At 34.0% G+C, this 72,089-nt stretch overlaps 2 protein-coding genes, 1 long non-coding RNA gene, 1 other non-coding gene and 1 pseudogene across 5 annotated transcripts; 3 read left to right on the top strand and 2 right to left on the bottom strand.

Annotated features, from left to right (window-relative positions):
• Positions 1-19,150: 19,150 nt before the first annotated feature.
• On the top strand, positions 19,151-21,366 carry LOC125846740 (uncharacterized). The gene is made up of 3 exons (XR_007444388.1): positions 19,151-19,278; positions 20,802-21,049; positions 21,125-21,366. It is a non-coding gene; the product is annotated as an uncharacterized LOC125846740 (long non-coding RNA).
• Positions 21,367-23,770: 2,404 nt separating this feature from the next.
• Positions 23,771-25,629, bottom strand: LOC125846732 (protein COFACTOR ASSEMBLY OF COMPLEX C SUBUNIT B CCB3, chloroplastic). Of its 2 annotated transcripts, XM_049526322.1 has the most exons (3): positions 25,500-25,629; positions 25,388-25,422; positions 23,771-24,459 (listed from the first exon to the last, which is right to left on the bottom strand). In XM_049526322.1, the coding sequence occupies exons 1-3, from the start codon at positions 25,540-25,542 to the stop codon at positions 23,959-23,961; spliced, it is 579 nt and encodes a 192-aa protein (XP_049382279.1). In that variant the 5' UTR covers positions 25,543-25,629; the 3' UTR covers positions 23,771-23,958. The 2 variants fall into 2 exon arrangements, with proteins under 2 accessions (XP_049382279.1, XP_049382281.1); XM_049526324.1 differs by lacking the exon at positions 25,388-25,422 and having other exon boundaries at positions 25,500-25,615.
• Positions 25,630-28,815: 3,186 nt separating this feature from the next.
• On the bottom strand, positions 28,816-33,414 carry LOC125846706 (pentatricopeptide repeat-containing protein At2g17140). The gene is made up of 3 exons (XM_049526279.1): positions 30,933-33,414; positions 29,547-29,877; positions 28,816-29,072 (listed from the first exon to the last, which is right to left on the bottom strand). The coding sequence occupies exons 1-2, from the start codon at positions 33,368-33,370 to the stop codon at positions 29,805-29,807; spliced, it is 2,511 nt and encodes an 836-aa protein (XP_049382236.1). The 5' UTR covers positions 33,371-33,414; the 3' UTR covers positions 28,816-29,072; positions 29,547-29,804.
• A 4,668-nt stretch (positions 33,415-38,082) lies between these two features.
• LOC125849523 (putative F-box/LRR-repeat protein At3g28410) lies at positions 38,083-63,688 on the top strand (annotated as a pseudogene).
• Positions 63,689-63,973: 285 nt separating this feature from the next.
• On the top strand, positions 63,974-64,106 carry LOC125849631 (U6atac minor spliceosomal RNA). The gene has a single exon (XR_007444704.1). It is a non-coding gene; the product is annotated as a U6atac minor spliceosomal RNA (small nuclear RNA).
• The last annotated feature ends 7,983 nt before the right edge of the window (positions 64,107-72,089 follow it).

The following is a 72,089-nucleotide window of genomic DNA, read 5'->3' as shown; positions in this document are numbered from 1 at the left end:
TTCAAAATTCAAATTATTTTAACTTATAAATTGAAATTTCACTAAAAAGTAAATACTACTACTACTACTAATAATAATAATAATAAAGCAGTTTTTAAGTGATATACAAAATTGTATAAAAAGAAAAATTAATAGAGAAAATAAAATATAATATAATATTTCTATTATATAGAAAGGTGAAGACCAAGACGACCAATGGCAATTCCGAAATTCTAATATGATTGAAGGGTAAAGTAATTGCCAGGCTATTATCAATTTTTAAAAAAAAAAAGAAAAGAAAGTAGAATAGTAGAAAGAGAAGACCCAAAGCAATAGTTTCATCTTCTTAAAATCGATCGAAAAGAAACCCAAATTGCACACTTCATTTTCTTGGGATCAAAAGCCGCTGCTTCACCTTCTTGAAATCGAAGAGAAGATCTAAATTGTACAATTTCATCTTCTTGAAATTGAAGAGAAGACCCAAATTGCACAGCTTCATCTTTTTGAAAAAATCGAAGAGTCGCAGTTTCATCTTCTTGAAATCGAAGAATCTTCATCTTCTTAAAATCAAAGAGTCGCGCCTTCATCTTAAGGTATGATTTTCTTTTAACACATAAACAAAAAGAACGAAAGAGAAGGCCAAATCGCACAGTTCAGAATTACAATTTTATCTGTAGCTTTCCATTTTTTCAATTTCAGATTCAATAAACAAGATTTTCAATTTCTTCTTCTTTCCGAACATTCTCGCTTTTACCTCCCAATTACAGAATAAAATATTCAGAACTTAAAGTTGTTATTCATTTCAGATCTTACATCAGGACAATTTTATGAGCAACAAACTTCTTGCTTCATCATTAATGGAGACTCGGCTCATCTTCTTGATATGGTATTTAGTCATTTTTTAATGATTTTCATTCACTTTGGGATGAACGGAATTTTAATCTCTAGTATGTTTCATTTTGTCTCAATCTCAACGAAAAAAAATGGAAAAAACCCTAACAACGGGGTGCTTTTGTAATATTCAAGGGTATAATTGTCATTTTATTATATACCTACGATGATATAATTGTCATTCTACATATTATTTAATTTATCTTTTTATGTATAAAAAATTATTTTACTTGTCCATTAAGTTCCCTCCACGTGGCTAAATATCACACACAATTACTAAATATCTTTTGTCTAGAAATTTCCACCCATACCTTTAAATAACACTTCATCTTCTCTTTTCCAGACAGTTCATCTTCCTGTTGTTTCAATTTAGTCTTTTTTATTCTTTCAGTTTCAGGTAAGTTCTTCCTCAATTTCTTTGTCGTTCTCTCATATCTAGATTGTTAAACATTGCTTGATTATTCTTCGAGAATTTGCTGCAATGGTTTCTAGCATATCAGTCTCTCCTTCACATTACCTCAATTCTATATGGAAGTTCATGAGGCATTACTATTATTGTTATATAACTTTAGGGCTTTATGTTAATTTAATTTACATTTATGGCTTGCACATGGTGAAGGTCCAAAGTTGAGCAAATCATCTTGTAGTTGTTAGCTGTTGCCGACTGTTTTTTTATTTTTGTGTTACTATGCAATTTTGTTCGTGGACATCATTATTGTTTATTCACTACAAGTGTGTACTGAATAAATATTGTGGTAATTTTATTTATATATCGCTAAAATGTCTTAATAAAGACGCTTAGATCCTACGTTGACCTTGAACAACACTGTGTCGTCTAAGTGTCGCAGGACCTCATCTTTAGCAATTGCACTAGCAAGGAGCCTAGGATGTCTGTAAAGTATTAAAGACTACAGTGATTTGAAAACTAATATTTTTTTTGGCATGTTCAGTCCTGGTTAACAATCATTGTGTAGGATCAATAATGTGTTCAATATGATCACTAAGTATGCCATCAGCAACCTCATAAGAAAACATACTCATCATACAATTTGTTGCCTGCTTCTGCCTAGCCTTAGCTTCCTCATGATTTCTCATTAGTTTAGATGCCTCATTAGCATTTCCAACTTATTAACAAAAGATTCAGCCCATAAATGCCTCTTATGTGACTTTAGTAATGGACAACCCCACTTTCAGTTAAAGTTATCACATGAAAATCAGTAGGAAGTCAAACAAAATTTAAAAAATTGCACCTTTTCACATGTTCATCATTAACTCTTATCAGTCTCAAAATAAATGCACCAATGTTGCAACTGAGAGTAATAAGCAACGAACAGTCACGTTATAGTTATAATACCTCACAAAATTTTAATTTGAAATAGAATCACTAGGAACAATCTCTTTGTTTTTTTAAGAATAAACCTTCAATCAGTGCATCAGTAGTCTTGTTATCTTCATTTCTATCATTCTCTTCTAATTCATTGTTCTTTAACTCTATGCTCACTCTTTAATGATATCCTACACTTATCTCATTTAGTCAAGCATCCATTCTTGCATTTCAGTTTTATATTAGTCCACTTCATTCTCCTGTTTCATTTGTTAATTCAAATTTAGAAAAAGTAGTTTACTTATGTTATGTCTTGTTCATCATAATGTTTCACCCTTTAATTTTAACAGCTTACTTCTGTAATGGTGACATATAACTTAACTTATGGAGCATAGAGTAGGTAATATAAAATTTCATGTTTCACATAAATTTGTCTCTGTCATAGTTTATATTTAATATTTTCCTTTTTAGTATGTCATAGTTACTAACATGATAGTAAAATAAAATAGAAGTGATCAGCTATGTACTTGGTACTAAGAAGTTGTAAATGCAATAAAATAAAGTAGAAGTGACCAGCTATGTGCAAGAAAATTGGCCAAAGAGAAAAATAGAAAATAACAATATTATAGTGTGTTGAAAGCTATGTTGCGCAGACTTCTCACTTTTGATGTCGCGCCCGTGTCAGATTCTTCAAAAAATACACTACATTTGGAGAATCTGACACGCACCCACTAATATTTTTGAAGAGTTCGCGCAACATAGGTTGAAAGATACGTTGTTGCAAAACTTACATCTTTTTTGCTTAATGTTACTTGAATCATGAAGTGATTTTTCGGGCAATGAAACTTCCAGTTGATACAGTGTTGTCATAGGAAGCTTGCAACTTGGTTCTTTTGTTCTAGTACATAAATTGCACATTGATTTTTATTTGCTATTCTTTACTTATCAATTATTGAGACTTAAATGGAAAAAAACTTTATGTTATTTGTTACAATTTTCCCTCCATATTCTCTTCTACAATACTTTCTAAATCAACCTCTTATTTTTAGCATTTTTTACTTCTTACTCTGTTATACATGTCTATTATATAAGATTTAATATATGTTTTGAACTGCTAACTTTACAGAATTTCCACTACGATGAGGTAGTTGTTCGCTCCTGTGTTTCACTTTCCTCTCAGTGTGTTGTAAGTATTACTTAACTAATCCCTTTTTTAAAGTTGTTATTACTATTATTTACCACATAATTATTTCCTGTAAAATTATTTTGATCTCAAAGATGTCAAGTAATAGAAATCATAAAAATGTGCATGCTTTTCAAAAATCTGATAGAAATGCTAGGAGACGCGAACTATATAGATTGATGTCACCCGAGAAAAAAGAGATTCTTCTGGCACGCGATCGAACAAAGAGAGCTGAAATGAGAAAGCATAACTTATCTGAAAGTTCAATGAATAATGACTTGGCTACTGGATCGTCTTTTAATTCTACCATTGTTTCTCTTGCACAAAGTTCTCATTTTATGAGAGATCCCATGTCGCTGCCATCCAAAATAAGTAGTACAATGCCATCAAAACTCAATTATATCAAATTAAAAGAAGTCTCAAAATGTCAATTTGTGAAGCCATAAAATTTGAATATGAACCGCCTACATTTTGTTGTAGCAATGGTTCTGTTCAATTAGCTTCACATGAGATTCCAATAAAATTAAAGAGTCTTTATCTTGAAAATACTGAGCTATCAAAATATTTTAGAACTTACATTAGAATATACAATAATATATTTGCCTTCACATCTCTTTCCGTAACTTATGACAAAGAATTAATACCCTCCACAAGTTATTCTATTTCATATTTTGCTTGTGATGAACCATATAAGAGATTTCAGTCCATATGCTTGACATGGGATGAACCTACTTTTCAAAGGAATAGGCTCTTGCTGTAACTACTTCTATTAAATTTAAACATCATTGTTACATTTAGCATTTCACTAAATTTAAAATACATTAACAAGTCCATGTACCCTGAGATGAATTAATCGGCACTTAGGGGCTCAGGTCCTACTTTTGGCACCTTGACCACTGTACATAGCTTTCCAAAGATATATTGGACCAGGCTACATCTAATATCAACTTTGCCTAAGCAAGCAAAATTGGTCAAACAAATCTCTTGCTTAGATAGAAGGGGAACCCTCTATGTGGTTACACTCACTCTCTCCTTACCCTCCCAATCAGTGAATTTGCAATTTGCGGATGAAGTAATTAGCCTCGTTAAAATAAAATTTATCCAAATTTTAGGATAGGATTTGGTCAAACACTTCTACTGCCATGTTATTTCTCAAGTTGATCTTGTTATAGGATTACACAAATGCAATTTTACTTGATATTACATTTCTCTGTCCCTGTAATTGTTTCTATTTTGTTTACTTCTTCAAAACTTTTCATTACTCAAAATTTAACATGGCATGCAAGTAATAATGATTAACACATGTAGTTGAGGTGAAGGATCATCTGTTCAACTTATGAGAGAGTTAAAAAAATTGAAAATGAGAACAAAATAATGAAAAAAATGCTTCTATTATTATTATTATTATTATTATTATTATTATTATTATTATTATTATTATTATTATTATTATTATTATTATTATTATTATTATTATATAAAATGACATATGTCAATGGTCAAATAGGGCTTCAGGATGAGGTTTAGTTGAAACTTAATGTTGACACATTTCCTGTGATTTTGTGTTGTATAACTTATGTGATTAATTTAAAACTGATTCTCTGGGGAAATTCATCAAACTGGAGTGCTTGTAAATTGTTTGTTTCACTTCCTTTTTTAATTATTTTTTTTTATCAATGTTGTAATTTATAGAATCCTCTTTTAGTAGTTAATTTCTTTAAATGTATTTAGCTGGAAATCATAACTCAAAATTTTATGATAAGTAAATTTTTGTAGGGAGAGTTCTCGACAAAAACGTATGATGTTGGTGTTTTTTCTTGGTTGTTTGTTGCATTATAGGTTGACATTTGTTGGACATAAAATAATTGTGATTTTTGTCATATGATTTTTAATCCTTCATTACTTTTTCACCTTAAACACTGACATTTCATCCTCAATTTTAATGTAACAAGTGATTTTGATCAAATATGGTCTAGAAGATCCAAGCATGAAAAATGCATCTATTTTTGACTAATTTAAAATAGTATGTAAATGTAATTAACAATCTCACATATGGAAATGCTCAACTATGTAAATATCTCATTTCCACATTCAGTAGTTTGACATTCACATGAATATATAATGAACAAATTTGGCAGCTATAATATATTCAAATTAGTAAATTCTTTTATTGAAACATATTTTATTTTATTTGTTTAATACACAACTCATTAATTTTAGTTACATAATAAATTATACGTTTGGCATGTGCTAGCAGCACGAGCAATACCTATCGAGTGAGTAATGTGATTCTACATATGTTTGAAAACATTAATAACGTACATGTGTGTCGTCTTTTGAAAATGAGTATTGAAAATGTGATCCGTTACTAAATAATGGACATTGTGTTTTTTGAAATTACGGTTATTTAAATTATTTTTTTGCTATGTTGGATCTCGAATATATTTCATAGGTAGATCAAACCTACAAGTAAAATTATACTCCCTCCGTCCCATTTTATGTGAGGTACTTTGCCTCGGCACGGAGTTTTAGAAAAGAAGGAAGACTCATAAAACTTGTGGTCTAAAATTAATGATAGAAATTTGTGTGGTTATAAATCATTTCAGGTAAAATAGACATTTTAAAGTTAAATTGTTGTACTTAATATAGAAATGTGTCATTATTTTTGGACTGACTAAAAAAGAAAGTAAGTAATATAAATTGAGACAGAGAGAGTAACGTTGGGCCCGTGCTTAGCACGGGAAAGAACCATCTAGTAATATAGATAAACTAATTTAGCGCACGTCCTTACTCCCATGTTCCCACTACCCTACAAATACGCATGAACTTAAAATTATTTCAAATTTCAAACGTCAGTCAAACAATTTTTCTAGAAATTTTTTATATTATATCAAAAATTAGAAATAAACTATAATTATTTGTACTTTTATTTAATAACTGTATCACCGAGAGAAAAATAACCAAAAAAAAAAGAGATTTTATTGCTTGGAGAATTCTTGAAATAGAAAAGCAATACCGAAATTACTTCAAAGTAATGCCTAGAGGTATGCATTTATAATTTATATATAAGAAGTTAGATAGTTTGCTCATAGTATTAATTCATATTTCTTATTTTATTTTTTTATAGATTTTCAATTGTAGCACAAGATAAATGAGAAATTAAAAAGAGATTAACGGTAATACTAAATACTAAAAAAATGTGACATTTTATAAACTTTATGAAGATGAAGACTAAACAACTCCAAGCCTACAAATTTAGTTCTTTTTTCTTTTTTTTCATGTATATAAAATAAGAAATTGAACCATACGTTCCTAATTTTCATCATATATTATAGTGATGCTAATTAGTGAGTAATTTTAATTTATTTTTGACCTATAAAAATATTAAATATTGATCTTAGAAATTTATAATAATAACTCCCACCACAAAATAATATATATATTGATATATCTAATTTATATAGTTTTTTATATATATATTTGTTTGCTTATAACAGAATGCAACGTTTAATTGAGAATATGTTATCCTTACATCCTATCTTACTGGAATATATATATATATATATATATATATAATATTTTTTTCTTTACGTTTGTATTTAATTTTACATATCGTAGAAACAATATTAAATGCATGTGATGTTAAAATGGTATGATACTAATTAAAATTTTGATGTGTGTTAATTAATCATATTTTTGTATGCATAGACTTTGGCGTGATTAGTCTACAGACAAATAACTTTTTTATTCAAGTAGAGTTTCAGTTACTTTTTTCGTTTTCTTTAGAATAATTCAATTTTTGTATTATATAAAACTTCAAATATTACTTTTACTTTCTTTTGTTAAGGTAGTACTTATATTTGAAGCAATGACCTTAGCAATATAGTTAAACAATATCATAATCAGAATAATCTCATGACTTTATTAAGAAAAAACTAGCTTCTTTAGCATTAACTTTTGCAATTTTGCCATAATAGTTGAAAGTGCTACTATGTATTCTTTTGCTTTATCATTTATTTTTTAAGACTCAAATGTAAATATCTAATTGGATAGGTAAGATAGAAACTTAAATTTTTGAATCTCATATAAAATAAAGGTTATCTACTTAGCTCTCACATTAAGCAAACATATTTTTATACAATATTGATGGTGAATTTAGATTAAAATAAATTGACTTTAAAATTGGTTACCTCCCAATGATAACAATAATTTTAAAAATATATTTCCTAAAATTTTGATAATTGATATTGATAAAAGTTACTTGTTTCAAAAAAAAAATTAAAAAAAATAGATAATTGATACATATGCAAGTGATTAAAACTTTTTAATTTTGTGCTTAGCATTATACCAATAAGTGGTATTTTTGAATTTTTTTTTAATAGATCCTTTGTAGATAAATGGAAAATAAAAGATTTGAAAGACTAGGTAGGATAACTTTTAGAGAATATATGTAAGTAGGCTAAAATGGTGAATGTTAAATCACAATATAAAAAGATAAAACTTTAATATTGTAAGTTAGGGTCGTTTGGTAGAGTGTATTAGGAAAAATAATGCATGCATTAGGTGTCTATTAGTAATACCTTGTTTGGTACACTTTTTTATGTCATGTATAACTAATGCAAGCATTAGTTATACACTATATTGTGTATTAAGTTGTGTATTATTAATACCAAGAAATTCTAGGTATTAGTAATACTTAACATTTTAACACTTGCATTAGATTATATAATTACAAAACTATCCTCAAAGTCTTTTAAAAAAATATTTTCCATAGTACTTGTTTTAGAAACCTTTTATCTTCTCTGTACTTTATCTATGGATATAAGATAAACTGAATATAATTTTTTTGAACAATCAGAACAATAGATTGTGCAGCAAACTAAGTTTCCTATAACATACGTGAGCTAAGAATAAAGCTAGTTTCATTGAATTGTTAATTTTATTAATCAACATTTACATAGTTTGTAAAGACCATTCTTTACGGACAATAGTTTATTTCATCTCAACTTTTGAGAGATTTTTTGTCTTGCTGTCTATCATATTTTATTCATTGTCATTTTTTTGTATGCATAGTTGAAATGCAATTTGTCATATCATTATGCAAAAACAACATGAACTTTTAACTAGCTACTCTTCTGCGAAGAAATGGAGTTGAAACGGAAGAGGAAGGGTATTTTTTTGATGTTTTAGCAAAGAACCTTGTTGCAAAGGAAGTGTACAAAGAAATAAAGTATGAAGGGTATTTTTGTAAACATACATTTTTTAATAGAAATTTTGCAAGATTTGTTATTTCTAATACATCAAACCAAACAGTGTATAAGAAATAATGCAGGCATAACTAATGCAAGCATTACTAATGCAAACACTACTAATGTAAGCATTACTAATACACCATATTTTGCATTATTCTTATACACTCTACCAAACGACCCATATAATTAAACATTATGTATACAAGTTACATAATTATTTGGTGAGATCATGACACCAACGATTTGAATAGGAGGTGGATTGAATTGGGGTGAAAGACGACATGGTATTTCGTTATATAGAAAGATTCTTGATTTTTGATTCTTGAATTTTGAATTGAACGATTAATGATCCTTATATAAGCATAGCTGACTGCTGTTTCAGGAAGCAGTTGCAGCTGCTTTAACATCCTGCTTTACTGACGGCCATTTTCGGCAATATCCATAAGAAGCAGCCGTTGAAGCTGCTTTAGCTTCGTAGCATTCTCTTTCCCTTGCAATTCAATTCATGGCCCTTCTTTTCATGTTTTTAGTAGTGAAGTATGTGGCCACCACTTTCTCACTTTGTTTTTCATGCTTCCTTCGTCTATTTGTTAGTAAGTGGGGTAAGTTTTTTTTTTAACTTTGCTTTTGTGAAGAATACTCCATAACCATGGCTTAACCATCCATAGACGCAACTGGAGAGAAATCAGAGAAGATAGAGAATTGGGGAAAAACAACTGATTGATTTCCATTATGAAGATAGCACATATTTATACAATGAGAGAAATGTGAAACTCTAACTAACTAGTGAATTGACATGCTAACAGAAAAGTAACAGAATCGAGAATTGACTAACTAACTATTCTAACTAATTAATTGATTATACTAACTAACTGATTAGACTAACATTATAATTATTAATACCCCCCTCAAGTTGGAGGTGTGGAGAACACGGATAACTTGCTCAATGTTGTAGAATGTTTGATTTCGGTCAATGTCTTAGTCAATATATCTGCTAGCTGATTATTAGAACTTATGTGATGTAGTAAGATGAGGCATGTCTGAAGTAAATTCCTCACAAAATGGCAGTCGACTTTAATATGCTTAGTACGTTCATGAAACACTGAGTTTCGAGCTATATGTAGAGCAGACTGACTGTCACAATACACTTCAATAGGTGCAGGCAATGCCAATGTGAGTTCTGCTAATAATTTGTTCAGCCATACCAACTCTTTTGCAACTTTCCTTAGAGCCCTATACTCTGTTTCTGCTGAAGATAAAGATATAGTCTCTTGCTTCTTGGATTTCCATCTAAGTGGGTTGTTCCCTAGCAACACAATATAACCACTTACTGATTTCCTGGTGTTAGGGCATGCAGCCCAGTTAGAGTCACAATAAGCTTTGACATTGTATGATTGTTCCTTAGATATGAAAATTCCTAGAGTAGGGTCTGCCTTAAGATACCTTAGTATATGAAAAGTTGCTTGTAAATGTGGCTCTCTAGGATCCTGCATGAATTGGCTGAGATGTTGCACACTTATGTTATATCTATCCTAGTATTAGTCAAGAAATTCAGCTTCCCAATAAGTTGTCTATAAAAGAGTGGTTCTGTTAAAGGGGTTCCTTCCTTGGCATGAAGTTTTACTGCAGGATCAAGGGGAAAGGTGCAACTGCTCATGCTTGCAACCTTGTAACTCTTTAACATGTCAAGTACAAACTTCTTTTGAGAGATAATAAGTCCATCATCTTTGTAGAGCACTTCTATTCCCAGGAAATATGTAACCTTCCCAAGTCTTTGATCTTGAACTTGTCATGGAGAAAGGTTTTGAGTTCCTCAATTTTAGAAACACTTGTGCTTGTTAGAATCACATCATCTACATATACAACAACAAATATGCTAGAGGTTTTAGACTTCTTATGGAACAAGGAATAATCATTCAATGGGTGAGTGTACTCCTTTGAATATAAGGCTTCAGCCAACTTGACATACCACTGCCTGCTGGCCTGTTTCAGACCATATAAAGACTTGTTCAGCCTGCATACCATCCCTGATTTGTGTACTACTAAGCCTAGGGGAACCTACATATCTACCTCTTCATGCAAATCTCCATGAAGAAATGCATTATTTACATCAAGTTGAAATATAGTCCAGCCCTTTTTTACAGTTGTGGCTAGTAGAGCTCTCACAGTTGTCATCTTAATCACTGGTGAAAAGGTTTATGTATAATCAACCCTAGCCTCTTGTGTGTAACCTTTCACTACAAGTCTTGCTTTGAATCTCTCAATAGTCCCATCAGCTTTATGTTTTACCTTATAAACCCACATATATCCTATGGTTTACTGCCACTAGGTAGATGAACAAGATCCCAAGTGTGATTTGTGTGCAATGCTTCAAACTCGTGTGTCATTGCTTGTTGTCAGACAAGGTTCATAGCAACCTCCCCATATGAAGAAGGCTCATCATCACTACTAACATTTCTCACAAGAGTCTGACTCTCAAGTGCTAAGACCTCAGGTGGTACATGTTGGTGTTTGGAGAAGGCTGTATTTAGGGAAATATTTGACTTCTATAAATGTTTAGTCATATTCTTGGGTAAAACATAATCATGAAGGTGTGTGGGTAATTTATGTGGTCTAGATGGCCTGATGGGGCTGTAGGTTCAGGTGTACTTGTAGGATTGGAGGGTTGAATGGTGACAGGTAAATCAGTTACATGATTAGGTGAAGTGTGAGGTGAAATGTCACTTGCATCAACTACATCATTTTCAACATGTTGTACAGTTTGTGATTCAATGTTAGTATGCACAGGATCAGTGAAAGGAACAGAATGCAAGACAGAAGGAAAAGAACAAATGTCAGGAAGAACAGCAAAAGGAACAATGTTTTCTTTTAAAACTATATCCCTAGAGATGTGTATCTTTTTGGTGGCCAGACCGAGAACTTTGTAGCCTTTTGATCCAAAGGGGTAGCCTATGAAAATATGAGGTATGGTCTTGGCTTGGAATTTATCCTTATAAGGTCTTGGAAGAGTATGATAACACAGGCAACCAAAGGTTTTCATATGGGAATAAATTGATTTAGTTTTGTATAGCAATTCATATGGACATTTCCCTTTCACATGAGAGGTAGGGAGTCTATTAATGATGTATGTGGCACACTACACACACTCACCCCAGTATCTGAGAGGTAGTTTAGACTGAAAAAAAAGATCTCTGGCAGTTTCTAACAAGTACTTGTGTTTCCTTTCTACCATCCCATTTTGTTGTGGTGTGTAGGAACATGTCTTCTCATAGATAATTCCCTTTGTTTTCAGGAAAGTTGAGGTTTCTGTATTGACAAACTCAAGTCCATTGTTAGTTCTTATGGTTTGAACACAAGTGTTGAATTGAGTCTCAATCATGGACAGAAAGGTTTTGATAACTCCTAAGGTGTTACTCTTACATGTTAATAACTGAGTCCATGTACACCTACTATAATCATTAACAAGAGTGATAAAGTACCTACAATTATCACGTGTCACCTTGTGGTAAGGACCCCATAGGTCTATGTGCACCAGTTGAAATATTTTGGTAGAGGTATGGGTTTACATGTTAATAACTGAGTCCATGTACACCTACTATAATCATCAACAAGAGTGATAAAGTACCTACAATTATCACGTGTCACCTTGTGGTAGGGACCACATAGGTCTATGTGCACCAGTTGAAATATTTTGGTAGAGGTATGACTGATGTGAGGAAAGGGCAACCTTTCTTGCCTTGCCATGGGGCAAATGTTACAAAGGAAGGGTTGTTTGGTAGAAAACTTTTCAGGTATAGACTTAATTTCCCTCATCTTCACAAAAGGTACATGTCCAAGTCTATTATGCCACAAAACATTCACATCATCACAAGTATGAGATTTAAAAGAAGCAGAAATATCAGGACTCTTATTGAGTGTAACACAATGTTGAGTACATTTACTATGTTTACATGAAGAAGCAGGAAAAGAAACAGATTTGAAACTGAAAACATCTTGATTTGATAGGCAACCAGAAGTGGAAGTGGTTGAAGTGGCACATACATCACCAAAATAAGTGGACTTCATCAGACATTTAGAATACAGAAAATACAGCCCATTTTTTGCCTTACCAATCATCAGAGGCCTCTTCATCGAAGGGGCCTGTAAAATGCATGAGGATTCAGAAAAATACACAATGCTTTTAGGCATAGATTTTGAAAGACAATTAATGGAAACAAGATTGTACTTAAAGGAAGGCGCATACAATACTTCATGCAGAACAATGTTTGATGCAAAGTATCACACTACCAATTTTCACAACTTTCACCTTGTAACCATTTGGTAAGGTAATCAATAAGGGGCTGGGAAGGTAAGTAATGTTTGTTAAAAGTGTTATGTTAAATGTCATGTGATTAGAGGCTCCTGAGTCAAGTATCCAAGAGTCAATTTTATTGTGAGAACATCTGCATGATAACTTGCCAAATCAATTAAGGAAGTACATCTTATCATACCTGCAAAATTCACATTACCACCAGAAAAATCCATGTGTTTACCATTGTCTTTCTCAGCTTGAAAGTGTTGTAGCAACTCCACAAACTGAGTATATTGTTCTCTTGTCAAATGAGGTCTTGTCTCATCATGAGTTCCCTTGTGCTCATCTTCCCCTGAACAACCATTACCCTAGACATCAGCCATAAGACATTTGCCTTTGTTAAACCTAGGATTCTTATTGTTGCCTCTGTATCCATTCTGAATAGATGTGTTTGCATTCTGATTGTTTGTTTGTGGGTAGCCATGCAACTTGTAACATTTGTTCCTAGTGTGCCCTGGTTTCTTGCAGTAATCACATATAATTTGAGGCTTGTTACCAATGTAGGAAGCGGTCTGAGAGTAATTAGTTCTGAAATTGGGGTTATCTGTAGAAGAGTAATTTGATCTCATGGACCTAGGAGTACTTGCTCTTGCTGAACCATTTGCATTAAAGGTAGCAGATTCCATGACCTTCTTCCCTGAGCTGCTGTCATTTAGAGACGCAGACTCCATGAACATTTGAGTATTAGGCTTAATTTCTCTCTATTTTTCATCTTGTATCAATAAGGAAAAAGTTTGTGCTAGAGAAGGCAATGGATTTATCATGAGGATATTCCCTCGAACTACAGTATAAACCTCATTCAATCCCATAAGGAATTGTATCAATCTCCCATCCTGCTCTACCTTGAACATGTTATCCTTAACTCCACAAATGCAGTTACAGTTGCACTGAGTTTTGACATGCAATATGTTCAATTCTTCCCACAGCCTTTTCATCCTAGTGTAGTAGGTAGTAATGTCTAAAGTTCCATGTGACAACTCATTGATTTCACGTTGAACCTGATATAGCTTTGCACCATTTGTTTGATCGTATCGATCTTCTAACTTTTTCCACAATTAGAACGAATCAGAGACATATTCCACACTTTCTGCAATTTCCTTTGACAGAGAATTGAGAATCTATGAAGTAGCCATGTCATCATATCTTCCCCATTGACGGAATCGTGATGTACCTGGATCGGACCTTTTACAATCACCATTGATAATGCCCAGCTTATTCTTAACTGATAAAACTCTAAGAACACTTCGTTTCCATGATTTATACCCTACTCCATCAAAAGGAGCTTGAACCAACGAGGCACTTGGGTTATCTGAAGGGTGCATATACAAAGGAGAACTAAGATCTTCACTACCAACACCATTGTTGTTCACAGTATTATCATTCGAAGAAGAACCACTTTCAATCACCATGGTAATTCAATTAAAAAAAACTCACAAAAGAGATGAATCGATCTGAGTGAAGAAATGCAGCGGAAAGTAAAATGGATCCAAAACTCGATTTAGAAAACGATCAGAATACAACACAGGAGCAGAACAAAAGACGAAGACAATGTATGGAAACACAGGACCAGAACAAAAGCCGAAGACAATGTATGGAAACACAGGAGCAGAACAAAAGACTAAGACAATGTATGGAAACACATACGAATCAAAATACCTCGCGCTCTGATACCATGTGAAGAATACTCCATAACCATGGCTTAACCATATCCATAGACGCAACTGGAGAGAAATCAGAGAAGATAGAGAATTGGGGAAAAACAACTGATTGATTTCCATTATGAAGATAGCACATATTTATACAATGAGAGAAATGTGAAACTCTAACTAACTAGTGAATTGACATGCTAACAGAAAAGTAACAGAATCGAGAATTGACTAACTAACTATTCTAACTAATTAATTGATTATACTAACTAACTGATTAGATTAGCATTATAATTATTAATAGCTTTTGCCTTTTTTTTATTTTTAAATGTAAAAAGATTCAAGATTAAGTATGAAACTTTTTACGCTATAAGTTGTTTGTTAATTCATAGTATAGTAGTTTCATGGCCACCGGCAACTTTCTCACTTTTAATTTACTAGACACAAGTGCCTATGTCATATAGTATTTGTTATTTTTTTGGTCTCAATATAAATAAAATTTAGATAGTCAATTAAAATTTAATATAATTTTTAAATATTTAAAGTTGTTAATTATTATACTTTTTAAATAATATTTGTTATTTCCCTTGTCCCCAATATATGTAACACAAATAGAATTACAAGAATTAATTAAATATTGTTAATTATTGAAATTTACAATACTTTTTAAATAGTTTTCAAATTAAATAGTACATGCTATCCCATATATAGTCTCTTTATTCCCTTAGACCATCTCAAACTCACCTCTATTTATTCTTTATTCTTTATATTTGAAGAGTAAAATAGAGAATAACACCCCCTTCCAGCCCCCTCCATATTTACAGAGTTGGCTTCTTCTCGATTTCACTTTCGCAGAGATTTGTAAGTCTATTTGGAGTAACCATTTATGGAGAATCGTCAAGAAATCTCGACTAAGATATCTCCCAAACTCCGTTGCTAGATTTTCTCTTTTCCTGATGGTCGGTATTCGATCTTATCTCTCTCTCTTTTCAACCTGATTTAAGAACTCATGGGCTTGAGTTTTGAAATTTCAATTTACCTTAGCTTTTTCCCTATAAATAACAGGCTCTTGCATTCGTTTTGGAGCAAATCGATTTTCAGCTATCACTACACACAAAAAGGAAAAAAAAAAAAGCATTCTCTTAGAAATATCCAACTTTTCCATGGATTTTTGTGTGTTGGTCAAGTTCGAAATAGATCCAAACTCGAGTTCGAAACAGGTGAAAAATCTGACTCAAATCTACTTATTTCGCTGTTTCAAACATGGCACATATTTTTCTTAGTATAAATTGATGTTCGTTCTGTCTCTTTCTATTGTGTATTTTCTTTGTTTTGGCTTTAAATAATAGCAATTAATACGTGCAAATTTAAAGTAATATGGCGCAAAGTTTTCACTTAGCTTATTTAACGCTTAAATATGAATGGATTTGAATTGATCTTATGCTTGGAAAATATGTACGTGTGGTTTAGCTCCTTTGAGTCGGTGGGAAGTTCATTAGTTGCAAAAGGTGTGTATTTTCTTCATAGCTTGCATATTTTTTTGGAAGTCAAGATTGTTATCTTTGCCTATATGTATTCTTGTTCAATATTATCTAAAGTTAAATCACAGTTACAAATCTCTTTTTCATTTCTCTATTATACATGTACACTCAGGAGCGTGTTTGAAGTTGCAATATGACTCCACCTCTATCCAAATTAGAGAAGCGACTAATCTTGCATTTAGCTCGTGTCTAGAATGATTTACTCATTCCAAAAGAAAATCTCGCACTTCCTCCTTATCTCAAAACTTTACATTTTTTATGCATACATATGTGTTGGTTGTTATCTGTGACTAACGTTTTATACTTTCTTTTGGCACCTATATTTATGTTTTGTTTCAATTTATGTTTGAAATTATGCAAACTAACTAAGAACTTTAGCAAATCTAGTTGCTCACCTTCCCCTCCTTTAGATACTGAGTTTAATATATTAATTTCGCTTAGAATAATGACCTTTAAATTAAGCTTTTTTTGTTGCTTAACTCGTTTGTTAGTTTGAGAAAGCTTTATTTTGCAAAGAAGTTGGACCCTTTTTATGATGGATATGTATCAACCCTTAAACCCTACTTTTTGATAAACTAAGGTCTTTAAAATATAACTTTTCTAATACTTTCCATAAACTTTTTTTAAGGTTAAGAATAAAAAGTGTAAATTTTTGAACTCTACGGTGAAGCATTTTTTAAGAATTTTAAAGGGGCAGTTTGTATGTCTTTTGTTTACTTTTTGGGAATTTTGAGTAGGCAAATTTGAAGATAAAAGGCTTTCAATTGGTTAATAACTTATATTTTTTATCAAGGCAAAATATATTTTTCGATATCTTTAGCTTTAAGATTTCCTCGTTAATTCAATTTCATAAAAAAAAATTCTTTCTTAAACAAAAGCATTTGACTTGGCCACTTAATTTGAAAGTAACAAATTATGCATATTTCATTTAAACTCCTTTTTCTTGTTAAAAATCAAGTTTAAACTAATTTAAAACCTCTAAAGTTAGATAGGTGTTTTATTTCTTTTTTCGAATCTTTATCAGTTAACTACCTCTTAGGTTGTAAAGAGACAACAATATGGGTAATCAAATACGCATCATGCAATTTATTTTTGAAATTTTTGGTTAGTTAATTTCACTTTAATTTTATTGAATAATTTTCTAATTAATTAATTTTTGATTGAGCTTTTCTTCTCAGTTTTTTCTCTGTGGCTAATTAACAGGAAATATTGCTCCTCTTTTTCTATACATGGTACCAATGTAAGCATAATTTCAACAACACTTCTTAGCAGTGGTGTACGCAAAAAATTTTCTAATCGGTGTCACCATTGAAGGGATAAGAATGGCTCAAGGAGAAAATCAATGAAGGTTTTTCTTCAGGCCTCCGTAATGAAGATATTCTTTTCGAAATAAAATAGAATAAATGGGCAAAGCCCAAAATAAAAATATATATATAAAAAAGAAATAAAAAATATACAAACGTGACAAATAAAATTAAGTGAATCTAACGTAAATTGATTAACTAAAAGATAAGAAATTATAATATTTAGTATATACTTTCAAATTGACTAAAATTAATTCTTAAATCTTTCCTTACTTCAATCTATAATTATATAAAACCAAAACATTGACAACTGCTATGATAATTTTTATTTCCGTAAATTTGATCATCATTTTAAAAGAAATTTTTACGTAATATGATAAAAAATAAAATAAAAAATCTTGGTTCACTTTCTAGGTTGTTAAGTTTCTCCTTTTATCTTCCCTTATTTGGCAACAACATTGTTAACTTTCCCCTTTTAGAGCTTGTTTGACATTGGTGTTGGGAGCTTAGAAGTAGTTTATTTTGAGAAAAGAAGTTTCTTTTTTTAAAAAAAAATTTAGGTATTTGGCAAATCTGTAAAATTGTTTTTAAATAGAAGCAAAAATATTTTTTGTGCAATTCGAAAGAAGCTTAAAATTTCTGTTTCTTAAAGAAAGCAGAATGTAACAACCCTCTTAGTCGTTTTATGAATTTTACCCATTTTTCTAAATTTAGCCCTTTAGTAGCTTTTATAAATAATTTATGACTTGTGAGAATGAGTGATGTAATTTTCAGATTTAATAAAGGAGTATTTTTATTGCAAATAATAATGGAATTTTTTTTAAAAAAAATAGAATAAATGGGCAAAGCCCAAAATAAAAAAATATATATAAAAAAAGAAATAAAAAATATACAAACGTGACAAATAAAATTAAGTGACTTTTTCGAATCTAAACGTAAAGGACAATTTTTTATCTTTCTTAACTAAATATCATAATCCACTGCTATTTTAATTCAATAATTAATTTATGAAACAAGTTGTGAGATAAAATAATCCAGCGATGAAATTCATAACTAATTTCATTATTTTTTTGTGTGAAATACTACCTTCGTCCACTATTAGTTGTCATAGTTTTCTTTTTAGAGTCAAATTATAAAAATATTGACTAACAATTTACAATGTATTTTTCATCATATTAATATGCAAAACATTGCATTTTATAGTACTTTTCGTATAGATTTTGAATATCTAAATTTTTTGTTTAAAATATTGAATTAATGTAATCTAATTTAACTTTGAAAATCAGTCAAATTAACATTTGAAAAAGGCAATATGACAAATAAAAGTGGACGGAGGGAGTAAGATTTATCAAGCATTAATATGCGGGGCACCAATTGTGAATAATTTTTATTAATTAATGATTTTATACTTTTGCAGATCTCAACAGGTATTGGCTTGGGTCTAGGAATAGTTTAATTTAATTTTATACAAATATGTCAATAATGGTCAGATATCAACAAGATATATATATATATGTGTATAATTGAAGATGAACATTTATAACTTTCTACTATATTAGAAGCATGGGTAGCAGCATGTCTGCTTATGGTTATATTTTAATTTACGAAGGGTATTTTTGTCATTTTAGTCATATCCTTGCTTCCATCTTTACTCCACGTGGTAATATAGTCACAGCTTCACTGCACGTGGCATTCATGCCAGCTCCATCTTAATGCTCTCATATATCCATTGATGAAGAGGAAGATAGAAGTTTCTGCCCTGCACAACCTTAGGCTTCCCATCTCTCAGTGTAACTTCAATTTTCAGGTAATTTGTTGCTTCCCTATTCAATTTTTGGCTACGATTTCTTAGTTCTTCGGATGCTTTCACCTCCATTGTGTTTTGGTTTTAATTTTTTTCGATTTAGTTTTATATATATTGTGATGATTTTAGTTTTATATATATTGTGATAATTTTCTATGGTTTCATCTAATCTCTCAATTAATAATAGTTTCCATGTTCAAGTTTTATGTGCTAATGATTCTATGGCTATAGAGATTTTTGTGGGCTACTATGCACGGGGTACAATACTTTACGTTGTTGTGATCAGATCTTCTCAATTTTGTTTTTCTGTTTTTCGATATGTATCTCCTTCATTTTTTGATTATGTGTTCTATTTAGTGCTTGTTGTGCTTTTGTGTCTGATTGTTTGGGTTGGAGTTCTCTTTATGTGTTCACTAATATTTCTGCGTTTAAAGAGAAAAGTATATTTATCGTCCTTAAATTTTGTTGATTTTCTATGTGCGAAAAACGAAATCATGGGATTTCATTTTTACTTATATTAGCTAATTGATTGTTTGGAGTTCTTTGTGATTTAGGGGAAAATAAATTATGAGGTTATTTTTTTAATTCGTAATTTCCGTTATATTCTTTGTTGGTTTAGGGAAAACAAGCATGTTACTTTTGCATATTTCTTATTAAAAGTCAACTATTGCTCTCTAGCTCTTTGTAAAAATTCTCCAAAGAAGCAGCCTCTTTCGATTTCAATTCTCTAATGTAGGTTCTTAATTTTTTTTTATTATCTGAAAAGCAAATAAATTGATGTCTTATCCGGTGTTTCCGATTCCATCAGAAAGATTCAGGAAGAAAGTTTGAAATTCTAAACACGAGCCTTAAACATAGCATAAAAATGAAGTTGTAATCTTGCCTAAAAACGTCATGAATAACAAATTTGCCTCTTGTTTCTGCTGAGAATTGGCATTTATCAGAAGTTAGGACCCTTATGTGGGTAGAATTTGACATAAATCTATTGCGCCAATATCCTTGCAAATGTTCTCTATCGTAATTTTAGTTTTTCGCTTCAATTTCCTCTTAATTTGCGAGTTGTTGTAGTGCATGCTTGTTTGTTTCCATTGAATTATTTGGACTTATGGAGTGACTGTTTAATCTCCTGCAATTTGTTGTTTCGTTAGCAACTTTAGTTTTTATTATCGCCTAGCTTGAATCTCAACTTCAACATTTATTTACTATTTATTCACACTTATGCATTGTAATTCTTCCTCGGTTATGATTAAAATTAAGGACGTATATGCTATCCTTCCCTTTTCTTTCTATTATTCGGGAAGCCTCAGGTTTGTTGTACTAACTTTTTGCAGGTTACAAGATCCAAAACTATTACAATATGTGTTCTTGACTTCTATATTACAGCTTGTGTATACATAGTTTTTTCTTCTTTTGGACTTTTTCCTCTTTTGGATGCTCTGCACGATATGATTTGGGCTTATGGAAAATGATATATGGTTTTTGTGGACTTTGTTGTTGGATTTTTGAATACATTTTCATTTCACCAGCCAACTATCAACTACAATTGGAAGTGTTCTCTGTCAATTCTCAAACTTGGCTTTGAACAACTTTCACACAGCAGACCTAATAGCTCCAAGCTTCCGACCAATTTTAAATAGGATCAACTCCTAATTGTGCTTGATCATATATTCCTTCAAAATCCGTCGAGGGCGTGGCTGAAATGATGTAACATTCACTGTCTTTTGAACAAAGTTGAACAAGAATATGCACAATATCGATGCTTTAACAAGATAAGGTATGCCACAGCTAATCATACTTCATTCTTACTACACACTACATCCATAAATTACAACACTTCTCTCAACTACAGGTATTTTGTCAACTACAGCGTGACAACAAGATGACTGCCACCATCATCTGTTTTGCAATCTGTGGAAATCATCCTCCGTTAAAAAAATGTAATTATGAAAATAATATGCATACAACACATAGGCAGCACAATCGTCTTAAATATAATATATAAGCAACATATGTGTATATATGAGCAGCCTTTAACTAATTTGCCGCCTAATAGTACTTGTGACATTTATCGTCTAATATATATTGGGCCCGTGCGCGCACGGGCAACGCGTCTAGTCAACTATTTATAAATATTAGTATTACATATCTATTTTATTTTGTGGAGAAATTTTTCTTTTGAGCTTTACATGTCAATTCATACTTGTGTGTGTAATATAAAAAGTCCTTTTGTGTCAACATATTTCTTTAAACTTTCAATTCTTTCCACACTATAAATAATGAAATTCACATAGAAAAGAATAATAATTCAGACTAGAAAAATATTATTACAATCGTACTATTTTATTTCAAATATTGTTATATGTCGTAGTTGTACTTTCAATAAAAGAAAAATAACTTTTTAAGTCAAAAATATTTCTACTGATTAAGTAATAAAACTCCAAAAGAGACGACAATTATTTATTTTAAAAAAAATTTAAACTTAATTTAAAATAGATTTTAACAAATAAATCTTTTTTTAAAATAGCCAAAACAATTAATTAAGTGGTAGAAAATAGACAAGCCATAAATGAATTTATTAATGGAATAAATTGACATAAATGAATTGGTTTTTCTTTGGGAAATTCAACTAAGCTAAACAAATATAATGTTAAGAGTTAAAAATAAAANGCAAATAGCCACTATAATAAATTTAATTATGCTCCATAACTATAGTTTGCATATTTACGGGTCGTAGTTACAGTTTAAGCGGCCTCGTTTGTATAATTTGTGAATTTGTATAATTCACGAGTACATTTGTATAATTCAGTTATTATTGTATAAATTCGAAAACACGAATTTATACCATTACAAACATCAGAAGTATAAACAATTATACAAATTATATTATACAAAAGTTATACAAATTACTCCCTCTGTCCACTTTTAATTGTCATGATGCGCTTTTCGAAAGTCAATTTGACTAATTTTTAAAGTTAAATTAGATTACATTAATTCAATATTTTAACAAAAAAAATTAGATATTCAAAAATTATACGAAAAGTACTATAAATTCTATTTTTTTTGCATATCAATATGATGAAAAAATACATTCTAGAATATTAGTCAAAGTTATTATCGTTTGAATTTGAAAAAGGAAACTATGACAATTAAAAGTAGACGGAGGTAGTATATTATACAAATTCCGAATTATACAAACGTGCGAATTATACAAAACTAAAAAGCTAAGCTGCATAATTATAGTTAAAAGTAGGTCGCGAATTGTAATTAAGACAAACTATAGATATATTAACTAATTAACTAGTATATGTTTGCTTATACACATAATTTTCCTAAAAAAAGATAATATCATATAGATAAGGGAAATTTTAAAAAAAGCAAACATTATGTAATACATGGTCTTGGAAAGAGCTAATTTTAGAAAGAACTAAATTTGGAAAGAGTTAAATTGAGGTTTGTTCAAGTTACTCTTACATTTTGAGTTTTGGGTCAACTTCAAACGACCATAACTTTCACTACGAGATGAGTTAGATGACCCATAAGGTATCAAAGATCTTTGAGTCCTCTTTCCAAAGCCGCCGAGTTTGCTAAATTTCGAGTTCAGATGAGGGAGATATGCCCGTTTGAGTGCAACATGTCTAGTTAAGGGAATTCATCCGTTTTAAGGAGAGGTGTTTTGGTCTTCTCCTTACCCCACTAGCCTAGCTCGTTTTTTGTTAATCCTTTAGGCACCTAAACTGTTTGGAATTAATTTTAGTCATTCCAAAAAGCGCTTAGGGTTTTGAGAGGAGTTCAAGAGGAGAAAAGAAGAACGTTCAAGACTCTTGTGAGCTTTGAGGATTTTTGCCAAAAAATTGATTCTTTCGAGATATGTAATTTTTCATAGTGATGGATTAGTTCACCCTCACGCCAATCATGAGTTTCCTTATTGAATTCGTCCATGAGATTTCGTGTATTGAGTTCTTGATGAGTTTTCTTGAGATTTTGTTCTTCATTCGTTATTAATGGAGTTTGATGAGTTTTTGAGGTGAGGGTTGTTCTTGAGGAATTTTGAGTAGATTTTTGTTTACTTGTGTTGGGTTAATGAATCTAAGAGAGTTTGGAAGAAATCAATCGTTAGAGTGAAGGACATATATGTTCTAATTTTTGGACGACAGGAGAATCAATGTTCCAAAAGTATGACGGAGGATATCTGCATACCATTTACCATAGTTTGGGGGTATATTTGTCTTTTTTCCCTTTATTTTTTAAAGGGATGGAGGGGAAGAGGAGGTTTCTCTCTTTTGTAACAATTGAAAACTTCTCCCCTTCAAAACAAATTCTACCAAGACCTCACACTTTTCTATCCTCCATACCACAGATAACATATACATAGAAGATAACTCACACTTTTTCATCCTCCATACCACAGATATCATATTCACATTCACATACATAGACGATAATTCAAAGGGACAAGGGATCTTTTATAAAAATATGTTGTATGTGCTCAGGAAAATGTAAAAATTGTAAGGATGAACCACAAGCTGCACTGACTCCAATTATACAAAATAGGGATCCTAGTAGTTAACTTTCATCTGGACAGATTTTATGTGCAATTGAACAACTACAAGACAAAAGGATTTCTTTCTCTATATTCCAGAAAATTCTAAAGGAGAGAAGAACTTTTGTAAAATGCAGCAGGAGCTAAACCTGTTTTTGAGAAAGGAGGACAAGCAGCCCTTGAGGGCCTAGTAAAATCTCATTAAGGAAACTGACTAATCCAAACCAAACGACAGGAGTCACGTCAACTCCAGCGAGCGGAGGAATCAATTTTCGTGTTGTGACAAGAAAGGGCTCTGTTGGTGCATAAGCTATGACATAAGGGAACTTGCCAACTGGAAGCTTAGGATACCAGGACATGACTATTCTCAAAATGAACAGAAAGGCAAATGCTGATAGGAAGGGGCCAAGAAAGCTGATTGCCAGTTTTGCTGTGCCAGGGTCTAAATCTAACAGCACCAATCTTTGCATCAGTGGTGATGAAGCATGTGAGGTATCAATCGCACTGCTTTTCAAGACTTTAATAACCTCTTCTGAACTGAGAGGACTTGTTGGAATGTTTCCATTTGACTGAACGCCGTCCAGATAAGAACATGCTCTTAACCTTTGTATATCTCTTCTTCTCACGGGTATTAGGGAGTTTCCCTGCAAAGTTGATGAACTTTGGAAAAGTTAGCAAATCACAGAAATAATAATGAGACCTAAGATAATTGGCAATGTTTCTGAATAGGGATGTATCACTATCTTTTCTTCTTATTCTATTGGAGAGCAATAGAAATTACATGTGATCAAGTCTTGCCTCAATTTAGACTAAACCCTGTTGGAAGCGGTGGCAGAGCTAGGATTTTTAATAAGGGGTTCAAATATGAAAAATAAACACACCAACTAACCGAAGAAGGTTCAACATCTACTATATATCATAAAAACTAATTTTAACCATGTATATATAGTAATATTTTCCGCCGAAGGGGGATTCGGATGAACCCCTAACAGAAGGCTGGCTCCGCCTCTGGTTGGAAGTTACTGATGGTGTTGTAGAAATAATACTGTTTCATAATTCCATGATAGAGCTATCGACTTGGAACAAATTCAAGTTCACAAATAGCAGTCAAGGGAAAAGGACACGAATTTCTGAACATTAAAATGAAAAATTACCTTGAGAAATTAAGTTGAAGATATGATACTTTTTGATTATTCCATTTCAATGTGGAACAAAATTGAAGAAGAATTTGGAACAGCAGAATTGCCTAAGTGGATAGACAGTAAATTCAAGGTAGATATATGATACTATCCCTATCTCTACTTGCAAGCATACTGTCCATCAGTGGCGGAGCCAGAATAATTATGAAGGGGTGCCAAAATATAAAGTAAAAATGTATAAGCCCTGCTATCAGGATAGAGAACATACAGCCTCAAGCAATTTTTGCAACTCCTTAACCATTAAACTAAACCTTCAACTTGTATCAAGAAAGCGGAACAAACTACATAGCGAAAGACCTCAAAGGGGTTTTTGGATTGAGCCATTTTACCCTATTTTGCTGAAATTATAGAGAGAGAGAGGGGATGAACTTACATTGGTATGTGAGTGTAACAAAGCAATTGGGTATCCTAAATCAAAGATTCAAGAGTAAGTAGAAAGAGGTAATAAACGAAAAATCTCAAAAAAGAGAAGAAGGGGGGATTACCATTCGATAGAGGTGGCCTGCAAATAAGGGAAGATATTGCCATTTCTCTCTCTCTCTCTCTGAGAAGCTCTTCAGGATATGAGAATGATATTAGACACACAAATTTCTATATCCTCAACTTGGTCCCTGCCCTTTTCAAAACTTACATTGCATCCTTCACATTTAATTGACACTTTTTATTTAATTTTTAATAGTTCAAAGGACATTTTTTTTGTTTAAATATCACAACTTACCTCAAAAAAGGTAGATTAATTTAATTGAGAAGAAATATTTTGAATGTTCTATGATTTACTTTCGAATTAGTAAAATTTTAAAATTTACTTTTATAGTAGCTAGTAAAATCTTGTTTAAAATTTTCTCCCAAAAAAAGTAAATTCTTGAAATTTATTTTGAAATAGTAAAAAACATGATATCTACTCCCGAAGTAGTAAAACTTCAAAATTTACTCCGAGGAAGTAAAACTTCTACATTACTGGTGAAGTAATAGAACTTCGAAATTTACTCTCAAAATAGTAAAATGTTAAAATTGACTCATAAAATGGTATAATTTTGAAATTTTCTCCCAACATGAAAATGACTTGAAAAAAGTCTAAGAAATACTCTAAAGCAATGTCTTCTTGTATTTGAGCAAAATAACGAATTATGATGAACATTTAATATCAAGCATATTTAAATGATCAAGTTTAATTCCTGAAGTGAATGAGGAAATAACCATAATTTACCTCCTTAAGAATCAAAATAATAAAAGATAAATATGTTATTTTAATGTATGAATGTCACTGCAACACGTATCTATCGTAAGTATAACATCTTAGTCAATTTTATTAGGTATCATTCTAAGGCCAAAAGAAACATATCTTGTAAAATGATTTCTACTTTAAAGTTTAACCATATTTTTTTTAAAATTAATATATCGTGTAAATAGGGTCCACATTGATATATTGTGATTAGTTATTATTGATTTTTTTCAATGAAAATAACAAAATCACATTTTTCTTTGAAGGATGTAATAATAGTATGATGTCACTTTGATACAAAATATTCGGATGTTAATAGACATTTGAAGTGTGAAGTTTAGAACTCAATATTTATTATTTATTTTATTATAACAGCAGTATCTATGCAATATATGGTAGTAGTATACAATTAATAATTAAAGGCTACAAAAAAGCTAATTACTTATTTACAAGAATCATGACACTAGTAGTGTCCAACCAATATTATTGACTATGAGGAATAATTTGAAAGCTCTCAAAGAGGTTACATATAATCAAAAGTTCCCGAATAGGTTAATTATACATTATACAGTTCATATATTGGAAGTTGAAATTTTTTTTAAGGGTATTTTTTATTAATAAAAGTTTACGGTTAGTCGGAAAAAAAAAAGAGTTAATTGACCGGTTACACTATTTTACAAGCTATTTTTTATAAATTTGTTTTTAGGACTACCAAAAGTTATAAACACTATGTGCTTGGTTGCACATGTTTTTCCTTGAGAAGTGGGAAGTAAGAAAACACACCTAAGACTAAGTGTCACAAATACAAAATAATCCCAGACCGAGTACATTTGTTTCAAAGCTAGAATGTTGTCTAAAATAGTAAATGACAGGGAATGGAGGAAGTCAGACATCACTCTGAACACCAAGTAGCCCATCAAGACTACTTTCGGAAGGCACAACCTCGGACAAAGAATCAATCAGCACACATGTAACAAGTGGTAGTATGAGTATGAGAACACGTATACTTATAAGGCATCATAGACCAACCAAGCATTTCATAAAAAGTAGAAAAATATACATATCTTAGCTAAAACATATTCCTCAAATCCACTATCTCACGAACAACGAGGAGAAGATAGCTAACCAAAATCATCCGATAAAATAGTACAATAACATCAATTAAGATAAGATAAGTGCAAGATAATGATATGCAATGCAATGCAATAGCCATATGATATGCACCCGCTCCACCAATTCCTTGCGGGGAGCTGAGACTTGTAGGGGATGATTCGCAATTCGCGGAGAAATATTGTTGACTTTCTAAGGAATCTTTTTCCTGTCCGCACATCAGATGTGTCTTAGACATGAGGTTCCTTGCTCTTCGTCATCATCCCACGCGCCTCTCTCGCTCGTCTCTCTCCTCACTGTTCCAATCTCATTCACCAGATTTACAAATATATATGAATATCAGTTACATATATACAATTATTATCTACATATATACATATACAATTCGATAGCTATACAAATACAATTCACCTATCTCCTTCCTCTAACATGTAGTTACGAATCGTAATTAACAAATTATAACTATGGAGCCTTATTAAGTAATATTTAGTGGCTATTTGCGAAATTTCCTCATTTAATATCCCCGCCCATTTGACACCCTTATATGTGTATAATTTCATTATGACTTATAATATAATAATCACATATAAACAGAACTACACAAAGAATCTTATTTCCCAAATATAAATAATTATTAACGATTTGACTTGTAGGAGATTCCAACCATTATACTTTCTTACAAAAGAGACGTGGATTACCACCCTTAGGCAAATTTTGTGGAGAGGATGCTTCAACCCAAACACAGTAGGAAGATTGGAGTTCATTGTGATCCTAGAAAAGCAAACAATTCTTTTTGCTAATTTATTTTCAGTTAATGAACAAATTGTCAATATTCTCCAAGTCGTGAGTCACTACAATGAAACTGAAAGAGGAAGTATTGACTGGACACAATACTTGGACAGGAAACACAATATAGAGATCTTGCCTCTCGTCGCTGCACAATAGTGCATAGTAAGATAGTTCATAATTGTATATAAAATGTCGTGCACCCAATGGGACAATGTTAAATTAGCAATCTGCCTATCTCCAACACTGCTGATTTTTCCTCCCAGAGTACACCCATGTCTGGGTTCTCACTTTTCTGGTTCTTCCATAGGTTCTCCAATGGTAGATTTTGACAAGTTCCCCTAGTCACTCATAATGTTTCCAACATTCCATCATAAGTGAATAATAATTTTCTGTAAGAGCGAAGATCAATCAAGTTTGAGAGTGAAATGAAAATGTAGCTTGAGAGTGAAAAAAACATACAGAGAAGATACTTTCCCAATGTCGATGTTCAAATACCTTCTGAGGTTCAGTGATTCACTCAACTATTGGACAACAGTTCACAGTTCAGCAGAAATCTAAAAAGGATTAAAACTTGTTAGGGATTGTTAAAGAATTTATGCTTCCTTGAATTTATTTAAGTCAGCTTTTCCATAGCTACTATTTGACACACACCTATCAGGACTGCTATCAGGACTGACAAGGGGGAAGGAATTATAGAGGAGACAGCCGAGACATAAAACCATCACCTGATCATTCTTTTTTCTTCAAAAATAGTCTTCAAACAGTGAAAATTGAGAGACGTGTTTCATATTGGTAACTATGGAAGCAGTAATATAAAACTTACAATGGATTAGCACAAGCACGTGATCCAGTCATCAAGAGAGCAATATTCCACAATTAATGTGGGCTCAGACTTCTAGACCCAATTTGGGGGTTTCAGCTACTGCAGTTCCTTCAGCTGTTTTGAAAAAGGATCACGTGAATGAAGTGCACAGCAAGAGGGAGGGGAGTATGAAAATGAATGTTGATGGTGATGTGTGGGACAAAGGGATCAAATAGAATATTGAAAATATGAAATATGTAGAGGAGAAAATCACTGCGTAAGAAGTTAATTCGGAGAGATGTTTCTAGTGCTTCTCAAAATAAATTGGCCGGTCAAAATTGAAGAACCCATATATCAAAATTAGCTACCTGATGAAGATTAGCTAACATTTGAGTTCTTTCACCAGGTAGCTAAAAATATTAGCTAGCTAGTAAAAAAACTCAAATAGTTCAATTTTCATGTATGCATCTTCTCTATCAAATCAATCTCTGGGTTTTTAGTTGAAAAAGGAAGAAAGGAAAAGGAAGAATCAAACTGAAGTAGGTCCAAAATATTAAATTAAGGCCAGACCAGGAATGAAGCAGTAGCAAAAAAAGTGACAATGACAACCTTTATAAACTGCAAACAGTGATTCATTGTCCTGTATTGGCACAGATCTCCATTTGCTTGTATCAATGTCAGCCCCAATAATCATTTATGTCTAGAAACTAGATAAGCTTCCTTTAACTGGAAGCATTGTTTAGCTTTCAAGAGGATCATATTTTGCTACCAATTCCCTGAACTCACAATCCACGATCGCAAAGAAAGAAACATCCAATTAATAGTTTCTTAGTCATCCAGAATACCATATTTGGGAGTTTGAAGAGACTATATACTTCCTTGACCCCACCCTTTCTGCACCCGCTTCAAATTTTTCAAGGCTGCTGCACTTCCATCATCTCTGTCAAAACAGGATAGACAGTTCAGGGGATATCATGAAACACTATGAAGAAATTTCACGAAACAATTAAAAGAATATTCTATCAAGAGGCAGTTTAGTCAAGGTATCACATAATGGAAATCATAAGATTCATAGAGCACCACATCTTTTGTATGCTTTTCACCGTATGTATACCACTTGTATACCAGGGTTCTCCATAATCAGTAAATTATCACTTCAACGGGAAAGTAATGGAAAAGGACAGAAGAAAGAAGGCAAGAAATGAGCAATGAGAATGACAGAATCCATATTCCAAACTACGTTGGCTTTACCCTACCAAGTTTAGGCTAAAAAGGTAAGGATGACTCATACTCATGACGATCCTATTAACCAGAAGTGCGACACTTTTTCCTTTTCATATTCTTCTTCCACAAGATTTATATTTTTTCCTTTAAATAAATTGACATATGACATGATTTCTCATAGATCCAAAAGTTCTACAACCTAATCACTTTAAACAATGTTGCTAAAGGTCATTTATAGCTCTCTTAAGCTCTGAGATCCAGTTAAAGCTACGGTACGAAAATTGTTGCTTAAGTAGTGTTTTACCGTAGATACTAAGGCAAGTGACTCATCTCCTGTTGGTTATATCTTTACGAGGGCAAATAATAGACAATAAATCTAGTTAGTAAGTTGCTACATCATCTGTTAAAGAGTGTTACAAATGTAATTTAGTGATTATGAATAAGATTATTTGTTTTTAATAACCAAGGTTTCCAGGCCGACTTACACGCACCTAAACTAATTACATATATATTTTTTTTAACTTTTTTCCATTAGCAGTTTTTCATCAATGCCCAGTTTAGTTCTGCTTTGCGCTTAAAGCTCCAATAGACTTTGGTGCTTTCTTCCCTATTCGCTTTTGATTACTCTGAGATTACCACAGGTAAAAGCAGCAACCTAGTAAACTCAATGTATTCACTTTTTGAGGTACAAACAACTAAGTTTCTAAATAATAGAGGACCACCAAATCAAACGGAAAAGTATGATAAAGAAGATGAACTTAAACTCCTTACCTGTGAACAATTGCCTGCCAACCATCTCTGCCATATTTACTTCGCTTCATGTGATTTAACTCCCTATAGTTTTGATAAGCTTTGTTATCCACCTTACTTTCTGAAACCATCTCTAGCATCCTCTCCGTTAGTTCATCTGCCACATGCTTTTGTCCCAATTTATTTAAGCCATCAATAACTGGCATGAAGGATGCAGGATCAAACCCATATCCTATGTGCATCATCTTGATGAGAATATCATGAGCACCTTCTAAATTCTCCACCTTACACAGCTTGTCTATAAGATCTTTGTAAAGGAAACTTCCTAGATCAAAGTGTTTATCTATTGCAGTTTCCAGAAATTGCTTAGCTTCCACGATTTCACCTCCAGCAAGAAATTCATTGAACATCAGTGCGTAGAGTGCTTCGCTGTGACCACATATACTGGAAGCTATATCAAATACCTCTTGAGCTGGTCTGAACTCACCAGTCCTGCAATATGATTTAATAAGCAACTCAAAGGTATGCATATTAGGAATTATTCCTTTCTGTAACATTTCATTCAAAAGAGGAATCGCTTCTTCAGTTCTCCCAGATTTGCATAAACAGCCTATCATGATATTGTAAGTGTAAACATTTGGAGAAATTCCTTTTTCTCTCATTTCATCCATCAGGCCACACATTTCGAATATTTGATTTTTATTCCCCAATCCGAGTATCAAAGAATTATAAGTCCGTAAGCTCTTTTTACAATCTTTCGTCTCCATGTCCTTTAAAACTTGAAATGCAGATGATACCTTTCCTCTTTTACACAAATGATGTAAAATAGTATTGTAAATAATTGAATCAGGGTACAACTTCTTTCTCATCATCTCAACAAACTTCTTCTTAGCTTCATCAAGGTTCCCTTCTCTGAATAAACTGTTAATAATGGTTGAATAGGTGATCAAGTCAGGCAGACATTTCCTCCCATTATCATCTTCGTTCACCAAACTCATAAACGAATTTCCAAGATCACCAAGGGCAACACTTCCATGACTCCACATTTCACTCACAATTTCAACAGCTTTGTCCACCTCTCCAGTTTGGCAAAGACCATGAATCACGATGTTGCAGCTGACAGTATCCAGGCCATAACCTCTCTCATTCATCTTCTGCAGTAACTGTTGTGCCTCTGATACTTTCCCTTCTTTCCACATGCTATGAAGTAGAGTATTACAAGTGTATTTATTTGGAATGCATCCTCTCTTCATCATCTCGCACAGAATATTCTTTGCCTCAGTCACTTTACTTTTTGTGCAGTAGCCATGGAGTAGAGTGCTATAGGTAACTGTATCTGGGAATATACCATCATTTATCATTAAGCTCATCAACATTTTCGCATCACCAAGCATCCCATTCTTGCAGAGGCCATCAATCAAGATGTTATATGAATATATCGTGGGATCTACTCCATTTTGGGGTAATTCTTTCAGAACTGTTTGAGCCTCCAAGAGCTTTCCATTCCTAACCAGTCCACATAACCAGATATTGTAGCTCTGCACATTGAAGAAAATATCATCTTTCTTCATAGATTCTGTCAGTGTCCTTGCTTCTTCCAGCATCCCTTTCTGACAAAATCCCTGCAACATCAAATTGAAAGTTACGACATTAGGCCTTGGCAATCCGAATACCTCATCTATTTGCATATCTCTGAAAATTCTCGAAGCTTCAAGAATTTTCCCGGAGTTGCAAAGAGCTGAGATCCTAGAATTGAAGGTAACAACATCAGGAAGTAGCCCGTCCTCCCTCATCCTCTCAACCAACCTCTCAGCCTCATCAACATCGCCTTTCCTGCAGAAACTTGCTATGAGAGTATTGTAGATTATGACATTAGGACAAACATTCATCATCTTCATTGTATCCAGAAGTTTTAAACCTTGTAAACAAAGTCCAAATTTGCAATAACCACGAATCAAAATCCCAAAAGTGAACTCATTGGGATGACAGCCTTTGTGAGGCATAACATCAAACAGTTGGCGGGCATCTCCCAAACGATCGGAATGACACAGCCCATGAATGAGAAGATTAAAGGTATAAGTAACAGGGGAAACGGAAGCAGAAATCATATCTTGATACAACCAGAAGATAAAATTGGGGAAATTAAATTTGAAAGATTTATGTATAAGAAAATTGTAGAGTGAGAGTTTGGGTGGTGGGTGATGTGAGCGAGTAGAACGAAAAAGAGTAATGGCGTCATGAATGTAGCCATGAGAAGCTAGGAGCTTGACAATGGTGTATTGAGAAGGAAGAGATATATGATGAGGGGAGAGAGAAAGGAGGAAAGAGTGAAGTGTGTGTATTTGTGGAAGCATTTGGTAACGGAGGAGGATGCGGGTAAGGGGAAGAATTGAATGGAGTGGGGGATTTGGTGTAGAGAGAGTGCGTCTCAACAGTTGCCATGCCACCTTGCTCTTCATCCTTCACTTGCTTCTTCCTCACATTGCTATCTCTATTCCATTTCTGTATCACAAAACAGTGTAAAACACCATAACTTGACCTAGTATTTATTTACTAGAAGCCTCCTATTTGTGAGGGCAAAAGGGTCCAATTTACTCATCTACACAAGCTTGTTATATTTTTGGACCACGGGTAGAGGTAGGGGTGTTTGTCGTTCGGTTTTGATTGGTTATTGGTTAAAATTAAAAACAAATCAATTTAGTTGGTTTTTAAAATTTTTAAAATCAAACCAAATGAAAAAAAATAATTGTTGGTTTGGTTCGGTTTGCTGAAGTTTTTCTGATTTTTTCGGTTCAAAAGTAATAAATTTTTTTGAGAACATATGTATCTCGATAGACACAAACACCTAATACATGAACAATGCACTAGAAATTTATTGTCGGTTCAATTAAGGAATTAAGCAATACTAGAGTTATTATTACACGAACAAAGTGATTCAATTAACAGAAAGTGTGACTATCTTATGTGAGGTAGGGGAGGTAAAGACTAAAGTAAGGGTGTATAAAACCGAATCGAAAACTGAGTCAAATCGAAAAAAAAAACCCGACTTGTGGTTTGGTATTAGAAAAAAAACCCGACTATACTTGGGTTGGTTTTAACTAAAAAAAGTCAACCCGAGACCAAACCAACCCGACATTATATATATATAATTTTTAAAATGTATTTTATATATAAAAGTATTTACTTTGATGTAATTTCTAAATACTTATACGTTTTCAGAATTTTTGTCTTTTAACATATTTTTTCAAGTTTTTTGAGACTTAGATTTTGAATGGTCCAATAAAGATTATAGTCCATAGATATTAGTAACTCTGGTAAAACTCAATTTGAAATTAAATCAATACTAATGCTAACAAAATAAATTAATTCAACACTAAAAATGACACGATGTTGAATATTTATTCTTTAGTTTTACATTGGTTTAGACATTTGAAATACATAATCTAATTTTAATTTTTCTTTAATGTTTCATCATATAATTAATACTTATTAGACTTATTATAGCATGATTTAGTACTTTTAAATTATGATCATTTTCATTATGACTTATCAATTTGCAATATTTATTTTATATGATTTCATTATTATTTTTATTGAATATTTTAGTGTCATCACTCAACTCATATTTTGTGTTATTTTTTTAAGAAGCAACTTAGATAGTTGTATTTTGATTGGATCTATAAAGAAATATTTGGAGTACAAATTAATTATATATTTGTATGAATACTTTACCGGAAAAAATCAAAAACCTAAAATAACTTGAGGTTTATTAGTTTGGTTTGATTTAAAAATTAAAAATTTCGACACAAATGGTTTGGTTTGGTATTTGAAAAACCCGAATCAATCCGAGGTTGTAAAACTCGAAAAAAACCCGATTTTTATTAGTTTGGTTTGGTTTATAAGTTTAATTTTTTTACACAAATGGTTTGGTTTAATATTTGAAAAACCCGAACCAACCCGGTCATGTACACCCCTACTCCTGGGTGTCCAATTGGATACCCTTCGTCGGAAAATTCAGTTATATATATAGGCCAAATCTTACTTTATATTGATATATTAAGTATTTTGGACACCCTCAACAATATTAATGAGCCGTAGCTCAGTGGTAAAAGTGCGCCCACTGCCTAAGAGTCTGTTTAACATTGTCATTGCGAGGTTAGACACTTATTTTTTTTTAAAGAAATGCTTTTATTGCAAAATTAAGTGTTTGGCAAATTAGTAAAAGTGCTTTTAAATGGACGCAGAAACAAGTTATTATGTTGTTGGGGCTAAAAAATTCTGCTTCTTAAAACAAAAAAAAATAATTTTCTCAAGACCTTGTGGAACAAATTAATGGCAATGGGGCGGGACGGATGCGGGGTGAAGTGGGTTTAAGGGCTAAGGCTATGCGGAACTGGTTAAAGTGAGTTTTTTTAAAACTAATGCGGGGCGGAGCGGGACTGCGTGTATATGTGATTTTATGTGGGTTTAAACATAATTATAAATTTTTACATGTTATAAAAGTGATAGAGCATTATTTGTTAAGATAAATTCTTTAAAGCTACAAAAATATTCAAGATAGTAAATGAAAATGGTTCAATAAAAAATAATTCAATTTCTTACATGTTTTCCAATTGACCTCTAAAAAATAAAATTTTAAGTCACTACCCTATTAAATTAATACAACTTAATGAAAAAATAAATTTATTTTTAGTATCAAACTTAACTAGAAAAAGAAAATATTAAAAATATTATGCGGGACGGGTTTCATGCGGAGCGTGTCTATGCGGGACGGTTGAAAATGAAAAATCTTATGCAGGGCGGGGCAAATTAAATTTTGCGTTTTAAACTCAACTTGCCCCGCCCCCGCCCCATTGCCATCTCTAAGTAATAATCAGACCCACAGAGATCTTGAAGATGATCAAAGAGGAGAGCAAAAGCAGAAGTTTTGGTTGAAATTGAGGATGGAGAGGTAGTTTGTAATAGCGAGGCCCTGTAATTTTCAATAAAATATGTTAGTTCGACCAAAATAGATGATGAAATAACATATCAAGAATGTTTACTAAAGTTCTTTGACCCCCCCCCCCCCCCTAATTTGATATATTCTACTTCACGCAATTCGCGGTTCAATAGCTAGCAATTAATATTTCACGATCAAGGGTATAATAATATTCTTTCTAGTAGTGCTTCTTATTTATCATATTAACTATTGAAATATGATTAAAAAATAATTTCTATTTAATAGGCTTCTTTCCGTATACCTATGAATTTAATTAGATTTAGAATGATACATTGAAATAATTCGTTAGATTTTCCAATATCAATAGATTGATAGTTTCTTTCTTGTATCTTCACAAAGGAAAAAAGATCTCGAAAAGAGTCCAAAAATAGTATGCCGTTAATTACTCTCCTAATTCTATTGTATGTGCAAATTATCTTTAACGAAAGCCTTTTTTCCCCACTTAATAGAGTCTTAAAGAAAATATCTTTGAGAAGGGGTGTATTAGTTGTCCCAGGGTAAAGAACTAATATTGGTCGTTGGCATGCCCTTGGTAAGATTGATTGATGCGATAAGGGGAATTTTGGCGTTTTTCATTGAATTTGACCTACTTAAGAGGGTTGCAACATTTACATGTGTTATCCTTACATTCTCGACGTTGTCACATTCTTATAAAACCTACCTACTCTTCCCACTTTATTCATCTCTTCGGCTTCTCTCTCGCTCTTGCCGCTTCGTTTATGTTCAGTAATAAGGTTAGTTCTATCTATCCCATTTTCTCTTTATTTTTCCAATGTATGATCATTGTTATTCTTCTTTTGTTGAATTTTTATGGTTCTTCTTCTATTTTTGCCCCCTCCCCNNNNTCCCCCCCCCCCCCCCCCCCCCCCCTTTTTCAGGAAATTCCTTTTCAAGAATAAATCAACTTTTATTGGTGGGCTTATCCTCTGTATACTTGTGGTTAGGGATGTTCACAGTTTGGATAAAAATCAATCTAGATTAAAAAATCAAATCAAATCGATTAAATAAATAGATTTTATTTGGGTTTGGTTTCGTTTGATTTTAGATTTGTAAAAACTAATAGTATTTGGTTTTGTTAGAAAAAATCGAACAGAACCGACAAATTATATATATATATACATGTATTTTATCATTATACATACATAATATATTACTTTTATAAACAATTTTAAAGATCTTATATATGTTTTCATCAAAATTTATTTTTATTTTCTTATGAAAGCCAAAATGTTCAAGACGAGAACATTTATCTCATTGGTTTCATGTATATGAGTGTCTATGACAATTCTTGGTGAGACTAAAAAGGTCATTGCCTCTTCCTTCTAGGACAAAATGGTGAATTTTGAAGCTTTATTCACATTAATTTTAGTAATCAAAAGTTTGGTAACGTTAGACGTTCTGACTGTTTTTTGTTTCGGATGGATTGTTGTCACCTCTTTTTCATTTTGAATGAATCATTTCTTATATTTTTGTGTATCAAATAGAAACAGATAACAACCAAACCGATAAGTGTATATTATATTTGATTTGGTTTGATTTTGAAAATTTAAAAACCAATTATGTTGGTTTTGTTTTGATTTTGACCAATAATTGACCCGTGAACACCCCTACTTGTGGTAACTGATTTTTGTTAAGATTTTAACTTTGTTATTAGGGATGGCAATCGGGGCGGAGAGGAGCACTTGCGAGGAAAATTTGCATGAATCCGCGAACACTTTGACTTGTCCCACCTCACTCCGCATAGCACAAAAAAATCATTTTTTAATCCGTCCTGTCCACCCCGCCTCGTATAAATCCACCCCTCGTAATTTTTAATTCTCTTTTTATTTTTTATTGAATTTGATACAAAAATATGATTTTTTTTAAAAATCCATTTTGTTTTTCCGCTGATGCATAAAAATGAATCTTTAAAATTGAAACAACCTTTATGTTTACAAGGGCTGCTGCTAATAATAAAATTATCATTTTTTTGGAAGTTACTGATATATTGTTCTACACATTTTTTCCTATTGAATAGAAGTATCTTAAAAGATCTCATCAATCGTATAAATGAAATTAGAACGATATGCATTAGTTTGGTTAAGTAGTTGCAAATTTACAGTTGTAAAATAGGAGTAAACTAAAAATAAGTCTATAGAGATTCTAATTACAAGTAAACTTACTCTCAAAACTATGAGCAACCAAGACCAATTCTCTGGCAGTTGTGGTGATAATGGAAACTCCGAAGTCTGCTTATTGAAAACTCACCTCTGAAAAAATCGAAGATTGAGATAGAATGTGAAGATATTGACAACATTGATAGGATCAATCAACTACCTGAAGCTTTTATTGTTTAAATTCTATCTCGATTGTCCATAATAGATGAGTTCAGAACACCTATTCTCTCTAAATATTGACAATACTTCTGGACTTGTATCGACAACATTGTTTATGAAGAGGATTATGGTCGTTCAAATAGCTCGACAGTGCACAAATTCATTTCCTTAACGGTTAATGTACTACCTCTCCTTAGCTGCTCTACCATTAAAAAGTTCAGTCTAAACTTTGTGTTCAGATATGATGATGGTGTGTCTTATTTTCCCAAAATTGACAAGTGGCTTGAATTTGCTATGAATAAGAAAGTGGAGGATCTACTCCTGAATATACGTTATATTGTTGATCCGACTGAGCATGACAAACCCTATAGCTGGCAAGAAGTTCTCTGTAATAGTTCATTGATTCTAAAACTCAACTGTGAGAATTGCAGAATATTAGAAGATTGTGTACTAAATTGGACATCTTTGAAGAGTTCAACGCTGGAAAATTTGTTTCTACATGATAAACACATTAAACAAATAATGTCAAATTGTCCTCAATTGAAATCTTTGAAGCTACAAGAATTTTGTGGTTTTAATCGTTTGCACATGACTTCTCCAAAATGTAGGAGACTGCATTTGATCCATCACGGTCATCCTTGTGGGGATTGGTACTCATTCGAAGGTGATATATGTTGCTTCAAAATTGTTGCTCCACATATTGAACATTTAACGATTTCTGGGGTTTTTAATCATACAAAAATTAAGCTCGGGGACTTGTCATCTTTGAAACATGCCAATCTTGATCTCGTTTGTGATGAATTTAATGAAATGGATGAACACATAGTGAAAGATCTTTTGGTAAGCGTTCCTTGTGCTAATGAGCTAATACTCTCATCTTGGTTTATCAAGGTTAGTTATCAGTCCAAAATGTCTACAGTCTTTTTATGTTGATTGTGAATAGAGCTCATGTTTTATATTCTGCATCATTCTTCTGTTGAGGTAATTTCCAATTTGATGTTGGAAGAGGAAGATGTCTCCTTACCGTTGCTGGAATGCAGATGGTTGACAATAACTTTTTGTATTTCAAAACTTTCGTTCCCCTAGTAGACAACCTCTTAAGGTCGACTCATAATTTGGAAAATTTGATGATATTTCCTGATACGCCTGTATGGTTTCAATTCACGATATCTTTATATCAAATGTATATTGATCCCCTACAGCCTCAATAACTTCAATTTCATTAATATAGTTGTTAATATTACCACCTAACATGATTCGTCTGATCTACGCGTACGACTACAAAATGGCATAACCTTGACATTCTTCAAATTCTGTAAGGAAACTTTGAATATGTTTTCTTCAAAGGAGAGGTACTTGTCTTCCAACAAATCTATCTCTTCGTCCTCAAAAAAAGGTACTTGTCTTCCAACAATTCTTGAAGTTCTTACTTGAGCATGCAATAAATCTGGAGAAACTGGTTATAGTGCTAGAGCATAAGGAATGCAACCGTTGTTCTACTAATACATCATATGATGAAGTATTTGTTAGCTTTTCCAACAACTTCTATTAGTTCAGTTATTTACTTAGGAAAAGTTAGTTAGAATGTTTTCTATAGTGATGTTTGAAACTCTCTTGTGCTTATACAAACACATAAGATTGGGATATGACTGTAATTCAAATATTGCTTGTTTGTTTGTCTGGCCAAGTAATTTCTTTAGTCACTTTTTACTGCCGAAATATCATTTTGATGAAGTTAAAATTTAGTTTAGGAAACTTTGAAGAATTGCACTTTTCTAGTGAATTTTTGGAAAGGTTGTGACTATTGCGAAGGATTGTGACTTTTCCGATAAGGCAGAATAAGCACGTGTTTATGCTATTTTTTGTTGTCTATAAATATATGATTTCCTGTTATTTTTCAACAACAGATTTTCAGAAATTCTTCTTATTCTTCACAAACAAATTCTAGTGTATTTTTTTTTTATTGTTGAGTGGTTCACTTGTTGCTCCCCAATATACACGCAAGTGTACGTGGTTGCTCAAGTAATATAGATTCTTAAAGAAACGAGTTATTGTTCCCAAGGGACTCATGATTAATTTTATATCCAACACTTAACTCCACAAATAAAATAGAACTAACCGTTTAGAGATGGTGATGATTGTTAACTACTACTAATTATGAACTAAATAAACGTAACTAAATGTGAACGACTTTAAGATGATGTTTCAAGCAAGTAAAAGACAATTCCAGGGCTGCAACATGCAATGAATCATGTATCATATTATTAGATTAGAACTAATTTTTAGTTGTCAAGTTACTGATTTACAGGGTTAATTGTATGAGTCGGGTTCGCACCTCTAGTCTCCTACCCCAGTTAGCTATCTAACTACATAGTTGAGTGAGGATAAATAGACTAACTGGCGAACATTTATATTTCATCTTGTTTCGTAACCAAGTGAGTTGTTCGTCCAGGCGTCACTCCTGAACACAAATCACCTCAACTTAATGGGTCGATCAAGCTCTCTATATTCTCTGGTCTATCTAACCTCTCCTCTCCCGACTCAAGTTTAGACAATATATTTATCTTATGGTGATTAATCATAAAATACTAAAACAAGAATATAGAAGTAACTTATAATGACAACCAAGAATTAATTCAACAAGCCTTTAATAATCAACAATCCATTCGTAGCTACAACCCCAGAACTAGGACGTTTAGCCACTCATGCTATTGGAAAACCACAAAATACAATTGTTCATGCGATTTTCGGAAAATAGAAGAGTTAAAAGATCAAAACCTAATACAAACGTGAATACTTGCTCTTGCACACCCAATAAAAGTCGAACCCTTATTATGGAGCCCTAAGGGTCTATTTATAATGGTAGGAAAATTAGAGCCAAAGTCTATTACAATTAGGAATCCTTTTTTAACACTTTTAAGCTGGAAAAGTCAGGATCCCACTGGCGGGTCTCCCATAGCATCGCGCCTAAACTTAACCTCTGATGTTTCCACCCTGGCACATCGTGCTTGAGAAAGTCCCCAGAATGTTGGGCCTTGGCGCGTCGCGCCTCTTAGAGTGCTTGAGAGGCCTCTCTAAATGTTGGCCCTTGGCGCCTTGCGCCTAGCAGTGCGCCTGGCCCTGGGGCCTTCAGCCTTAGCTTCTTTTCAGCATATCCTTGCATCTTTTCTTTCAATTTGACTCCAATCTCCTTGAGAGTTCCTGAAACCTCTAATCACATGTTTTAGTGCATAATATCGCAAGTATAACGAAATCAAGCTAATAGACTCAAGATCATTCGTTACTTCAATCAATTCATGGGCAGATATTGACAACTTAGGCATATAAATACGCCTAAGATCACCACCCCACACTGATACTTTTGTTTGTCCTCAAATAATCTTTAGACTATCAACTCTTTTTCAAAACCCTTGGACTTATCAACCCACCTTAAAATCAACAAAAACATTTTTAATCATGATCTTGTAGTTCACAATGGACGCAACATTTCACAACATTTACACCAAGTTACAACACATGCTCAAAGAATGACTCTTTTAATATTTTTTCGAACTAATGCAAATTCATACAAACACACCAATTAGATAATCCTACACATGCCATGAATGCCCTCACTTATTTTTGTTTAGTAAGGCCTTTCACTCAAGCAATCACAATATCCTATTTTTTTTTTCAAACAATCAACTCATTCTCACAAAAGAAGTTCTTACTTTTCTCAACATACCATAAGCTTGCCAATAGTGTATTCTTACTTCCGCATTATATTTCTCAAGAAATCAAGAGGACTTTCATTTGGTTGTAACGTCGGCTTAAGGTAAGGGAGGGAATATTTAGGAACCATTTTAGTGACTACACCTCCCTAATGCACATGTTCAACAATCTCCTTCATAGTTTTTCTTTCCTCCTAGTACACACATCATGAATATTTACCCCTCTTTGTTGCTCCATCTTTGCCCTCTATCTTATTTATTTATTTATTTATATTATTATTATTATTATTATTATTATTTTTTCATTCTTTTTTTTTTCATGCATTTGCACTAGCCACCTTCACTTTAGATTTTAAGGTCCGAGTAAAGTACACATTATCCTTGATAGGACCAGGGCCAATGTTTTGAGCATAGTTCTGAAATAGCCACCCTCAATTGAGCTGAGGTGCACATTGTCACTAAGGACCAGGGCCAAAACAAATTTTTTAACTATCTTTTTCTTTTCCACACAATGTAGCATTTCACCCTTTATTATATCAACCAGCAATTTTCAACCCTTCTTCTTAACATAGTGCATTAAGGATTTTATTAGGATCAAAAGACTTGGTATCAAACAAACGGGTTTCGGCTTATCATGTGGCTTATCAATAAACAAGGCTAAAGGCTCAATGGGGCTTCACTAGGGATAATTTCAATGGTAGGCATACAAGTAGAGTCAAGAATTGGTTTATTCAAAGAAACGCCTCCATCACATTCCCTAAGTCATACAAGCTACTAATTCAATCACACAGAAGGCAAGTTCTAGATATCAAGTTAAGCAAGAACCAATCAACTCTCACCACACATGGCATCATGACACATATACAGACATACCAACTAACATGCTTATACAACTTACATTACGGTATCACTACACAATTAAGCCCATTTATTTTATTTTATTTTGAGTCAAACTAAGAACACATGCTTATTACAAGGTTAACATTTGATTTCACTTTTCCAATTGTGACTACCCATGACTTTTGGCTAACTTTTTCGGACATAATTCCAAAAGGCCAAGGTTGGTTTCTCAATCCTACTCTGCTATGTGACTAATTTTCCCTTTAGACGGTCGTCATCCATCCATCATTGGGAACTGTCACTCCTATGAAGACTCTAAGACTCAATAAAGCAGTAAACTAGTCTTAGTCGGTTCAAAGGGACAATCCTCAGTAAAAGTACCGAAAAAAAACGTTGAGGAACCCAAAATTAAATCATAAAAATTTAACTAAAACTAACACTAGACTCGATAGAACAATAAAAAACTATATACAGAGAGATGTATTACCCCACCCCACACTTAAAAATAAGCATTGTCCTCAATGCGCACAGTTTAAAGCAAAGTATAGAGTTTGGAATACTCCCTCAGGCCTCTAGGCCTCGTTGTCATCGCCATCGAACACCATCAAGGCATTTACCTTCTCCTCCTCCTCATCATCTTCCTCATCATCCATCACCTCATAAGCAGTAGCCTCATCATCATCCAGAGGCTCCAGAAATGCGGGACCAGTCCTGCGTAAGGACGGTGCACTCTCGGTCAAAGGGTAGCGATCTGCCAGGTTTTCCATCTCCTCATATGTAACCGAGCGTCCTGCTATCCGCAGCTACAGCTCTGCCATACCGAACATTCTTTCCATGACACTGTCATCACGGGCTTGCCTCTTTTGGGCAGACAAGACAGGTCCATGAGACGTGTCTAGTGCCTTTGTTTGAGTCATATCAACTAACTTACCCGTCATATCCGGGTGAAAAGCCATAGTCAGGTCCATAACCTCTTTCTCAATACCCCGGCCCCTTAGAAATCGGGTGATCAAACCCCCATAGCAAAAACGCCACCTCATATTATTCTAAAATTTCATCATGTTCTGTCTAAGAATCGCCCCTACATTAATGGTCATCCCCTTTGTCAGCATATAAACCAACACCACCCTATCCCTTGTTACCTCTGTTAGATGTTTCATGGGTAGTAGCACACTACACACTATCTTTAACCACACCCTAGCAACTTGATTGAAATTAGTAAAATAGAGGGTATTATGCCTCCCAGTATCCTTGCTACACTCCCACCTAGCCGTGGACTCTACCCCACATAAAGTATGTCGGATATCCCTATAAAAAGGTTTATCCTTCAATGCATTAAAGTCATCAGAATCACAATTCGGGGTCCCCAAAAATTCATTTAGTATCATAGCATTGAACTTCACATCCTTACCTCTAATAGGAACAATTTCATACTTAGTTTGAATGAGCCAATTTGCATAAAACTTACAAACTAAAGAAAAATTACAATCTCCCAGATGATAAAAAATAAATCTCAACCCCAACTCAAGCACAATCCGATAGATAACAGGAAATTGAGAATGCAACTTTACCTCATAGACGTACTCGTCGCCCATATACTTCGGTTCGCGCTGACACTCAAACCATTCCCAACCATACTGCTCCACCGCCTTTTTCCCAAATTTTCGGACCTGGATGCTTCCCCCTTCCTACTCCGCTTAGAACCAACCACATTCTTTGCTTTTAGAGCCATTGTAACCTGTGAAGAAGAACAAAAATGGAGAAAAAAAAGTTAGGAGGAAGAGAGAAGTGGGGAAAAGTAGTGTTGGAGTTGTGGGTGTTGAGGTTTTATAGTGGGTGGTGGGGAAGAAGAAAGGTTGGCGGTGTTAGTGGAGGTTTTTGAAGATGAAATGTGAGAAGAAGAAGAAGAGTTGGAGAGAATTTAGGGGGAGGGTGGGTCGGTTGAATTAGGTGAGAATGGGGGTTGAATGGAAGTTTTAGGGATTTAAGGGGAGTGGTCAGGTTGGATTCGGGTAAAAAACCAGATTTTAAAAATTTGGGTTGAGGCGCGATGGAGGGGCGACGCGCCAATGTAGCGCCCCAACAACCTCGCTGAATCTTTATGCCAAGCGTGGCGCGCCTGCCAGTGCGCCTGACTTCAGTGATTTTTCTGGGTCGAGGCACATGGAGGGGCAACGTGCCAACGTAGCGCCCCAAAGTCCTTGCTAAATCTTTATGCCAAGTGCAACGCGCCTGTCAGTGCGCCTGGCTTAAGTTTTTTTTTTCGTTTTTCACTATCACAAGCTACGTTATAAATAATGAAAAATCCTATCTAGCTAAAACTAATAGTTAAAATTAATTCCTAGATTCTAAGAATTTAAACTACGCTAAAACAAAAATTTAAAATTCAAAAATGACTACCTATCTATTACATATTTTTCATGGGTTGCCTCCCATGTAGAGCTTAATTTAACGTCGTGGCATGACGCAACTTAGATCATTTATCATTTAGCTTAAGAGCCTCTCGATCACGATCCGAATCTACACCAAAGTAGTGTTTTACCCTTTGCCCATTTACCAAGAACGTAGGGCCAATCTCATCTTTAAGTTCAACAGCCCCATGTTGTGTCATTTCTTACCACTTCGAAAGGACCAGTCCATTTAAAATTAAGTTTTTCAGGGAATAATCACAATCTAGAGTTAAAGAGTAGTACCTTTTCTCCCAGAATGAAAGTATGAGTAACTATGTGCTTGTTATGCCATTTTTTCGTCTTTTCTTTGTAAAGCTTGGCATTCTCATACGCATCGAGCCTAAACTCCTCAAGTTCATGCAGTTGATATACTCTCTTTCTACCGGCCAACTCAGGGTCCAAGTTCAACCTCTTAATTGCCCAATAAGCTTGGTGTTTCAATTCCGCTGGAAGATGACATGCTTTATCGAACACTATGTGATAGGGAGACATCCCTATGGGTGTCTTATAAGTAGTCCTATATGCCCACAACGCATCATCTAACTTCTCGGACCATTCTTTCCTTTGCGCATTCACGGTTTTCTGCAAAATTTGCTTCACCTCTCTATTTGAAACCTCCACTTGGCCACTCGTTTGAGGATGGTAAGCTGTAGCAACTTTATGACAAACACCATACTTAGCAAGAAGGTTTTTAACAAGATGGTTAATGAAATGCTTACCTCAATCGTTTATGATTGCTTTTGGACTGCCAAAGCGCGTGAAGATGTGCTTCTTGATGAACTTTATCACCACTTTTGAATCATTCGAAGGAAGAGCTACAGCCTCTACCTATTTACTCACATAATCTACAGCCACAAGAATGTTTTGGTTTCCACTAGATGGCGGGAAGGGGTCCATGAAGTCAATACCCCACACATCAAAGATTTCCACCTCCAAAATGTTACTTAGCGGCATCTCATGTCTTCTTGAGATAGTACCCAACCTTTGGCATTTATCAAAAGCCTTCACAAAATCAATAGAATATTTAAATAATGAGGGCCAAAAGAAACCGGATTGAAGTATCTTATGCGCCGTGTGCTCTCCTCTGTGGTGACCTTCATATGGGCTAGCATGACAACTTTCAGCACTTTTTGAACCTCATACTCCGGAATGCATCTTCTCACTACCCGGTCCACACTTTGTTTGAACAAGAACGGTTTATCCCAGATATAGAACTTAGCATCATGATTGAGCTTTTTCTTTAGTTGGGTGGGTGCACCTGGAGGATATTCTCCACTTACTATCAGAGATCTGGTACACAATTCCAGCATCTAGCCACTTTATCACCTCCTTTCTCACCACTTCTTTCATCAAAGGATTTATCCGACTTTGATGTTGTGCACTCGGTTTGTGATCCTCTTCCATGTAGATTCTGTGCATACATAATACCGGACTAATCCCATGTATACCAGCCATCTGCCATCCAATCGCCTTCTTTCTCCTCTTAAGAATCCTCAATGCCGTATCAACCTGTATTTTATACAACTCTGCAGAAAGTATAACATGTAAAGTTTCATTAGTACCCAAAAATGCATACCTTAGGTGAGCAGACAAAGTTTTTAACTCCAGCTTGGGAGCTTCTTCAATTGAAGGCATTGGTGGAGGTCCTAACTCACGATCTAATGACTCGACTCTCCGCTTGCGAGTCTCCACAAGTGCCAGAATCAGACATGTTTCTATCTCTCGGGCCTCAGTATCTCCATCTACCTCATGACATGTTAACACTCTCTCTAAGGGATCTTCAAGCACAACTACTTGTGATTCTACTATTTGATCAACCACAGTAATAACAGACAACTCTTCATAGATAGAAGGCAATTTTAACGTGCGGTAAACATCGAATACCTCAACCTTATCATGCGCCCTCATAGTTAGTTGACTAGCTGCTACATCAATCGATGCCCTACCCGTGGCCAAGAATGGACGTCCCAAAATGAATGGAACTTCAAATTTGGTTCAAAATCTAACACCACAAAATCCATAGGAAAAATCAATGAACCTACTTGAACTAACACATCTTCTACCACCCCCTCAGGCCTAACAATGGATGTATTAACGAGTTGGAGAATAACAATGGTTCTTTTTGGACTACTCAACCCAAGCTTTAGATACAATGATAAGGGCATCAAATTTATACTCTCTCCTAAATCACACAATCCGCGGGCATGAACACTTTGCCCAATTGTAATCTGCACAGTAAAACTACCCGAATCTTTTAACTTTTTGGGCAATCTGTTTTGGATCCTAGAGCTTCACTTCCAGTAAGTGTTATAGTTTCATACTCCGTGAGCTTCCTCTTGCTAGCCACAATGTCCTTCACGTATTTAGCATACTTCGGGATACCCTCCAAAATGTCAACCAAAGGCAGATTAATGTGAACCTATTTAAGGAGAGAGAGAAACTTACTGAAACATTCATCTTCATTCTGCTTTTTGAGCCTTTGTGGAAAAAGAGGTGGTAATTTCTTTTGAGGAACGAGTACCTCAACATTGGAGCTTTTTACTACCTCTTCCACCTTCTTTTCTTTGGTACTTACCTCAGTATCTCTCTTCTTTGGAGCTAGTTCCTCTAATTGTAACCCACTTCTAGTACTTACCGCAAGCAATTGCTTTGGGTTGGGCTCAGTATCACTAGGCTGCCCACCTTCGGGACGCAAGTTCAGAGAATTAGCTACCTGCTCAACTTGTTTCTCTAAACTCATTTGGGACATTTGGATGTTTCTGATGTTCTCATCCTGCTTATCTATACTAGCATTTAATTTGGTCCCTATTTCAGTCATGGGCTTTTGGAGTAGCTCTTCATTGGTCATCCCCCCCTTTGGTGCATTAGGATTCACGCCTTGGTTAGGATTTTTGTATTGTTGCCTAGCCCCTTGAGAACGGTATTGGTTAGCCCCTTTCGCTTGATTTTGGTTTTGGTTCCCACCCCATGAGAAGTTAGGATGGTTTCTCCAACTAGGGTTGTAAGTATGACCATAATTTTGCGAACTCCACCCCTTTGCGCATTACCCACATAGTTTACGGAATCCGGGTTTGCCTCACATTGCTCAGTTTCATGAGTTCCACTACCACATACCCCACACCAATTTGATGCCTGTTGTACCATGTTAACTAGTGCCTGGTTTAGAGCCATCTGTTTAAAATATAAAGTCATGTTATGTTGTAGTGCATCCAACTTGGCATTTATAGCAGTAGCTTGGTCTATACCTAAGATCCCCACAACCTTTTGGGTTGTGGTTCTCGACATTTTCCCCTCATACCCTTGGTTTTCTTCGGAGAGTTTATCGAGTAAGTCGAACAACTCTTCACATGTTTTAGCTAGTGCCTATCCACCTGCTGCACTATTAAGAAGTGAAAGAGCATTAAATCTAGACCCTCAAAGAAAGTGTGAGCAAGTACTTCATTAGTTTGCATGTGGTATGGGCAAACATTAAACATTTGTTTGAAACGAGCCCATGCTTGATACATGTCCTATCCCTAAGCTTATTATCTCACTCCTCAGCTTAGCAGTTTTCTTAGATGGGAAGAATGAAGAACTTCTTTGCTAGATAATCCCAAGCAGTGATGGAGTTTGGTGGCTCAGAATCTAACCAACACCTTGCGGCTCCAAACAATGAGTATGGGAACAACGTCAGCCTCACATAGTTCGATGAGACTCCATTTAGGATGTATGTATCAGTAATATCTATAAAGTTCCTAAGGTGAATTTGAGGATCCTTGTGGGGGAGAACCGTGTATTGCCCATTAGAATGGAGGAGATGTACCATGCCCTATTTCAGTTCAAATCTACCCCCCGGTGGAGATTTACTAATACTATATGCCAAGTTGGCTGTGAGTGGGACTACCACATCACGGACTGGTCTTGCGGGTATGACATGGGGTACTCCTTGGTTATTCAGGTTCTCTTGGTTGTTCACGTTCTCCGGGTTATTCACGTTGTCTTGATTATTATCATTATTGTTTCCCCGAACACCTAACCCCAATTCTCCTGGATGTCCTTGATTCATTTTTCTGCGTTGGCGTAAAACTCTTTCGGGTTCGTTGTAAGGTTCGACAAGTTCTCCCTTCCTAGCCAGACCTGAAAATCAAGTGCCTGCAATAAACAAGCTGAGATCAAGTAATTAATACCTGAATATTCTAATTGTAGACTTAAGAAGATTGAATATAAATCAATTTCTAAGTCCCCGGCAGCGGCGCTAAAATCTTGTTGCTCCCCAATATACACACAAGTGTACGTGGTCGCTCAAGTAATATAGATTCTTAAAGAAATGAGTTATCGTTCCCAAGGGACTTATGATTAACTTATATCCAACACTTAACTCCACAAATAAAATAGAAGTAACCGTTTTAGAGATGGTGATGATTGTTAACTACTACTAATTATGAACTAAATAAATGTAACTAAATGTGAACGACTTTAAGATGATGTTTCAAGCAAGTAAAACACAATTCTAGGGCTGCAACATGCAATGAATCTCATGTATCATATTATTGGCTTAGAACTAATTTTTAGTCGTCAAGTTACTAATTTACAGGGTTAATTGTATGAGTCGGGTTCACACCTCTAGTCGCCTACCCCAGCTAGCTATCTAACTACATCATTGAGCGGGGATAAATGGACTAACTGGCGAGCATTTTTATTTCATCCCGTTTCGTAACCAAGCGAGTTGTTCGTCCGGGCGTCACTCCTGAAAACAAATCACCTCAACTTAATGGATTGATCAAGCTCTCTATATTCTATGGTCTATCTAACCTCTCCTCTCCCGATTCAAGTTTAGACAATATATTTATGTTATGGTGATCAATCATAAAATACTATAACAAGAATATAGAAGTAACTTAAAATGACAACCAATAATTAACTCAACTAGCCTTTAATAATCAACAATCCATTCATAGCTACAGCCCTAGAACTAAGGCGTTTAGCCACTCATGCTATTAGAAAACCAAAAAAATACAATTGTTCATGCTATTTTCGGAAAATAGAATAGTTAAAAAATCAAAAATCTAATACAAACGCGAATACTTGCTCTTGCACACCCAATAAAAGTCGAACCCTTATTATGGAGCCGTAAGGGTCTATTTATAATGGTAGGAAAATTAGAGCCAAAGTCTATTACAATTAGGAATCCTTTTTTAACACTTTTAAGCTGGAAAAGTCGGGATCCCACTGGCGTGTTTCGCCTAGCATCGTGTCCAAACTTCACCTCTGAGGTTTCCATCCTGGCGCAACGCGCCTTTAAGAGAGCCTGAGAAAGGTCCCAAAATGTTGGGCCTTGGTGCGTGAGGCCTCTCAGAGCGTCTAAGAGGCCTCTCTGAATGTTGGCCCTTAGCACCTTGCGCCTGGCCCTGGGGCCTTCAGCATTAGCTTTTTTTCAGCATATCCTTGCATCTTTTCTTTTAATTTGACTCCAATCTCCTTAAGAGTTCCTGAAACCTCTAATCACATGTTTTAGTGCATAATATAGCAAGTATAACGAAATCAAGCTAATAGACTCAAGATCATTCGTTACTTCAATCAATTCATTGGCAAATATTGACAACTTAGGCATATAAATACACCTAAGATCGACTGACATAGTGATTTCAGGTAGCAATTGTAATACAACAATAGTAATGAATTATTTGCTGAATTTAGGAGTACTTTAGGCAAATCCCTACCTGTTACTAGTGTACTTCAATGAACACACAAAGTTCTGTCTAGTTTGAAAAAGACATTAATAATTTGGGCCTTGTTACTCGAGACTTGAATAAGAATAGGAAGCATGTTAATTAACAAGTCGTTTTGACACATGAAAATGAGTTTATTGTTACAAAGAAGATAGCTAGTAAAGAAATCAGTCCAAATACACTTATCATGGTTCTTTTCGATTCCAGAGGAGGCTAAAAACGTTTTGAATGTTTTTAAAGAAAAAAAGGGAATTGAGTGCTTCTATATGGGTAAATTTAGTTGAGGAAAAGGAAAACTTGACTTTACCTCTTATGAGTAAGTTAAGTCCTCAAGCATCCAAATTTCTGCCTAAAAGTAAGCCAAATCCTTTTATGGCAGTGACAATTGATAACTTAAAAAAAAATGTTTGGCCATGATATTGACTTGGAAAATGACATGTCAGATGAGGAAGATGAATATGATATGTTGGACATATACTTTGATAAGCTGGCCAAGGAAGAAGATCTCTCATCCAGGCAACAAAGAAGTGGAAGCAACAAAATAAAAAAAAGAGACATGCAAGGGAGAATAGTTGAGATGGTAATGTGACTGAAGAATTTATTTCAAGACACCTATCAATGTGATTAACAAGGTCTGCGTACACTCTACCCTCCCCAGACCCCACCTAGTGGGATTTCACTGGGTATGTTGTTGTTGTTGTTGTTGTATCAATGTGATTAACAAAGTAAAATCATATGACAATGTCAATAAATTTTAACAAGATCCAATAAATCCCAGAAGAATTGATGAACTATCAAGTGTTTGTTGGACAAATTTGAAAAAGAAAACAAATAGAAAACAATTCAGGTTACTTTAGACGGGCAAACTATCTTTTTAGTTCATATATATATATATATATATAACTCAACTTTATTCTTAGTTCTTATATTCATGCATTACTTAATTATCTTCATTTGTAATATCATTATATAGAATTGTATAAACTCTATTATGATCATAAAATACCTAGTATTCTCTAGCTCTTTTTTTTCTTCATGCTTGTTAAGTAGTAGAGGTTTATTATCTCATTATGATTAGAAAGGCAAGGCATAGCCCCCATTGCTTGTACTATATTCTCTTTGATGTTTTTGTTTTTATTTATCAATAAAAAAATAGCCCTAGGCACTCGGCCTTGCGGATTAAAAATAATAAAAAAATTAGAACGATATGCATTAGTTTGGTTAAGTAATTGCAGATTTGCAGTAGTAAAAGACTTGTTACCGTTTTCTAGGTTGCAGAATGTTTTAGATTTACTTTTAGTGTAAATGATATATTTCAGATTGCTTTTAAAAAACCATTAGAATATCTCTGAACATTGATGAACTATTAGATTAAGTTTTCTAGATCATGTTAAAACCTTGCACCATACCCACACACAAATTAAATTATTTTATTTGACCCATCCCGCTCTGTCCCGCACCCGCATATAGTCAAATGCACTCCACCCACCCGCCCCATATATGTGTAAACACGCCTCACCCCATTGTCATCCCTATTTCTTATCAACTTTATTATAATATGAATATATCTATGAAAATTAAGAAACTCTTTTTTGAAGGTTACCCATTAATTCATGTTTGTATGTTATATTTGACTTCTTTGTCCATTAGATAAAGGAAAAATATCTGAAATATATCTGAACTTTGATCGAAATTGCTGTAACAATATCGAACTTTGGAAATGACCTTTTACCCCCCATGCATTATTTAATAGTGTATTTCATAAGTATACATGTGCCCACGTGGACATCATAAATATTACATCATTATAAATAATAATGTGTCCATGTGGGCACATATATACCTTTTAAATACACTATTAAATAGTGCATGAGGGTAAAAGGTCCTCCATAAAGTTTGGTATCCTAACAACAATTTCAGCCAAAGTTAGAGTATTTTCAGACCCTTTTCCCTTAGATAAACAAAGCTTCAATTGGAAGATCACTGATTGTTGTTCTTATTTGATTCTAATTCAATTTGGAATCAGTGGGACCCATCTCACTACAAAAAGCCTGGTTTGTGGAGGTTTATATTGCACGGTTACAATCAACCTCCGCAAATTGTATCGAATTGAGGGGGTTTCTATACCCTTCTCTAATTTTATTAAATTTGCAGTGGTTAAAACCTCCACTACACTTTAAAATAAAAAGATGTAGCTACAAAAATTTAAAAAACGCCCACTTCACTCTACTTTCTTTTTTTACACCGCCTTCCATAACTACAAAGATCTATTGGGATTTGCTTCTTCCGTCTCCTTCAATAGAGATTATTATCCTATTGTGGTTCTTCTTGTCACACTCTGAGCTTACACCCTGGACGTGGCCGACACTCGAGAACCATTGTTGACCCCAAGCGAACCCTTGGCCTGACTCAATACTTAGTTGAAATAGAAATCTCAAAACAAACTCAACTCATAAGGATATCATTAATAAGATAGTTTAACTCAGTATACTCTGAAAGTACTCAAAACATAATTGTTCAACTCAAGTCTTTAAAATATCACAATAGAGATGGGAAAAGACTTCTCAACTACTATTGTCTATGAAACCTCTAATAACTATGATAGACGTCGGGACAAGACCCACGACATCTTAATAAGACTGAAAATAGAAGCAAAATCTTCCAGAAGCAAGGAGGCTCACCAAAGCAACTCTGGAACTGCAAGTGGTATCAACGGGGCGCCCGCCGATGACCCTTAATACCTGTATCGGCCTAATGAAACGATGTAGGCCAAATTTCGTCAGTACATTGAATGCACGAGCATGTAAGGAGAACTGTGAAACACAAACATAAGCTTGAACTGAATAAAAAGGAAAAACATACTCACCTCATCTCAACTCAACACAAGGATACGCGACTCAATTCAATAAAAAAACAATAATAAAGATGCAATATAAGATTTTAAAGCAGCAAATAACAACATATGTATTTAAAAATACAATAATAAATCTTTACTCTTATTTGGGAGATTCTCTAACCGACAACCATCATATGAGCTATGTGATGATACAACATCTCGCTCACGCTACCAAAACTGTCCTATACCTTGTCGGAGTATAAGACTTCCTCAACTAAGTGGATTTACTGAGCTATGCTAAAAAACAATAAGGAATCATCTAAAAAGTATGACCCTTTTCCTGTTGGCATACATAGTTTATGAGGACTTTGAGTTGTCTGAACTCGTCCCTATATCGGTGGTCAATACTAATCCTAATAATATAACTCGTGCTCATATGTTCAAAAAAAATTTTCCTCATCCTCAAACTTTGAGATTTTTACTCAAAAGGTTCTCTTTAAAGAGAATGCTCAGAAACTCCTCATGAACTCATTTGGAAATCAAGGTTTCCTCTCATTTTAAATGTAAAACATTTACACTTGGGAATACTTAGTTTCCTTATATTCATTTTGAAAACATGAGCTCAACTCTCCTCATCCTCATACTCAAGTACTCAAGTATTAAAACAAGTTTTAAAAGACTTCTAAAAAATGACTCAAAGGACTCTCTCAAACTTTACTCTTAACTCTATCTTGAATTTGAAATGTGAATTCAAGAATTATGATTCGGATATATATGATTTCTCAATGATTAAATTTATTTTGGATAGTTATAATTAGAGAGAGAGCGAAGATACGTTTTGGAAGAACTTAGACAGACGAGGGCAGGCGACCCCACCGTAGGGCGTCAGCCCCTCAACTTCAGAGGATCAATTCTGGTGCACTGCAGGTGCCCCACACCAGCCCATCTGGCCGTTTGGGGAGCGCCGCGCCAACCTTTCCCAGAACATTCTGACGAATTTTTCCTCTCGATTTTTTGCCTTAATTCACTTTGAATCGCTTGATTCTTTCCAAACTTCCTTAGATTCATAAAACCAACACTAGTAAACAAAAATATACTCAATTTCCTCAAGAAAACCAGTCAAACTCAAGCACCACCTCAAGAACTCATCAAACTCCAATAATTAAGATTGACGAACGAAACCTCAAGAAAACTTATTATGAACTCAATACACGAAATCTCATGGATGAATTCAATAAGGAAACTCATGATTGGCGTTAGGGTGAACTAACCCATCACTATGGAAACTTACATACCTCGAAAGGATCAAACCCTTGGGGAAATTCCTCAAAGATCGCAAGAACTCTTGAACGCTTGAAGCTTTTCTCCCTTTTCTCCTCTTAAAATTTGCGTTAACCTTCCAAACATTTTTAGACTTTAGCGTAAAGTGATTATAATCAGCTTTGAACCCTAATTGGGTGAAAAACGTGTGGGGATTGTGGGGCTGAGGAAAAGAACAAAATACCCCTCTTTAAAATGGATGAAATGTCTTAACTAGACAGGCTGTACTCAAACGGGCATATCTCCCTCATCCGAACTTGGAATTTAGCGAAATCGGTGGCGTTGGAAAGAGGACTCAAAGGTCTTTCATTTGATAACTTATTGGCCACCTAACTCATCATGTATCGAAAGTTATGGTCGTTTGAAGTTGAACCAAAACTCCCAATTGAAGTGTAATTTGTACAAACATCAATTCAACTCTTTCCAATTTAGTTCTTTCTAAAATTATCTCTTTCTAAGATCGAGGTGTTAAAGTACTACAAACGATGGTGTTGCTGCGTTGATGATCTCAGTTGAGCTCTCTGGCGCCAGTGATACATTCTCTTCGTGGTTGGTTCACAGGTTCTCTAACGAATTGATGTCATTTTGGGCCTCTGAAGGGAAGATAATGACATTTCCGAAACGCAGGAGTGTGGAGCACATGAATTTTCTTGGTTCATAGAAGCAACCCATGTTTCCCCATGAAGGGAGAAAATTAAAACTCATTTATATGGCAATGACTTGGGTTGGTTAATAATACTGCTTAATACTTTATGTATAAGAGATATGTCAAAAATTGAAGCTTAAAATGTGGAATGCAATAATGGTAAGAAAACATGAAGCACATTTTTCCCGATTTCATTTCTTGTCAATGTTAGTCCAATTTCATATGGTGTTAAAAATGCATTGCATGTTATAAGACCCTCATAACGATCATTATTTGCACGTATGAATCATTAAGTATAAGATTGAAAAACTATTGGAGTGAGTCTCAATTTTTTCGAAATAGTTATTAAAGAAGTCTACCTTGACTAGTTGTTAAATTTCTTTTGAATTCACCCTTGTGGAGCTAGACTATCTTGCATCATTGCTCGGGGTCTTGAATGAATAATATCAATTGTCAAGATATGATCTATCATTATGACACATATCATTCTTAATTAACTAAATTCGGCTGGACTTCAATTGCCACATGGCATCTTTTGATATGTTCAACTGTCAAATCTATATTTTTACCAACATAAAATAATACTCCCATTTTCTAGGTATTCATTGAATTATGTCCATAATGTGGGAAAATCTATCTTTTTTTTATGTAGGGAAAGGAGATGAAAGGTCTTCTCACATTAATTAACATACGCCTCCTTGTAATTAATGATCAAGGCATGTAGCGATCAATGAGTGGACCAATTTTTATCGTCGGCAACCGATGGAATGATTTACATTAACTTTTGAAACCCATATATACTTTGCATCTTCGCAATTCATTACACTTTCATTTTCAACTTAATTCAAGCTTTTCTCTTTTCTTGTTGAGTACTTGTCTTTTTTCTGCTCTTTCTCAACAATTGTTTTACTTATATGTGGAGAGTTTGAACCCTACTTCACCAATTGAAAACTAAACTATCACCACTGGTGGCAATAATATTATTGTTGTCATCTCCTACCCTCTAATGGTCCCTATCATCAAAGAAGTGTTACTAGTGTGTCTATTGACGACAACTGATGATATTTTGAGGACCTAGAACTTCATCTGCGCTATCACACTCTTCATTTTCAGACAAATAATCAATATAATATCTACATGTACATTTAGGCATCCAGACTAACTCATACCCTAAAAGATAGCTCAAAGGGAGAAGGATTGATCAAGCCTTCAAAGGATACCATCTGTTATCTCCTGTATTCAGATTAGCAAACCAGAAATAATAAAAGATGAAAAGAAAAAATAAAAGAACTATGTGAGTCCACAGAACCCACTGTGTGTCCTTAAGAAATTTAATCCCCTCAAGTACCCGAGGTTGTAGATTAATTCGTCCCATGATAAAACCAATTAACCATTAAAGAAGTAGCGGTACCTCAAACTTCAATAATTTCAACGAACTCAAAATGACAGCAACAAATCACACATACAGACACGATCGATCGATAATTTTTTTTTAAAGAATTGTATGCAAAAGAAGGGAAGAATTTGATGCAGAAAAATGAGAGTAAGACTTTCTATTTATAGCCAACAAAGGGAAAAAGGTCACAACTTTTTGGAAAAAAGACAACCTTTCAGAAAGGTCACAACCCTTTGGGAAAGGCACAACCTTTCAAACGGTCACAACCATTTAGAAAAGACATAATCTTTCATTAAGGTCACAACCCTTCGTTTCCTGTTCACACCTTTAAAACCCAACATACCTCACATGAATAGGGAATGGCTATTGTTAAAACATATGCATGAAAAACTCTGTGATTCATAAGTAAGGATTGACTGCATCTGGATAAATGGGTCTTCCTTTGAACTTTCCATAGTGAACATATATCAGACATATTTGGTCAATTAGTAGATTTGACATTTTTGTACTGTTGAGCTTTGGTGTATACCTAGACAACATAAGTCATAGAATTAACCCTTGAACTATTTTTAGTTCTCATTAATTTGTTCGTTTCAACAATGAACACGTCTTGGTTTATAAGTGCGTAGAGAACTGGCCTTACCATATTCTCCTTAAAGCGGCTTACACTTCACACTTACATAGGTGATTTCTTAATGTATTATCCCATAGATACACCATTTGATATACCCTGTATCAAACTTAGAAACCATTAAAAAGTCTTAATCTCTTTATCCTTGTTACTTCACATTGTCTTATCATGAGAATAGACCATAAAAAATATTTTGACAATGTTGAACCGTCATCAATAACTTTGTTTGATCTCCTTGAACCTAGATCTTGGGATCTCCAATCTTCTAGGTAGAGTTACCGCCACAATGACTTGCCCTCGGCCATAGTCCCATTCCCTTGGATAATCTATCAACTCCTTTGACTTTATATAGTCAATTAAGATAATTCCACTAGAGTTTTTTTTGTAAAGATATTATGTCTACATTCATATGACGAGACTTTTCGTTATACATCATGCTCTATGCCCTACCTATGACAAATTAACTCTCACAGTGTATGCATACTAGAGCTAAAGGTTTGGGCCAAAAATCATTCAAGAAATTTCAGAGTCATTCAACTTCTTCACCAACCTTATTTAGAGTGATAAACTCAGATTTCATAGTAGAGCGAACGATACATTTCTGTTTGGATGATTTCCAAGAGATTGCTCCTCCACCAAGAGTAAGTACATATCCACTCGTGGATTTTACTTAATTTGACCTGGTGATTCAATTTGCATCACTATATTCTTCAAATACTGTTGAATATTAGTTATAATGCAAAGAAATAGTTTTTAAGTATGTTTTAAATACTCCAAAACTTTTTTCATTGTCATCCAATGAGTTTGATTGAGATTACTCGTGAACCCACTCAGTTTACTAATAGTACATTCTATATTTGATCACGTACACTTCATGATATTTATCATACTTCTCAATACTCTAGTATCATCCAATCGTGAGTCACTTTTGCCTTCATTCTTTTGAAGTGCAAAGCTCACATTTATTGAAGTCTTGTCAATATTGAAATCCAAATACTTGAACTTGTCAAGTATCTTTTCAATAAATGTGAGCTTTGCACTTCAAAAGAATGAAGGAGTGAGATTTACTACACCTTTGAATCTTCAATAAATGTGAACTTGTCAAGTATCTTCGAATTAAAGAGATTCATTTTCAAGAAGAAATGTTACAAAATCAAACTCAAAGGAAGTAATTTGTCCATTGACATTTACTACACCTTTGAATCTCTTTATTAAGTACATCCTCCTTTGGTTCTTTCCAAGGTTGTTTAGACCCTTCACTTGACTATCTGATAGTTCGGACTTATGAACCATAAATCAACATGCTTTACTATTTGTAGCATATCCAATGAACATACAATCCACAGTCTTAGGTCCTATTTTGACCAGTTTGGGAATAGTTCCCTCATTTCCATTTCTCATATGGAATAGACTGTATTGGAAATTGTTAGATCACTATCTTTCAAGAGTTATTACTTGTATATATTTTAAGGGACGACAAATAATTCTCTATCAGAATACAACAAAGCATGAACAAACACAACTTTTTGTTGCTCCCTTTCTTAACAAACAATTTTTTTTATTTGTTACTCCTTTTACTAACAAACAAAACTTTGTGTTTCTCTCTTTCTAAACAGACAAACTTTTTGTTGTTCTCTTTTGCTAAAATGATAACACCCCCCACAAATTTTATGGTAAACCTTAACTTATAAGTAGGACATTCAACATTTCCTTCAAAGTTCGGTTTTTTCCACTCAACATTTTCATTAGATAGAGGTGAGTATGTGTAGTAATTTGATGGATGATTCCATTTTCCAAATATATTTACACAAAAAAAGATTCATATTCTCCACATCTACCACTTCTAATCATGAAAATCTTTTTATCCAACTGATTTTCAACTTCAATTTTATATTGCCTATATGTTTCTATTGCTTCATCCTTACGATTCAACAAATAGACATAACATAATCTAGTGCAATTGTCAATAAAAATTATGAAACACTTTTTCCCAGCAAGATATGGTGTTGACTTCATATCACAAATGTCACTGTGAATCAATTCTAAGGGATTAAGATTCCTTTCAAAAAAATTATAAGTATGCTTAACATACTTAGATTCAACACATACTTGAGATTTTGATTTATTGCACTAAAAGTTGGGCAATACTTCTAAGTTGATCAATTTTTGCAAGGTTTTGTAATTGACATGTCCCAAGCATTTATGTCACAAACAATTTGATTCAAGCAAGTAAGAACAAACAGAAATACTAAGTTTGAAAAGACCTTATGTGAGGTAAATTTTTCCCACAAATATCTTGTTCTTTAGTTTTTATAACTTTCTCAAATACAGACATTCTTTTAGGGTCAACACCTTTCCATATGTCCTTTTCAGAAGGACCTTTCCATAACATTCAATTTGTTATAGAATTACCCATGACCATAGTCTCATCGATCCAATAAGGGCAATATGACCCAATGTTTGTTTAACAATACAAACATAACATATCACTTTTTACCAATGTTCATGTCTATACAAATAAATTTATTTTAATAGGCATATATTTTAATGAAAAATCACAATATTTTAAGTGATACTTTTTCATCAAAAAATACAATTCCTTTGAACAAGTAATATAATTTTGTGGTTTTATACTAGTCATATCATATACTAGTAAAGAGAGACTCAATGACCACAATATCAAATATACTCCAAGAATTTTGTGGGTCTAACATAATACAAGAATGTCATTAAATTTCATATCTTGTACTTTCAAATTTAAATTAGATAGTAAGTCTAATTTTGTCTTTATCACAAGTAAAGAACCCCCCACATTTTAAATATGTGGTCAATTTTTTTTTTCAAGTATTTGAAATTATTTTTCACATATTTTTCCCATGCTTTCAAATTGTATACCATCAAAATACACATTGGCAACATGAAGCCTTCTTTTGGAGATTTAATCCATAGAAACACCCATTACAGGCATAAAAATCACTAATTTTATGTCACTAGTGTTTTTTTCCCTTTCGGTCACAGTTAGACAGACCACTTAGTATCTAGAATAATATCAATAAAGATCCAATCTTTATACAACTTGTTTCTAGTTAAACGATGAAGTTTTTATATTCTTTTAATCGTTAACCGAATGAACCTTGAATTCTGATGAAGTTTTTATATTCTTCGAATTAGTTTCACATTCAAACAGAGTAGTAAACCAAAATGGTTTTAATCTCCAGAAACCTCAAATATAACACTGCTTCTAGCTAACGATGAAGATTTTATCTTTTTCAAATAATTTAGCCTTAATATTCCTGACGAAGATTTTGTACTCTTCAAGTCAGAATATTCATTCAAATAGAGTATTTAACAAATTGGTGAAGTTTCCATAATTTTCAAACCAATGCACAATCTTATTTCTTCTTGAAGTTCTTATATTCTTCAAACCAAAGGAGTAAAAAATCAGAGGATTTTATTCTCCAAAAGTCAGACACAACCAAATTTTACATTAAGTAGAAAACTACAAAAGTATTTTTTTCTCCTCTAAACAGAATACATATTAATAGTAATAAAGATATATTCTGAGATCATCACATAATGACCATCTATCCTAACATTTATGAAATAAATCTCATTACTTTTAAAGGATAGAAAAAAATAATAATCAAGGGAAATAAAGATAAAACCTAATATTTTAGCCCCATTGAATCATATTCTATTTGTCAGCAATGATTCCATGCAAGTCACTTTTCTTGTTATTTTTTTTCCTTCTTTCCCAGTTTCCATCATATTTCAATTTTCCTCAGAAGATATTGAATTTCAACGAGAAACTAAACTCATGTTCAAATATTGTTAGGAGACAACATTTGTTCATTTACTTTTTCTTATAGTTATAAAAAACCAAGAATAAAGGAATAACAACTAAAGTGAATATCTTAACCTTTATGCACAAAATAACTTTTCTTATTGAAAAGAAAATTGAACAGGTGCAATGCTTCAATGCACTTGGGAAGAAAATAAAAATAATCTTACCCATCCAAGGAAAACTTACTACAGAAAATATACTCAAACATATTAAAGTAGTACTAATTCATCCCAAATATCTTTTACAATATGATAAAATAATTCTCTTTTTCTTCCTTTTTTTTCCAACTAAAAGTACATAGAAAATAAAAGTAATTTCCTTACCACTGAAAATACCATCAACTAATAAATTTCTTAAGTTTGTTATCTTCTATTTCAGATTAGCAAACCAGAAATAATAAAAGATGAAAAGAAAAAATAAAATAACTATTCGAGTCCACAGAACCCACCGTGTGTCCTTATGAAATTTAATCCTCTAAAGTACCCAAGGTTGTAGATTTATTCATTCCAAGATAAAACAAATTAACCATTAAAGAAGTAATAGTACCTCAAACTTCAATAATTCCAACAAACTCAAAATGACAGCAACGAATCACACACAGAGACACGATTGATCGATCTTTGTTTGTAAGAATTGGATGCAAGAGAAGGGAAGAATTCAATGTAGAAAAATGAGAGAAAGCCTCTCTATTTATAGCCAACAAAGGAAAAAAAGTATCAACTTTTTGGAAAAAAGACAACCTTTTAGAAAGGTCACAACCTTTTGGAAAAGGCACAACCTTTCAAATGGTCACAACCCTTTAGAAAAGACACAACCTTTCATAAAGGTCACAACCTTTCGGCAATGTCACAACCTTTCATTTCCTGTTCACACCTTTAAAACCCAACACCATCTACGTGAAACTACGTGAATTTTGTGGTTTTAATCATTTTCACATGACTTCTCCAAAATGTAGGCAACTAGAATTGATCCATCACGGTCATCCTTACGGGATTGGTATTCATTCGAAGGTGATATATGTTGCTTTGAAATTGTTGCTCCATATGTTGAACATTTAACGATTTCTGGGGTTTTAATGATACAAGAATTAAGCTGAGGGACTTTTCATCTTTGAACCATGCCAATCTTGATCTCAACTGTGATAAATTTGATGAAATGGATGAAAACATAGTGAAAGATCTTTTGGTAAGCGCTTGTTGTGCTAATGAGCTAATACTCTCATCCTGGTTTATCAAGGTCAGTTATCAGTCCCAAATATCTCCAGTATTTGAATTTGATGAAATGGATGAAAACATAGTGAAATATCTTTTGGTAAGCGCTCGTTGTGCTAATGAGCTAATACTCTCATCCTGGTTTATCAAGGTCAGTTATCAGTCCCAAATATCTCTAGTATTTTTATGTTAATTGTGAATAGATCTCCTGTTTTATATGCTGAATCATTCTTCTGTTTAGGTGATTTCCATTTTGATGTTGGAAGAGGAAGACATCTCCTTACCATTGCTGGAATGCAGATGGTTGACAATAAGGTCATGTATTTCAAAACTTTTGTTCCCCCTACTAGACAACATCTTAAGGTCGACTCCTAAGTTGGAAAATTTGATGATATTTCCTGATAGGATGGTATGATTTCTATTCTTTTCTTACTTCAGGATATCATTATATCAAAAGTATATTGATCCCCTACAGCCTCAACGACTAACCTGATTTGTCCTTCTTTGGTATCTATAGTATCACCCCTTTTATGAAGACGAAGAGTTTGATTTGTTGGAAGACAAGAAGTACCTCTCCATTGAAGAAAACATATTCAAAGTTTCCTTACAAAATTTGAAGAATGTCAAGGTTATGCCATTATGTAGTCATACATATATGTTTGACGCAACAGAGCTCCATCAATTCTTGAAGTTCTTACTTGAGCATGCAATAAATCTGGAGAAACTGGTTATAGTGCCAGAGCATAACGATTGCAATAGTTGTTCTACTAATACCTCAAATCTTATGAAGTATTTGTTACCTTTTCCAACAAGTGCAATTATTTCCTTAGGACCAGTTAGTCATAATGTTTTCTATTCCAAGTGTGTTTGAAACTCTATAAAGTAATTTCTTTAGTTACTTTTTAATGCGGAAATATCATTTGATGAAGTTACAAGTTACATTCAGGAGGATACCTTTCTAATTTTTATTTTAATTTCTTATAAACATGCATGAATATTTCTAGATGATGTACAAGTCATAAATTTATGATTGTATCCAAATGAAGCGCTAAAAACATAAATATGTATCTTCCATTAATTAAAGTAATTAAAACTTAATTATGTGCCAACCATCAATTAACACAAAAAAAGTTACTCATCCCTTAACCTAAGGTTTGTGTTCGTAAAAAGAAGAGTTGGTTGACATCACCCCCTACAAGGATAGAAACAACCTTTGGGTTTTACCTGTTACCACACATCCATTTAAGGCATTCCAACTACTTTTGTAGCAGTGGATGGTACTACTTTTGTAGACAACAACTCTAATCTGAAAAGATTATGGAATAGAACACTACAAAAAACACTTGATTTGTGGAGGTTTAATTTTGAGGTTACAATCAACATCCGCTAATTGTATCGAATTGAGGGGATTTCTGTACCCTCCGCTAGTTTTATTAAATTTGCAGAGAATTAAGGGGGTTTCTATACCCTTCGCTTATTTTATTAGATTTGCAACGGTTAAAACCTCCGCTACACTTAAAAATAAAAAAATATCTACAAAAATTTGAAAAAATATATATTTTTAAGAGGTGGTGCTTGTCTTCTAAGAAAAAGAAAAAAAAGAAAAGTAAACTCTATTTCTCCTTAATGAACAGTGAACTCTCCCATTTCACTCTAATTTCTTTCTTACACCATCTTTCATACCTATAAAAATCTCTAAGGCTTTGCTTCTTCCGTCTCCTTCAACGACGATTGCTCTTATGGCACTGACGATGACGTTGTCGCATTGATGCTCTCCATTAAACTGTGGGTGGAAGATTGATTGTTTGATTGCCTGAATAAGAAGGACATCACGTTCTTCGTCCGTTGTCATTGATGGAACCAGTATCAATCCTAAATCAAAGAGGCGGAGGGTTAAGAAATAAGAAAGAACAAACAAATACTTTCCACCAGTGGCAGAGCCAGGATTTACAAAAAGTGTCAATGATTGACCTTAAGGAGCTTTTGGAACACCTTAATCAACACACTAAACCATCTTGGCCTTGTGTTAGGAAGTGTCAGCACACACACACATATATATATAACCAAAATTTGACTTATATATAGTGTAATTTTGTGGCAAGGGGTATTCTATGTAGTAGTTCATCGATTATAAAACTCAACTGCGATTACTGCAGAATATTAGAAGATTGTGTACTAAATTGGACATCTTTGAAGAGTTTAACGTTGGAAAGTTTGTTTCTCCGGGATGAACACATTAAACAAATAATGTCAAATAGTCCTTAATTGGAATCTTTGAAACTACGTGAATTTTGTTGTTTTAATGGTTTGCATATGACTTATCCAAAATGTACACAACTGCAATTGATCCATCACGATCATTCTGACGGGAATTAGTATTTATTCGAAGGCGATACATGTTGCTCTGAAATTGTTGCTCCATATGTTGAACATTTAATGATTTTTGAGGATTTTAGTCATACAAAAATTAAGCTTGGGGACTTTTCATTTTTGAACCATACCAATCTTGATCTCTACTGTGATGAATATGAGGAAATGGATGAAAACATACTGAAAGATCTTTTGGTAAGCGTTCGTTGTGAGAATGAGCTAATACTATCATCCTAGTTGATCGAAGTCAGTTACCGGTCCCAAATATCTCCAGTCTTTTTATGTTGATTGTGAATAGAGCTCTTGTTTTATCTTCTGCCTCATTCTTCTGTTTAGGTGATTTCAATTTTGATGTTGGAAGAGGAAGACATCTTTTTACCGTTGATGTAATGTAGATGGTTGACAATAGGTTCTTGTATTTCAAAACTTTCATTTCAGTGTTAGACAACCTCTTAAGGTCGATTCGTAATTTGGAAAATTTGATGATATATCTTGATTTGCTGGTATGTTTTTAATCCTTGATATCTTTATGTCAAATGTATATTGATCCCCTACTGCCTCAATGACTTCAATTTCATTACAATCGTTGTTAAGCTTACCACCTAACATGATTTGTCCTTGTTCGGTTATTTGTAATACCATCCCTTTTTTATGTGTATAAGTTCATACCTGGTGATTAATTCCTAATTGTTCATGGGTGCTAAGACCCAATTATAAGTGTGGAAGCGTGTTAATAAACAAGTTGTTGTGACACATGATATGGGAGTATTGGCTAAGAGTCATGATACCAAAGTTATAATTTTAGGACTTAGTCCAACTATATCTTATTATATTGATTGAAAAAATGACATATCTGATGGGGATGCTGATGAGGATATATTGGCGATGATTTGATAAGCTGAACAAAGAAGAGGATCTCTCAACTAGGTAACTAAGTAGTGGAAGCAACAAAATAAAAAAGAAAACATATGGGAAGGAAGCATAGTTGGGATGATAAGATGACTGAGAAATTTATTCAAATGCACCTAGCACTGCGACTAGCAAAATAGAATATTTTAGATTTATTTTTATTTTTATTTTTAGTTTTAGTGTAAATGATATAATTCAGATTTCAAATCTATATTTTGACCAACATAAAATAATCCTCCCATTTTCTAGGTATTCATTGAATTATGTCCGTTATGTGGGAAAATCTATATTTTTTTGTAGGTAAAGAAGATGAAAGGCCTTCTCACATTAATGAAGTAACATACGCCTCCTCGTATTTAATGATCAAGGCATGTGGCGATCAGTGAGTGGACCAATTTTTACCATCGGCTACCGAGGGAATGATTTACATTAACTTTGTGAAACCCAAATGTACTTTGAATCTTTGCCATTCATTACACTTCATAGGAAATTGACATTTAAGGGGTGGGCATATTTGTTTCTTGACACGTCGTTAGGGATTTATGAAATTGAGGTGGGAGAGTTCTATACAAAATGACTTTATCTGTTAATAGGGCTGAGTTGGTTTTTGATCATGTAAGACTTGGTGAAATCTTTCATGTTCCTACTGTTGGGTTAGTTGAGTATGTGTGGAGAAAGGATGTGTGTCACGCCCCGAGCCTACACCCTGGGTAAGACTGACACTCGAGAACCATTGCTGGCCCCAAGAGAACCCTTGGCCTGGCTTACTTACTCAGCGGAAGACTTTAAGCATTAAGTAAAGGATTCATATGCTAAATAACTCAACTGCCTCAAACTGAACTCATAATGTTTTAAAAATAAACATTTAACTTAGCCAAAATGGCAACTCAAATATGAACATAAGCCAATAACAAAATGAGGACGAATGAGCTAACATCTGACTGACTATATATGAAGCCTCTAAAACAACTGAGATGGATGTCAGGACAGGCCCATGCCATCCTAATGAACTAAACTGATAAGAAATAAAAAGGGGGAATCCTCCGTAAGCAAGGAGGCTCACCAACAACTCTGAAACTCAACTGGATCAATGATGTGCTGGATGCTGATTCTGGTTACCTTCGTCTGCATCATAAGACGATGCAGGCCAACTGGCATCAGTACATTGAATGTACGAGTATGCGAGTTGGAATGCTAAACACAACTTAAGCTTGAAAAAAAATCTAAAAGGAACTGAATAACTTACTTGGCTCAACTCAACATAATTAAACTCATTTCAATATAAAGCAGTTTTAAAAAACAAGTGCAATATAAAGAAAACTGTTTAAAACATAATGTCAACTCTGTGTGTATGCAAATATACATATAACTCTGAGATGTATGTAAAAATACATCTAACAGACAACCATCACTTAAAAGCTATAGTGACGATACAACACTTTATCTCACGCTGCCAAGGACCATCGTATACCTTGCCGGGGGTAGAGGACCTAACTCACTAAGTGGATCCACTAGTCTATGCTAAAAAGCATTAAAAGATTCATCTAAAAAGTATGACCCTTTTCTACCCATGATGGCTACATGGTTTATGAGGGTTGTGGGTTCTCTGAACGCTCCCCCATATCGGTGCTCAATACTACTCCCAAATTATGATACTAGCTCTTTATGTTTAAAAACATATTTCTTTCTATGATTTGACATAATTGCTCAAAAACTTAGCTCAAAGGCTATCTTGGAAAAAGTTTCCTCTCTTGCTTAATTATGAAAGCATTTACTCTTTTATGAAAACTAGCCTGAAGGCTCTTTGGAAATCGAGGTTTCCTTTCTTGTTTAAATGTGAAAACATTTTAAACTCTTTGTGAGTACATAGTCCCCATATACTTTTGAAGAAATGAACTTCAACTTTACTCTTTACTGAACTCAACTTGAACTTTAAGTCTTAAAACAGAGTTCAAATATTTGGAAAAGACTTTTGGAAGACTCTAAGAAATTCTCTTGACTTTGACCATAACTGCTCGTGACTTGACTCTTAACTGGTCCTTGAATTGAATTATGGATTCAAGGATTGTGATTTGTGATGGGAAAGATCTCATGATGTTTAGGAATGATTTTAAATGGTTAAACATGAGAAAAGACCAAAAATAAATAATTGAGGGTGGGTCCACGACGCGGAGACATATTTAATTTTTGGTTTCAAAAACAACTTTTGAGGCAGAACGGTCCGTGACCGCTCCGCTACGCGAAATGATTTTTCTCAGTTCTGGGGAGTGGGTCCGCGACGCGGAGGCATGTCCAGATTTCGACCGACGAAATTTCTTCTTTGTTTTCCAGCTCTAAACCCTCTAAACTCCATGGGTTCTTTCCCCAAACAGTTAGAATCGATTAAATGTTCAAAGTACATCAGATTCTACCCAAAATCAAACCTAGAATCATGGATTCGGATCAAACAACTCCTTAACGATTTCTACAAATCAATAATTTAATAGAACTTCAACAAACCCATCAAGATTTCAATTTCTAAGCTTTCAAGCACTTAAATTTGCTGAAATAAATCATGATTGGCACGTGGGTGAACTAACCCAATGCTATGTGATCTCACATACCTTGTAGGGATCACCCCCGACGAAATCCACAAGCTAAACTCGACGAACTTGACGATTTCCTTGCTTCTCCTTCTCTTTTCTCCTCTTCTTTCCTCTTCTCTAAAATCCTAACACTTTTCCAAAAGCGTAAAACTGACCAAGTTCAGTTTAGACCCTTAATTAATTCACTAAAACGAATTTAATTAATTGGATAAGGAAAAGACTGAAATACCCTTCAAAAATCTGAATTGGACATTTCCTTATTTGAAAAGCCCAACTTCCAATGGGCATATCTCACTCATACAAACTCGGATTTGCGCAATATTGGCGATGTTGGAAAGATCGTTCCAAGAACTTTCCAATCATACCTAGAAGAACACCTAACTCATCCTGAGCTAGAATTTATGTCTGTTTGAAGTTGACCAAAAACTCACTATTTTCTAACTGAAACAAATTTCCAAATTTTCATTATCTCCAAAAATGACTATTTCCTGTTCTTAGCTCCTTCCTAGCTATTTCAAATTGTCAGATGTTACAATATCTCCCCCTTGGGAACTTTCGTCCTCGAATGAGATTACTCTTAGTAGGCTAAGGGTGTAACATTTAACATTCAACTCAAACACCCAACAAGCAATGCAATTACAACATGCTAATCTTATAAATATATACCAAGAAAAGGATTAGTACCTTGATTGGGAACTTCTCCGGATTCGAAGAGATGTGGATTTCTCTTCTTCATATCTTCCTCATCTTCCAAGTACCTTCCTCAACAAATTGGTTCCCCCAAAGGACTTTGAGTGATGCTACCTCTTTTGTTCTCAACTTGCGAACTTGGCAATCTAAAATCTGAACAAAAATCTCCTCATAAGATAAGTTATCCTTGATCCCAAATCTTCGGTTAGTATGATCAATGAAGGATCGCCTATACACTTTTCCAACATGGAGATGTGAAACACCGGATGGACTGCTGCTAATTCCTGTGGTAGCTCTAACTCATAAGCTACATTGCCAATCCTCTTGGATATCTGTAAGGCAAATATACAGGGGACTAAGCTTCCCCTTCTTACCAAATCTCATAACGCCCTTCATGGGTGAAACCTTTAACTACTTCAAACTCTAACTCTATTCTCCTAACATCAGTGTAGTGTTTCTAACGACTCTGCGCTGTTCTCAATCTCTCTTGAATAACTTTCACTTTCTCCATTGATTAATGAACTAAGTCTGGTCCTATTAACCCAGCTTCATCAACTTTAAACCATCCAATAAGAGATCTGCATATTCCCCCATAAGGAGCTTCGTAAGGAGCCATTTGGATGCTAGAGTGGTAACTATTGTTGTAAGCAAACTCAATGAGAGATAGGTGATCATCCCAATTACCCTTGAAATCAATCACACAATCTACCTTGATACCTTAAACACTATCTCCCACTTGTTCCAAAGGCCAATACTTTTTGATTATGAACCTTCGCCTTTAATTCAAGCAATAAAGGATCTTGGTATTGCTTTTCTTTCACTTATGACACTAATGAAGATTCAGCCCCATTCATCAGCACTACTCCTCTTTCTGTGGAATCCATTAGTCGAACTCCTAGTCGTGCAAGTCTATGCACCTCTTTTCTTAACTCTTTCTTATCTTCCTCAAAATGGGCAGTACTACCCATAGATAACCTGCTCAAGGCATCAGTAACAACATTAGCCTTACCTGTGTGATAAAGAATACTCATGTCATAATCCTTAAGTAATTATAACCACCTCCTATGTCTGAGATTAAGCTCTTTCTGACTAAACATATACTGAAAACTCTTGTGATCGGTGAACACATCCACATGAACACCATAAAGATAATGGTGCCATATTTTCAAATACCACGGCAGCCAACTCTAGATCATGGGTTGGGTAGTTTTTCTTATGAACTTTCAACTGTATGGAGGCATAAGCTATAACTTTGCCATTCTACATTACACAACCTAAACCAACTCTACTAGATGCATCACAATACACCAAAAAACACTGAGTACCCTCTAGTAAGGTTAACACTGGGGCAGTAGTCAACCTCTTTTTCAATTCTTGAAAGCTTTTCTCACAAGCTTCAAACCATTGAAACTTCACTGTCTTCTAAGTTAACTTGGTCAAAGGAGATGAAATAGATGAAAATCCCTCGACAAACCTTATTAATATCCAACCAACCCTAAGAAACTCCTAATATCAGTTGGAGATGTGGGTCTACGCCAATTCTGCACTGCCCCTATTTTTTGAGTATCAACTTTAACTCCCTCTCCAGACACAATGTGGCCTAAGAATGCCACAGACTCAAGACAAAAGTCACACTTAGGGAACTTGGCATACAACTCTCTATCTTTTAGAGTCTGGAGAACTAATCTGAGATGACTAGCATGATCTTCTTCATTCCTTGAATAGATTAGTATGTTATCAATGAAGATGATAACAAACATATCTAAATAAGGTTTGAAAACTCTATTCATAAGGTCCATGAATGCTGCAGGCGTATTGGTCAAACCAAATGACATAACTAAGAACTCATAATAACCATAACGGGTCCTAAAAGCTGTCTTGGTAGTATCACACTCCCTTACTTTCAACTGATGGTAGCTAATCTGAGGTCTATCTTACTGAAACCTGTAGCACCCTGAAGCTGATAGAAAATATCATCATTTGTTGGAAGAGGGTGCTCATTCTTGATGGTGACCTTGTTCAATTGACGGTAATCTATACCCATCCTAAGGGAACCATCTCTCTTTCTTAAAACTAAGACCGAAGCGCCCCAAGGTGAGACACTTGGTTGAATGAAACCTTTCTCTAAAAATCTTTCAACTGCTCTTTAAGCTCTTTCCACTCTGCTGGTGCCATTCTATATGGTGGAATAGATATAGGATGAGTATTTGGAATAATATCTATACCGAAGTCTATCTCTCTCTCAGGAGGGACTCCGAGAAGATCATCAGGAAAGACTTCTGGAAACTCTTTGACTACTGAAACTAACTGAATATGAGGTATCTCAACACTAGAGTCATTAACTCGGACTAAGTTATAGACACGCCCCTTAGAAACGAACTTTCTCGCCTTAAGGTACGAAATGAAACGACCCTTGGCACTGCTGAACTGCTTTTCAACTCTATAACTGGTTCATTGGAAACTGGAACTTGACTACTCGAGTTCTACAATCTATTGATGCATAACAGGCATAAAACCAGTCTATACCTACAATGACATCAAAATCTACTATGTCTAACTCAACTAAATCAGCCATGGTACTCTTGTGATTGACGGAAACAGAACAATCACAATAGACTCTCTTTGATAGAATAGACTCACCAACAGGTGTAGAGACACTGAAGGGCTCAAGAAGTTGCTCAGGAAAAACATCAAAACTGAAGACTTGGATCATACCAG

This window comes from Solanum stenotomum, chromosome 12 (assembly GCF_019186545.1).
Source record: "Solanum stenotomum isolate F172 chromosome 12, ASM1918654v1, whole genome shotgun sequence".
NCBI lineage: Eukaryota > Viridiplantae > Streptophyta > Magnoliopsida > Solanales > Solanaceae > Solanum > Solanum stenotomum.
This window is presented reverse-complemented; position numbering and strand designations above follow the sequence as displayed.

Coding starts and splice junctions, on each gene's coding strand:
- LOC125846732 (XM_049526322.1), bottom strand. CDS start 25,542: ATGGCAATATCTTCCCTTATTTGCAGGCCACCTCTATCGAATG. Junction 25,423..25,499: donor CAGGCCACCTCTATCGAATG/GTAATCCCCCCT, acceptor TCTTTGATTTAG/GATACCCAATTGCTTTGTTA. Junction 24,460..25,387: donor TGTTACACTCACATACCAAT/GTAAGTTCATCC, acceptor TCAACTTTGCAG/GGAAACTCCCTAATACCCGT.
- LOC125846706 (XM_049526279.1), bottom strand. CDS start 33,370: ATGAAGAGCAAGGTGGCATGGCAACTGTTGAGACGCACTCTCTCTACA. Junction 29,878..30,932: donor TGGCAGGCAATTGTTCACAG/GTAAGGAGTTTA, acceptor CTGTTTTGACAG/AGATGATGGAAGTGCAGCAG.